Here is a 72089-nt window from a genome sequence, read left to right as displayed (position 1 = left end):
TTAGGAAGATATAATGGTTTGGGTTAAAACAGACGCTTCCTGAAAGAAATCTCTGCACACTAACTTCTCTGTATGGGCAATACAATTTTTCCCAATGTGCTTCTGTTTGTTGTAGGAGGAGTGCGTATTTTCGGAGCAATGGACCTTCGGAACAGTAGGCATTTGTTTTCGGGATAACGGGCTGTCGAATGGGACATGTTTCGGGTTATTGAGGTTTGGGAACAATGGGCCATCGGAATACTGGCATGGCACCCTTCCCCCCGGGCAAACAAACAGGGACGCAGACGATTGAAAAAAAAAGTGCTGCTTTTGAAGGTATTAAATGTTATTTCTTCGATGCTGTGAACACCACAAATGAAGTTCCATTCACTTATATTGCACTGCAGTAGAGGCAAAGGTTTCTGAGATGGATATCTCCAAACCAGGGTGAATACATCCAAGATGATCTGCATGAGTGGACTCCACTCAAGGTAAGCAAGAAAATGGTTTTGTGATTTTGTTTCTCTGAGGTAAAGGAAATAAGAAGCGTGGTGATGTGAGACATTGAGAATGAAAAAGAAAGAGATTGTTCTCAGAGACTTTATCTCCCAGAGCATTCCAGACGTACCTGTCTGATACCATCCACTTCTCTTCTTTGTTGCCTGAGAATGGTATGTTTTTGATAAACCGAAGCATTCAAGGCCATAGTTAAGAAAACACAAATCCTCAAACTGCATCTCCCCCCCCCCTTCCACTCGGCCTTACCTTTTTTTATTCATACCGTAATGATCAAAGGATGCCTCCAAGCTCTTTGACCCGTCAGATTAGCACAGCATAGTCTTCTCTGCGTTGAAATAATCCTGCATTGATGTAATGGATTCAGGCCTTGGAGTTTGAAGGCCAAAGAGACGTATTGTAAATTCAAATTATTTGTTTTGACTGGCCGATGCTTGAGCTAATTACCCCTCAAACCCACACTACGACCTTCCCACCCTCCCACAAATGCACCCTTTTATTGATTAAAACTCCTTATGTCTTGCTGCTTGCATGCTAAAGCTCTCTCTGTTATAATTTCCCTTGCACACACAGATAACTTTCTTGGCCTAGAAATGAGTTTACCCTTCTGTGGATAGAAGCTCCCTTGTGTACAGGATGGCTTTTCATCTGACTCTAGCAGATACCCTTGGCCCAGTTCATTATGCACGTCAACATGGCCGCCATGTAGGCCGTTACACGTGCTGTTGAAGATTACTAACTGCATCACTCACTCAGTAGGAAAAAAACCAACGTCTCGGACTGTTAAATCACGCTGTAGTGGTCTTGAATGAACAGCTTTATAACGTGTATGTGTAGTGACCTCCTTGATGTATTTGTTAGCTGCTAATTAGCCGTTTTGCTCCGCAGTGCATCAGTTACTGGAAGAGCTGTGTGTTAGGGGGAGTGGAATTGGCAGAGGTTTGAAGCTGCAGAGGAAGACAGTGAAGGGAGTATTTGAGTGAGCGTGTATGACTGTGCATATGTGTGTGTGCATGCTCCTCGATGTGTGTAGCTTTGTGTGCCGCATTCTTGCGGTTTGCAGCTCCGGTGACTGATGTCCCGTCCTTCCTGTCTGCCGGTGTGGATTGATGTGCCCCACTGCACCGCTCTCAAGGCCGACACTGCCCTCACCGAGCCCCTCCCTGACCCTCCGTTAGCCTGGTTTGGCTCTCATTAGCCCTGGTTGACCCTGACTCGGGTTCTCCATCAGCCGACCCACCGGGCCTTGCACAACGCAGCTTGCCTTGGCCCAGCAGCTCTCACCGGGGGGGGAGGCTGGACCATGGGGCCAGCACATACACTAGCCCTAACTGCATTTTCATTAAGCTGACTGTCAGTATGAAAAAGCCCTTTCTTTTACCTTGTTTTCCTTCTCCTGCCTTCTGTCTCCCCCTCCTCCTCCCCCTCCTCCTCCTCCTACGCCTTGTCTGTCTCCCTAATACTTTTACGTTCAAGGACGGAGCAGTCGTTTGGTGCTTCACGGTGGAAAGGAGCCGGGGCCGAAATGAAGGTTTCTTCCACTTTTATGTGTGTGCGTTTGTGCACTTCGTGGGAGGGGAGTCGCAGAGCTAGAGGAGATAGATGACGACAGCGGGAGGGCCGTTGTGAGGCGATGACCTCAGTATTGTGGAGATTTAGTGAAGTGCGTAAGGGCGACGCGCTCTTTTGACAAACAGAGCGGTGTGGATTTCAAGTCATTGGGCAGCACCCGTTCCACCAATACACATAGTGTGTACTGCGCTGAAAGGAGAGTCCTCGGTTCATACGTCGCTTTTCTCCAAATGGTGCACAAGTAGCCTCACTTCATTCTCACTAACTCAGTCTTCTGCAGGCCCTTCCGAAGTTGTTGATTTTCGGCTCAAACGTTTGATTCCGAGTTGTGTGCACGTGTTGCATTAGCTTGATTAATCCCCGATCTAATGATGGTTTGATGAAAACCACACACACGTGCAACAGCATCCACTGCAAAGGCCCCCCGCTGCCGCCTCATCCCCGGTCAGTCCCCTCTAAATTCGCCACACATGGGAGGCAGACAATCCTGCTTGACATCTCCGACGTGCCGAGGCTGTGTTGCATTTTTATTTTTTCTTCTGTCCCAAACAAAGCCCAATAACTCAGGCACCCCTTTCCACTCCAGATCGTAAAGGCAGGGGCGGGAGGAATGAAAGGCGGGGGTGGCAGTTTTACGGCGGGGAGCGGGGATGTAAATCCTTTTGGGTCTTCAAAGCGGGGGTCTGGGCTGAAAAAAGGCCTCCACGACTCTGGGATACAACCCGAAACAAAAGATGCCTTAATGATTGCTAGATGTCGAAACAAAAGACGTCTAGCAGTCATCAAGGACCCCCTGCAAGTACATCTTTATTAAAAAGGGCAGATCGCATGCGGATATGGTGCACAAGCACTGAATACATACAAAGCTAGTGGAGACCGACCAAGAGCTTTATATCATTCTAATCTTTGCTTCAAGTGCATCCTGTCCTCTTCCTCCTCTTCCTCCTCTTCCTCCTCATCCCCAGCATCTCCTCCCTTCCTCGGCTAACTAGCCGTGTTGGTAAGTGCTGAGAGTGTGCTCTGCTGACGAGCGGTGTGACCGTATTTATGGCTCTTTCATAGGTTCGGCATGAATTATGCATGAGGTCTCGTTGTGGCGCGCAGAGGAGCGCTGGATGTAAATCGATAGGTGTTCACTTCGACTGACACAAATGATATCTCCCCCCAAGCAGCGCCCTCATCTCTCTCTCTCTCCCTCTCTCTCTCTCTCTCTCTCTTTATGTGTCTCTCTGTCATTTTACACCTCGTCCCGGGATAATAATGTTCACCAATGTGACATCACTCGCGCTTACAAAAACACATGTGAGCAAAACACAGGATTAGGGTGGCTTTGATGAATGCATTCATGTGTCGCTCACAGATGAATAAGTGAATTCTATTAATTTGCCTGAAAGGGGAAAAGAAGGGAACGAGCGTTGGCTGGGGCGCTCTCTCTTTATTTCCATCTCTCACTATGAAAGTGAAGTGTCTCCTCTGAAAGGGGAGAAACTGATGTAATGGCATGCAACAGTGCAATCTCTGCATGACAACACAGGCTGAAGGTTGTGCTTTACAGGCTAATAGCTGTTAAAAACACTCACACGTTATTCATTTTGAATATATTTTTAAAAGTAATTTGTTTAACACGTTATTCTTGATCGACCTACACACTTTGTAGATTAATTAGATCATCTCGATTAATTCTCATAGTATTGCTGTCTGCCATTATGTATCTTTTCATACGACCACTGGTGCCAAATACAGAAATTGTACAAATATGGCTTTAATCGGATATTGTCGGATTTCAGCAAAGATTAAATAAATTCCAGACAGTCTTTTACATTAAACAAGAAATGTTAACTTTGCAAGTCTACAGTATATTTAATGGGATTACACCGAGTAACCATCAAAACGTTTCAATCCTCCTCACTCATGCCCAACGTGTCTTCCTCCTGGAATGTTCTCGGGTCAATCTTTCTTCAGTTCAGTCAGTGGGAACTCCTTTTTCCACTCCACTGCCATTAGCCTCCTGTCCGCCTTTTCAGAGATTGAAGGAGTGTTTATAAGTATCATTTGCTTCCACCACACAAAGGGACTCTGTGAGGCCTTGCTGACACACCTGTTTCGGCGGGTCAGAAAGGTCACAACCTCTAAGTGAAGGGCCAGGGGAAGTGTGTATCTATAGGTTTTAGTGCCTCAAACCGAGCCTCGGCCGCTGTTCAGCTTTTCTGGGTTAGTTTTTCTCAGTATTTTATTTTGTACGTGTTTTATTTCCTGTGCAGTGCCAGTGGTTTGCCTTCTTTATTTTGCTTTCTTTTGTTTTAAGGCGGCGTTTTTTATGCCTCTGCTTCTGTCGTGTATTTCTGTTCTCTTACACACACACACACACACACACACACACACACACACACACACACACACACTCCTACTTCCTGAAACCCATTTTGAGCATTCTCACAGAGGCGAGTTGTCCTAATCCACCTGGCTTTGGCTCTCAACTTCCCAAATGCCGACATGAGAGCTGGTCATAACTCATCACACACACACACACACAGAGTCACACAGCGGCCGCTACTCCAGAGGCTTTCTTTGGTGAGCCATCGGTGCCGTATTACATTAAAGGTCAGTTACTGAGTTTCCATTTTAGCTTCGCCTTCCGCCGGTAGCACGCTGTGAGCCAAATAAATTGGAGGATTGTCTGTCAGGCCGCCTGTTTGATTTCCCTCGGATGGCTGGGAGAGTTTGGCTTGGAGGTAACGACCTCTGCCGCCACCCACGCCCCTCCTACTGACGTTACGTTTAACGGCTGGCATGGGGAAAGTGTCATTATGTGCGGCTGCTTAAGTCTTAAGTGTGATCACGTCAATGAGAATGTGAGGAGTGAAATGTGACCATCGTGATGTGGTGGTCGCACATGTGTCTACATACTGCATATGTCTCTGGATTAGACCATTTTAACACTCAGTGATGGTGACAAGTGATACATATAACCATTGATGATGTCATGGATGCTACCGTAAACTTAAAAATACATTCGCTGTACAATTAATCATCAACACGTGACCTGTTGTCATTATTAGAATTTGTTATAAGGCAGATTTTGATGTAAAAAAAAAATTTGAAATATTTTATAATTATAATATTTAATACTCAAAATGAGTAATGATGATAATGTTATTGCAGAAAGAATTACCGGATAAACTGATGACTTAATCGACGGCTTTAGGCTAAATGCTAACCGTCACAGTGATGATGCTAAAATGCCAATGTTTAACGAGTATTGTCCTCACCATGCGCACCATCTTAGCTTAGCGTATTAGCATGCTTACACTTGCTAATTAGCACTATATACAAAATACAGCTGAGGGCTGATGGGAAAGTCATTCCTTGTGCAGGTGTTTGGCTACACAACAATATTGGAGAGAGACAAATTTTGACATGATGCTTGTCACACAAAAGGTGAAAGGATCACCCGGTTATTACAGTTCATCCTGTGGGGAACATGAATGTCTGACATGTTGGCCATTCGTCATTGTTTCCAGCTTCTCCAATATGAGGAGTTTTGGACTGTTGGCTCTGAGACAAAAGTGAATTGGCTTTTTGTAGACTAAATAATGAATCAATTAATCAAGAAATACAACAAAATATATCAATAATATAATGGTTTGGGTTTAACTGTTACTATACAGTACAAGTTCTTAAACCACAGGGCTGTTGTGTCCCCTCGACTAAAAATGCTGAGAGAAAAGCCAGAGGTCTATTTTTAAGTGAACTGAATTCCACACAGTGAGCACACTTTCTTCTTCTCTTCCTCCCTCTACTCACGGTTGTCCCCGATGGAAGCGTTAATCTCCACTGTTTCAGGGACTGAGTTGCCCCTGCAGACCCTCTAGAGAGAGAGAGAGAGAGAATAGGCTGAGGTTGTAGGGAGGAGAGCATTGTTGGTGGGGAAGGTGAAGTAAAAAATGCTCATTGATCGATGTAATTGCATGTGTTCCTGGATGAAAAAACGTTCAAATGTCAAGTTTTTTACAACTACAGAAAAACCTGTTTGTTTGAGTCCAGTGTATCCAACGTTGTTTTTTACTTTTTGCGTGTGTGTGTGTGTGTATGTGTTTCATCAGCTTTAGGGTCATAGACTGCTCTTGAACCACGTCATCCTTGAAGTGAAGTGAAAAACTGAAAATCACCAGAACCTCATGCTACGAGGTTTTTCAAACAGAAACACAAATGAACTTACCAGGTAAACCATCAGCGTAGTGTAAATGTGAAGTCAACACATTATAACTAGTTTAAACGTGCCACTGTAGTTTCTCTCTAACCGTTCTGAATTTAAAAGAAATAGATTTGTTTGACTGTGTTTACACTTGTACCTCAGTTTGTCTTGGTTTTTTGGACCTCACAGTTTGGCTTTCTGTTCTTATATTGCCTTTGCTTTTGCTTTGTTTGGTCTGTCGAAGCACTTTATGAACTCTGTGTTATAAGTGCTATATAAATAAAGTTGTTTTTATAATTATTATTATTGACTCCTTTTAGAAATATCTCAAGCACCTAAGAGACAAAGAGCGGCCGTTGGACGAGAAGGGAATTTAAGTCATTGGACCTCCATGATTTGTAACAAACTGGTAACTTGACCCAGTTTAATTGCCAATTAATGAGAAGCATCTTTCCATGGTGATAGTCTATCCATAAGTTCCCTAGATAGGTCCATCCGGTAATGACGGTAGAGATACGGCAATAATAGCTATTAATAGAGCTTCAGGGTTAACAAAGAGCAAATACAGAGCTGAGGATAAAGGATTCCCTTCTAATAATCAAACTTTAAATCTTCGGTGAATGGTCGTATTTCATTAACTTCTATTTGCAGGTTAAGCTCTTTCTTTATACTTGTTGTGTGACCTATGCCATGTTGGCTGTTGGCCCTTTAGAGCTACTTAATGGACTGTACGATCAGTGTCAGGGGTTCAAAAAGCGTTAGCAGGCTGACCGGTGAACCAAAGCACCAAGCACTTCATTCAATTAGCCTAACTGTAACCTCATTACGACCAAGCCCTGACTCCACCACTACTTGCTGTGCGGTCCCACTCGATTGAAGTCAGCCAGTCAAATTTATACGCTAAAACGAAAAAAAACACACAGACACATTTCCCCACACCAAAGAGCTTGTGTAATGTACGTGCACTGTCGGGATCTGAGGGCAAACGTGATACTGTAAAAGTCCCGCTGCGCTGTGCCTTACACAAACACACACTCCCCCCAATATATGTGTACACCTTAACTACTCAAAAGGGCTTGCTGTTTTAAACTTTTATACCCGCGAGCACATTTTCTCACAAACATAAACAAACACACTCCGCCTCATTCCTGCTCACGTATTTTTACTTAGTCTCCCGGGTTGATTATACATGCGCACACACACACACACACACAGATGCACACACGCTGCAGCCGACTGGCCAGTCAGCCCTTAGTTGTTTTTAGACTCAGGAGTCTAGTTAGCCAAGGCGAGTATCAATCATTTAGCCAGCGGAGAGCAGCTCAGTCGATGGGGTCGTGTATGGGTGAGGAACCCCGGCCCAGCCCCAGAATCCCTCACTCCGAGGGGGGTTGAGGAGCCCGGGCTGTGGCGGTGTGGGGGGGTGTGGGGGGGGGGTTGGCGCTGCAGTTCAGAGAGTGAACGATGTCTTAAATAGCATGTAAGGAGGCAAGCTGAGCGAGGCTGGATGAAAGGGCCGCGAATAAATATGCAGGCAAATACCAGCCCCGCTTATTACACAGCTTTATGAAGTACTCCATTTTCACTGTCCAAAGAATACATGCTGAGCATTGTTGATGTTGTTTTTTTCAGAAAAACAAACTCCCGCTACACAGCGAATTATATCACTCGAATATATCACTATATTAGATCACTGTGTGATCGCTACTTCTGTAGCTTTTGTTGATTTCTAATCGGCAGGAAATGCTGAGGAACGTGGCGGGAAAGGCCAATTTCTTAAGTCATTAATTTCCAATCATGTCTTATGCTTATTTAGAATCACTTAGGAGCTGGAGCCAATCCCAGCAGGCATCGTGCAGCAGGGATGGAAACACCCTCGAGAGGTCAGCAGTTTGTCACAGAGCTACGACAGACATGTTGTAAATATGAGTTATTTAGATCCTCTTTTATGTAACACGCATGTTTTTGGATTGCAGAAGAACAAAATAATCTGGTACTCACATTAAAAAGCTCCATGAAAAGATTGGCTTTATTGCTCATGATTCAACCAAGACTGCTCCCCCTTTTCTTTATGCGTGAGGGGCGAGCACTCATTTCAAAGCCAACACACATCATATGACGAGAGAAAAATATGGCCTCTAATGAACATGTGGAAAGGCTCAACCAGATATGAAACGGCAAGAAAGCTTATTTAGTATTAAGTACATGTCATACACAGGCGATTAAAGTGCTTTAGGTGCTTCATATAAACTTAAAAACAATGGAGAACACAAACGTTTTTAACCCGCTTTTAACATCTGCTATAAAATTCCAGCAACATATACAATTAATTATAGATGTGCACTGCTAATGTACAAATACTGTACGTGTACCATCACTGTACAGTGTGCATTCAATAATATAATCTCATAACAATAGTTTATTAGTATAATATAATAGTGAATAGTAAGTAAAGGCACTGCGCTTTGAATATGTGTCCTGTTGCCTAATCCTAACCAAGCCAAGAGTCCGATGAAAAAACAGTGTATGCATGTTAACAAGCGGAAATGGACACGTGCCAAACTGAATCTAGTGAGGTAGAGTCTTAGTTTGAAGCTGTGGGGCACTGAGTTATTTGACAAGTGTGGAACGAGAATGTGTTGACCCAGTGCTTTTCGGTTATGTGGCATGCACTGCAACCATTCGGCTACCATGGGGCTCCAAATGACTTTTTCATGCAGGTTTAAACACATCTACTGGCCGGGAGGTGTTAAACTAAAGTTTTGAACATATTGTTGCTGCACATTTGCTCCAAGTATCTTGTTGGCTCTTGTTAACAAAAGTGTTTGGCAGCAGTATTGACGTTACGCCCGACTCAGCGCTTCTGAGACGGCTGTTATCAGCCCAAAGTCAAAGTAAAAACAGGACCACCTGTTTGTTCCTCTCTCCACACCTGTGCACGGAGCGCCGCACACAGATGGCCAGTGCACTGCTGGCCCTGGTTGATGCGCTGCTGCTAAAATAAGGTCCTGTGTAGCAGTAGGAGTAGTGGTAGTAATCAGGACCACTATAGCTGTAAGTTCTCACTTTTTAGTGTTTTTATTATGTGTCATGCTTCAGTTTTATGCATCATATATTTTGTTTGTGTTTTACACTATTTTAGTTAATTTAATTTAACCTATCTTTTCATTTATCCTTGCCAGTTACTTATTTTATGTATTGTACATATTTTATTAAGTGTGTTACGTGTATCTTGTTTGATTAAAACCAAACATAACCAACAGTAGTAATATCATTTTTACGTAGTATTGTAGTCGTTGTAATACTTTTTTTTTTAAACGCAAAACACAAGACCGCGTTATCTTGTATCACACAGACACACATATATCCCTTGTTCACAAAAAACCCCGCCGGGCATGAAGGAAATGTTCCACACAGACGAGTTGGGCTGTTCCATACTGTACGTCTCTATTCATGATCTTATCACAGAGCGCTGTACCATGATCCCCTGGCATGGGTGCTATTTTAATTCCATTCTCCAGCCTGCTGAAAACTGAGGATTAAGACCTTGTGGACGGTGTGTGTGCGTGTACGTGTCCACATGTTTGTGTGTGTGTGGAGGCTTTCATGTGTTGTAGCCCACATGTGAGCTGTGATAGGAATCTCATTGCTGTCAACAGTCCAGAGGCCGACGCTGCGCTGAACGGAGAAAATCCCCGAGCCCATACTTTCTCCACGGCGTTCCCGAGCTCTCTGTCTCCTTTAATCTATTGCTCCTTCTTCTCACTGCTGGGCTCAAACCAGCAGATGATGGATGGCTGCTGTGTCACGGGGTGCCTTTTCTTTCTTTCCCTCTTTTTTTGATCCCAACTTTTTAAATAAAATGTAGACAAAAAAGGGGTTTTGGGGTTCTTGCAAAGAGTTTGAAGTGAATCACCTGGCTGTGTCCCAACTTCTCCTCTCATCTACAGGTTTCTTTTCCTCCTTCTGTCTTTCTATAAGTAGCTGTCTGTCTATCTCAGTCCATCAGGCAGTTATCAAGGGGATTTTTGAACATTGCATTTCACTGTGATAACCAGGTTTCTGCTTGAGCTGATAGCCGGCTGGACCTTCATCAGGCCGCCGAACAGACACAGAAGGGGAGGAGGAAGAGGAGGGTAGGGGTGGACTTGATTAACCTTCATCTTGCTGGCGGAGATGGAAGCCAAAGCCACATCACCCACTCGCACTTTCACTCCTAAACCCTCCAGTTCGTGAGCAGAGGGGACCAAGACCATGAGGCCCGGTGGCATAGGGAAAGTGGTTTGCACTAGAGATTAACATGTTTGTGTGTGTGTGTGTGGATTCGGCTGTGGTGTGTAGAGTGAGGTCAAAGGTCAGCCTATCAGGTGGGGCCAGCAGTCTTGCTGGTGGATCTGGATAAGAAGCGATTGAGTGGTCAAGTAGGTGACCTCCCTGCGCCTTCATTTGGGAACAGGCCACCCGCCGGCACCCTTTGGCCGGGAGGTGAGATTAGTCTGGTGGGGCCGATAAAGCTCCACGTTCTCCCAACAGACCAACAATCACTGTAGATTATGCTCCTGGAGAGGGACGGTTTCCCACACAAAGCAGGTGGGGAGAGATGCAAAGGGCTGCTTACTTAAAGGCTCTTCTTCTTGTTGGTTTGGTGACTTAGGCCTTGAGTGGAACATACCAATTTAGGTTTGCTGCAATCGTCACTGTCAAACAAAGGATTTCGTTTTTTCAAGAAAAGCAGCACATGGTTCAACCAGCACATGGGTTGGCTTTGCCGTAAATGTCTTTCTATTTCGTCCTTCTAACCTTTAGACAGATGTTGAGGGCCATGACATGTTTGAAAAAAAGCGTGTTTTATAAGGTGGTGAATACTGAGTTCATAAACCGAAAAAACTCTCAGTCACTTCATTCAGATCCCCCCCCCTAAAACCCCTTCATCATCCCTCCATGTCCAACTTCCAGTTTAGACTCCCAGCCATTACAGAAGAAGACTTTTCATAAAGGCCCTCTCACCGTGGAATGATCTAGGCGTTAGCCTGTGGAACTATATGTGATAAACGCAAATGTCCGAATCATTAGGACTGGACATAAACATACTTTACCTAAAGGTTCCCGGGTACGAAGTCTGTGGAATGTCCAACTGTGATTAGATCCACTCATTGTACAGAGAATTCATAGCGAGTGAGTGCGCGTGTTGATACATTTCTATTTTACGGCAGGTGCAAAATTGAAAGAAAACAAACAGAGGGTGAAGAAGAGAAGAGTAGTTTACATGAAGACACCAAGTGGAGAGACAAGAGAGGAAAGGTCAGTAGGATTCATCTCATGGGGGAAATAAATGTCACAGACCATCCCATAATTGTCAAGACATTTCACTCACAAACACAATTTCCAATTGCTGGTGGCACAGGAGAGTCTTTACCAAGTCTCAAAGCAATCCAACTCAAAGTTGTTCAGATACTGACATCAGCACAAAAAGGGATGGACAGACCAACCATCAGGCCTAGTTTGCCATCCAAAGAGACACGATGCTAGAGTGGGTAGAAAAGCTTTGAAAGAGAGGAAATTTAGAATTCCCGACCAAAAAAATCTAGGGGGACGTCTTCGCTGCTGTTTTTTCCACTGCTCTCTTTGAAAAGTCTTCACTGAAGACTCTCGTATAGACATCTGTTTGGTGCGTATTTGTTTGACTTTCAAGCATCCTTGAGTAAATGCTCTCAGATCTGCTGCCAATTACTTAAAAATCTCGACTGAAACATGTTATCAGCGTTGTCTCTAAAGTTGCCAGCCATCAATCTCGACTCGCTTTCCTCTCCCTTTCCTCTCTGTCTTCACCAGCTCAGAGCTCTATTTCTGTTTGTTTTGTTCTCTGATTCTGATTCGTCTCCCGTTCGTTTCCATCACTCACATGAGACTCTTTGGGGGGGGAGAAAAAAAGTTGCCTTTAGGCCGGGTTGTAACCAAGAGAGGGTGCTTCTCCCGTAAGTGTTTTTTCATGTTGTCGGGTGTTTGGCTGCGATAGTTTCTGCCTCTGGTGTTTGCTGAACCAGAGCTACGTTTGGTGGTTACACAGAAAGCGTTTGACTGCGAACAGAGAGGTTTCAAACGGCTAAATTAAGACACATTCTGTCATGCTGCCAGAATTTCTTCCCGTTTTGTTCCGACATTGGCATTTTATAGGCCCTTTATGTGTGTCACTGCAATTGTGTTGTCCATTAAAAGTACCTGGTAGACCAGACGCAAGGTCAACTCTATGCTGGAAGCCTCTCGATCAATACGCTCAGACGTTTGAGAGTCTCTGCCCGGCTATTTTCCCACTGAAGCTTTCAGCTCTCGTGGTTTTTCTTTCCCCAGCTTTTGTCTTTTTTTCCCCCGTCAAATATTTCCCTTATACCTCACAACAGCAGTCAGTTTTCCTCTTAAAAAAAGCCAACCAATAACCTGGAGAGCTAAGAAAAGAAAACTCTAGACTTTGGTTGAGAGCATGTGGGGATTAAGATTGAAGCTTTTGGATTATGGATTATCATATTGTGTGGATTTAAGGACGTACTCAAGAATGACAACACAAAGGACAGAGTAATCATAATGTCAGTGTGAGGGTTGGCGCCCCATTGTGATTGGCTTAGAGGATGGGCCAGGAGGGGTTCTATCTTTCGAATCAGGAAATTGAATTATGAAACAAAGTGACCCAATGAAATGGGTTGCGGTGACAGTATGGGGCGGCGGGGGTTAAGCTAGTTTGAAGGGCTGGCACTTCACCTGAAGGTTTCTTAATTAGATTGGTTGACAAAAGCATTGAGGCTTCTAGCAGTGTGTGTGTGCCGGGGGGGATCAGAAGCGGTAGGATTGTTGTCTCTTGACTCGGTCTTTATTTAAGCCTCTTTATGTGGCTGCCAGTGTGAGATGCTTCACTGAATTGAGGCTTGATGGAGACAAGTGTTATGGTTCTTTTAAAGAGCCCACAAATCCCTAAGTTTGGAAATATGGAATGTTTGGGGCTGGGGAAAGATTGTGGCAATGACAAATAAACTATGTTTGGGAATACAATCAGGTTATTTTGGCCCTGATCCTGAACCAAAGATGTCCAGTCAGATATTAGTATTTACCCAAATGACACAGTTGTCCACTCCAGCTACAACCTGAAAATGTAATCAGATACATTATTTAATTTTGGAGCCCATTTTCTTGGGCCATCTCCCTGAGAATAAAGTTAAAGGAGAAGCTTCACTGACGAGGTGTTGAATTGTGCTGATTTTGTTAAGAGAGAGGCAGCATTCCAGCCGATTCGTGGCCAGTACCTGAACTTTCAACATGACTCCGCTTACTTTGGTTGGCCAAGTGTAGCAGACGGCCAGCATTTACTTTCCGTGTGACCTGCGCTCTTAAACTCCCCCTGTCTGGGTTTCTTCCTCTTCACTTTTTCTTGCTGCATTTAGCACTTTTCTTTGTCTTGCTCCCCTCGCCGTCTGTTTCTTTCAGCAACAATCCATCCCCCTTCTTCTTTTTAGCCACGTTAGCAGCATCCCCAGATGATGAATCCTAACGATATTTGTGATCACCTGACTTTATAATAATAACTTTATTACTTTGTGATCCTGAGTGAAATATCTTGAAAAATAATTGGATGTTTAAGGTAAAATAACCCTCGTCCATACGTGCATGTTTTACGAATGCATTTATTTTGAGTGTTCAAGCACCATGGCGAGTTGTCAAAAAACCTTCTCAGTTTAGGGCAAATTCATCAAACTCAGCCTCGCTAATCTTTTTCTCATTTTTCCCCTCTTAGTTTGCCAACAATCTGTGAAGGAGGCACACTTTCCCTTCGAAATGAACATCTCCCACTGCAAACTTCACAACCTTTAATGTATGCATGCCTTGTGCTGGTGATTTCTCAGGAAACGTGCAAAATGCTGTTTGGCTCAACGTTGTCTCGAGCTCCATTTCTAAAACTATCCTTCCCCCCCCCCTCTCCCTCCTGGGCCCTTATCAAAGACTCAGGACAATCAGTGGTTTATCGCTGCTGGAAGTGAGAGCAGGAAGCAGATGTTGTTCTGATTGAACACACACACACACATCCACACAAACACAGCAAGTGAGCGGTGCTCGCCGCCGCTCCAGGGCCAGCAGTCTTGGAGTCCAGAGTCATGATATCAGACGAGCATGTGCTGCAGACGATACACACTACCCATTTTCTTATTCTGTGTGTTTAGGTTACAGTGAGCGACAGTGAGAATTAGAAAGGCAAAAAGGAGGCCAAGAAGCTGCTTGATGCGCTACCTCGGCCTCTTCCTTCTGTTACGTAACCGCTCCATTATGTGCAATCATAAAACGCAGTAATCAATGCACGATAGTTAGGTAATCAGCTGTGTGTGTGTGTGTGTGTGCATGAATGAGAGGCAGGGAGATCGTCATATGGTTTCTACTTTATTAAGAATGCACTTTGGCACCCCTTTATTTTCTTCACTTTAGGCTATTATTTTACAAACTAGATATAAAAGGACATAAATAAATGACATAAGTTACATGTACCTAGAGCTCCTTGACAACAAAAAAACAAACAAAGCCAAAAAAACATGATCATGTCAAAAAAAAAAAAGTACAAAAAAAGATTGAGAGAATGTTAGATCTACATGTCTAGATCATATGGCATCGGAAGGCATACAATGACAAACATTAACTCTTGCGTTTTGTTATTTTTTTTTTCTTCATTTTTCGTTTTTTCAAATCGTCCAACATTTAAGTAAAGGAAAAAAGTATTTTACAGTACATTCTGGTTTCCTTCTCCTTCCCAACAAGTCTTGCATATTTCCAAACAGGTCCTTTTTCTTCACGATAGATAAAAACCCAAAAAGAACGACGCGTTGCCTAAACAATAAAAAGGGAAAAGAGCTGTAGAGCTGTATTAAGGACGGAGGTGTTGTTGTATTATATCAAGCGTCACTTACGAGTTCAGAAACATTCGCATAAGTATAGTTTGAAGTGATAAAGGAACAAAAAAAGGAATATAGTCCATTGGGTTGAACCTGTAGCTGTATGATGTGCTCTGGAAAAACAAATAAAAAGTAACCCAACAGATTTCCCTTCTTAGACACCTTGTCCTCACTTCTCGGATCCTTTGTTGTGTACAGGTGCTTCATTTTAAACTGCCCCCATTTCCTCACAGAGAGAGAATAGAGCCGGTTCCGACATTTCTTCCCCGACTTGTCGTGAGCTTCGGAGGGTCCAAAACTCTCGTCTTGAGTTCGGAGTGTTTCTATGGACGGGAGGCTCTTCGTCACACTCGACACTCTTTGTCTCCGGTGTGTCCGCTCGCGAATGAGCTCCATTCCAACAAAGCTGTGTAATAAATGCTGTTGCTGAGTAAGTAGTTCGCACGACGGGAGCAACACACAACCCTTTTTTTTTTTTTGAACGACAAAAAAGCAAAAAAAAAAAAAACAGTCCAGGGTTTGTTCTTTTCTTTCTTTTTCATGTCAAAAACAATACGTCTGTTATCTTCTCTTCCTCGACAGTGGCATGAAAACCGACACAATTACTGATAGTACTTCAAAGACGTTGTCACTCATACCGCTACCCACACACACACACACACACACACACACACAAACACACACACCCGTGTCATCACATTCGCACGCTCAAATCAAACGTTTGTTACTTTACATGCAAACAAATAAAAATAAAAATAAAAAAACAATAAAATAAAATGTAACTTTCAAAATAAAAGTACATTATCCGCTGGAGCAGGGCTTCTCGATTATATTACATTCTTCTTATTGTCTCTTTTTTTTTTTTCAAGCTCTCAAAATCATTCATAGTAATTCCAGCAGATTGCTTGGACGGCCACGAGAGCGTAGGTTTGTCAAGTTGGCGTGTTTGTGGCGGTGCGACGTCCCGGACGCTTGAGGATGGGATTTTTGTTTGTTTTCACCTTCGGCGTCGGTAGGAGACGCAAAGGAGTCGGAGGGGGGAGAGCGGGAGGAGGAAGACAAAGAGGAAGAATTCTGGTCGCGGCGAAGCCAGAGCGGGATCCCGTTTGTGATGGAGAGCGGCAGCTGGGGAGAGAAAAAAAAGCGGGAGGAAGAGAGAGAGAGAGAGAGAGAGAGAGAGAGAGAGAGAGAGAGAGAGAGAGAGAGGCTGCATCAGTCATGGCGGTTTTGAATATAAACAATTTCTGCTTGGCATCCAGTCCTGACCAACAATACGGCTCTCCGGCTCCAGACCCGATGGAACATTCGACTCATCTGCTAAACAAAGTCCGATGCCAGAAGCCGGAGCATCCAGAGAGAGTGCGTGCGGCCGCCCCGCGGGGGGAAAATATGGATTTTGTGGCAACGATGTATTAACTTGTGCGCGCCACATGCTGCTGTGTGTACATAATATCTGAAACATGCCCTTGACTTATTGGCACGCATCGAACACGCACCAACGGACGTTTAACTCGCTCGTGTACGAGATGAACACTGGTATGGATTCAACAGCCAGTGAGACCGCACCGTGCTCTCTTGTGCTGCCAACTGAAATAAAGCCTTCAACATTCCTCCTGCAGGAATATGATTAATCACAGCTCATTGACTTTTAGTATCTAACTATTGTTTCATGTTTAAAAAAGCCTTATGCAGCTTGTTGTTGCATCTGTGTATAGAAAGTAAATGCTGTTATTCTGAAACACTGCTTTACTTTTGAATATAAAATATTAGAAGCTCTCCGTATAATGAAACACAATTCACCAGTCGAGCTAAAACTGTTAGTAAATTAATTATTATTATTTATTTATAATTGATTAATCGTGTCAATCATTTTTCAAGCACAAATGCAAAACGTTTGCAGATTTTAGCTTCTGAAATGTGATGACTTTATGCTTTCTTTCATCATATATGAGAGATACTTGATTGTGTCTGGTTTCGGGATTGTTCATCAGATAAAATGAGCTATTTAGTAACACCGCCATCGCTCTGTGAAATTATAAAAAAGGGATTCTTCACATTTTAGAGACAGAACATAATTAATAAAGCAGATTAATTAGGTTAATTGTAAGTTGCAGTGCTTTTTAACACCATCACAAACTACAGCTACCAAAATGAACTCAAAATGTAGTTCGAACATCTATAAACAATAGAAACTGAACATTATTGAGATTGATTTATTGCAGGGCTGTTGCATTCTTTTAGCTAGATTTACAGAACCTAATTAAGTGGCGACTAGCTGTATTAAATAAAACAAATAAATCAATGCCGTCACATAAATCAAAGCAATTATGTAAGTGGGTGAGATCAGTCTTGAGCTTGCTTACTGAGCCAACGGCGTGCTTTCCTAACCTGTGAGCTAGTAATCATCATCTTTTCCTCAGAAAAATCCCAAGATGGAAACCTGGCCACGTCAAGAGAGAACAACACCCGATAGGTTCCAATGAGTCAAAATGAGAGCGTGACTCCTGAAACCTTCCTGCTACCATGAGAACATCGACCGTGTGTTTGCGCGACAGAAAGAAAGAAAGCACCTTCTCCTGTTCCCTGGAAAGTGTGTTCCCTGAGCTCTGGCGGGCTCTGCTCGGCTGATTGGGAGTCGGCGGCTGATTAATTCTTCTCATTAACATGCCAACAGCATCAGGCCCGCAGACTGATCACAGACCAGTGGCTATTGATCTGCTCTGGCGGCCTGAGGTGGCGCGGCCCACTTGTTAATTAACACAGTTTCTGGAGCTGAGGGGCCGGTGATGAGAGGGAGGGGGGTCTAATGAATCTTTTAGGCACTCTGTGGCTGCTACTTGCAATAATAATGGGAGGTTTAAGCAGTGTGTTTGTGTTGTGTTAATAGTGGAGAGTCTAAGTAAGAAACAAATCAAACAGCATTGATCCTCACCTGGATGCCGGTTTGAGTATTCCTCTGTGTGTTTTCTTTTCTCAGAGATGATGACGCTGATGATTCTGATTCATTCTGCATCCGTACTGACAATCAGTCCGTCCAAATAGAAATCCCGCCAATACATTCCTTCATTCTCGCGTCCAATTAGGAAAGCCAACTCAACTGGTCCAAACAGCTGTCCATCGAAAGTGGTGAGGAAGAGTCGGTGGGTCCTGCAGGGGGGGGGGGGCCCGGGGATTTGATTCAGATGGGGAGATGAATGGAAGAATCCAAATAGTGTGTTTATCTGAGGTTTAGGGGGGCTTTTTTTTTGAGAAGACAGGGGAGTGGGAAGGCTCCTCTGGAAGATCAAAGACATTCTTAGCAACGTCCTGAGGGCAACAAAATACAGCGTCCTGGGAGAAAAACAAGGCCAGAACAGAGCAAAAAAACACAAAAAAGCTGCTCAGACTAAGCCCCTCCCCTGCACTGCCGTCTCCCCCCCCCCCCCTCGGAATCCAACCCTCAACCTCTCAGAGATTCACTGTTTACGTGCGGCAGCCCGGGATCCTCCATTTTGTCCGTGAGATATCAAACAGATCCAGCTGAGAGAGAAAGAGAGAACAATGGCGGCCTGCGAGTCCCACAGAAACATATTCATGTACAATAAACACAGTCACAGGAAATCAAAAAAATCTGCTCCGCGGATTATTCCAGAAAGAAAGTTCCAGAAACAACACTCTGGCCGGGAGGAGGACGAAAGGTACGATTCACCCCCCCACCCCCCTCGCTTCTCCTTCCAGACCATTAAAGGCACTCCAGATTTGGCCTCTCGGAAGCACTTTTCCAGCCGTCCATTCCATCTATTCAAAAATGCTGCAGACAGAAACGTCCCATTCTCCAAAACAACAAAACAAAAGAAAAGCGGGGAAGGTAATGGTCTGATTTGTAAAAAAAAAAAAAAAAGTGCCATTTTCACCACTTTTTTTTCTTCTTCATCAACATCTTTTTAGCTCCAATTTAAAGTGCATGGATGAGGTAAACTACTTCTTCAGAGTTTATTTGTCTCTTTTTTTTAATATTTAATCTTTTTTGTTTGTTTATTTTTATTTTTTTCATAAGAAACGAAGTCGCTTTGCTTCCTTTTCCTCTTTTTCTTGGTTGAAATCTCTCAGACGGGAACCATTCTGCCTTGCATCTGTTGCATTTGGGACAGCATTCCCTGGACGCTGGTCAGGATCTTGTTCTGGTGCGCCGCCAAGGTGATGCCTATACGAGCCATGTCCCTGCAAAAGGATGGGGGGGGGGGGGGGGGGGGGGGGAGGGAAAGAGGGCCTTTTTAGGACGGGGGACAACAATAACAAACACTGATCCACATGATGAATTTCACAGCCTTCCAGTGGAAACTGGCCCGACAGTATAACTGCTGTATAAGGAATTCCACTTGCCAACACAGCAACCCTGATCCTCTAATCTTAATAGCCAAAATTATTACGAACCAGTGACGGAGACTGAGAAACATTTAACACATTTGCAAAAGATGTCACATGTTGATTCTGCTCCAATCGTAGAGGAGTTTAATAGTTTGATACTTTGGGGGAAACACGTATTTGCTTACTCTCATATCCGTTCACTGAATGTGAAGCTACAGCCAGCAGGCTAATAGCCTAGCTTGGCTAAAGAACAGCTAGCTTCATGTCGGAACTACACAGTCGCACAGTGTAGCACTTAACCCTTTGTGAAACCACAACTTGTCATTTTTTACTTTTATCTATTAATTAAATAAATGAGAAAGAACATTTTCATTTCTAAAATGTAGAAATGTTGCAGGGCAGATTATGTACCAGACTGTTTTTATGCTAAACTACGCTAACCACCACTACTCAGCGTACAGACATGACAGTGGCATCAATCTTCTCATCTAATGCTCAGAAATGTATTTCACACAATATTGAATTTTTTCTATTCCTGTGTAATTTAAATATTTCCTAATTTCCTCTCAGAGTGAATTACATTGCCTTGTTTATATTGTTATTACTGTTATTGTTTCTGTTTTTACCATGTAAAGTGCCTTTTGAGTACCTTTTAAAGCGCTATACAAATAAAATATATTATTATTATTATTACATATGCAAATTTCCCCGCTGTGGGACTAATATAGGATTATTTTATCTTTATTTTATTCAATTTATTTCAAAATTCTTCAAAAGTAAAATGTTCTTTTAATTCCTCCCTCAGTGCTGGAATAACTCATGTTAACTACAGAGTCTCATTCTTCATCTTAGTCTTCCTCAAATCAGAGAGCAATTCAGCCTAATTCTTTCTACTACCGGAAAGAAAAATGTCCCAGTTCCTTAAAATGATTCCCTCACTGTAACAGTAGTGTTTTGCTGTGTCTGGCTGGCCGTGCACCTCCTTCTTTGTCACACTCTGCCCTCCATACTCACTCTTGTGTCATGTGGACCACGGCCTCTGGAGTGGTGTAGCCGGCGGCGGTGAAGTTGTCGCTGTATCTCTCCATGCCGATGGCCTGCAGCCAGTCCTCCACCGTGCCCACGGCCGAGGTCGCCTCGGGGCTCCCCGGCTCCAGCAGGGTGGTGTTAGGCCTGGTGGTGCAAATAGACAATAAAAGTTCCTTGTTAAGTGCTTTTGATCCACTTTCTTGCAACATCTGGAAAACCACTGATTCATGACAACGGCAGAGACAACGTTCCAGGAATTAGCCTCATTCCGGACTATGACGCTGTAGCATCAGAGCGGCGCGCCGATATCAAGCGAGCCATACCCACAAGCCATAAAAATGCTCCACGCTACATTTCCCTCCAGCTTTCCCCTCCTCGATGGACTCAGCAGGTCTGTCGGGGGTTCAGCTCTTGCTATGTGTCCCTGTTTTGTGGGTCCTACCAGAAACCGAGCCAAGCCAAACGTGGTTCCTCCCTGGGTGTGACCGCCACAGTTAGTTAATCCTTATTTTAAAGAAAACACATAACCCTCGGGGTGCACCGTGGGGACGTTTAACGCACAGCGGAGTTCCTCCACACAATCAGCAGAATGACCTCCCTCTTTATTCACATCTCCTTACTATTGAGTGTCGCAGCAGCGCCGTCGGCCGTGAAACATTTACACGGGGCCCTGCGAGTCTGAGTCGGTGGCGAGTCCCGTCCCGCTCTGCTGACTCTCACACACACTCACCCTGTCTCTCTTTATCGTTAGGATGTTGAGGAGAAGTGTGAGAACAGGATGTCAGACTTAATAAGTCATCTCTACTCAGTAGGTGGAAAAGATTATGCATGAGGATCCCTTTTCACACACACACACACACACACACACACACACACATTTTACTTTCCCCCTTTCCCTCTTGGAACTGTAAAAGCTGCATTTATAGGTTTGAGTTCTGCTAATTACTCCACGAGAACTCCCCTTCTCGCTCTCACCGCAGCCGAGCGTGTGAGCGCACACTCGTTAAACTCCCAACTCAAAGAATCCCACCGGCCTGCGCCCGAGTCTGTAAACACACGTAGGTCATTCGTAACACGTTTAGCCGCTCGAGAGTAATGGTGTCGGACCTGCAGGGTCATGTTTGTTTTTAACTCGGCGTAACATCGTAATTCCCCCCCCCCCCCCCCCCCCCTCTCCTGTTAGAGCGCCTACATTTCTCAGTGTACAGCACCATTAAAGCTAGTTTGCAAAGAAATCCATTATAGAGGGTGTTTGTCCTAAAAAGAGGCACACGTTGCTGGTAGATAATGTTTAATGGAGAATGTAAACATACCGGCGAGAGAATAGGAGAGCATGCGTTTGTGAGTGTGTGTGTGTGTGTAGTAGAATGTTGCGTACACAATGCACTGTGCGGTAAATTGGCTGCATATGTGTGTTTTTTTTATGCACATTATCTTTTTAACATACCATTCATTAATTGAATAATGGTTTCTACAATTAATATTATTTAAGTGTTTGATTATGTTCATTGTGATCAATGGTGCCAATTTTCTGTTTTGGAAGAGTTGTTTTAAGCTTAGTTTGTAGTAGTTCAGTCGTGCAAAGAATGTGTGAAATACACTTGTGTGATGGTGATATTCCTGAATAATGTCACCCATCTCTAAAATGATCCGAATTCCTAAAGAATTTATCAAATTTCAACATGACTGTAGTGGTTTTCTATTGGCAGTAAACCGTTTTTTAGGGACTCTTTCCTCAGTAAGAAGTAGTTCCCCAATGAAAACTGTTCATAGTGTGTTCTGTGGGTTATCCAGAGTAAATAGGGGCACGGGGGCTGAGACCAGATCTGGATGAAAAGAGTCTCCCACTCTCACCTGACAGTGGTCTCTCCCCCAGTCCTCTTCAGGGTGTTGGGGTTGCGGATCAGCTTGTCCAGCATGTTGACGATCTGTCCGAACTTTGGCCGGTCGGCCCTCTCTCTCTGCCAGCAGTCCAGCATGAGCTGGTGGAGCGCCACGGGGCAGTCCATGGGCGGGGGCAGCCGATAGCCCTCATCAATGGCCTTGATCACCTAGGCAGGAGATCAATGCTGCTGTAAGTCACTTTGTCGCTGAGTTTATTTGTTAAAAACAACAACCTCGATTACAGCGTAGCCATTTTTACTCATAGCTTACATTTTTTGTCACCTTACTTACGACACATTTGCAAGACATTTGTTCGTGCATTAATTCAATTATTTATCATCATTAGTGCCACTAGAATTGTGAATTCATCGTGTGAATGAGAAAAGGGAATACACTGCTGGTGTTGTTGTATCACGCCTGACGGTAATTTGATTACATAACCAGGTTAAAAATGATGTAGTATCTTTTCAAAAATGTTTGACAGTGCACAAGCGACTGGGAATTATTGCTCACGCTCCAATATTCCAACCTAATTCCAGCTGTGTATTATTTATGTTTGCCTGCATTAGATTTCCATTTCTCCAGACTTACGTCTTGGTTACTCATGTCCCAGTACGGTCGCTCGCCGTATGACATCACCTCCCACATGACGATGCCGTAGCTCCACACGTCGCTGGCCGAGGTGAACTTCCTGTAAGCGATGGCCTCCGGGGCCGTCCAGCGGATGGGGATCTTCCCCCCCTGTAATTGGAAGATTGGGCCGATTAATGAAAGCCGACAAGGTGACACACGGGAGGACCGGCTGAGTCGGTCGGACACATGCTTGCCTCCACATACACACACACACACACACACACACACACACACACACTCACCCTGGTGGTGTACGCAGCCTCGGGGTCGTCCTCCAGCACTCGGGACATGCCGAAGTCGGACACCTTGCACACCAGGTTGCTGTTGACCAGGATGTTGCGAGCCGCCAGGTCGCGGTGAACGTAGCTCATGTCCGACAGGTACTTCATGCCCGACGCGATTCCCCGCAGGATGCCGACCAGCTGGATCACCGTGAAGCGACCGTCGTTCTTCTGCAGGAACGAGATGGGAGAAAAAGGAAAGTATTTAAACATTGTGTCAAATTATTTCACTGGCATCTTAAATGTTTCGGAACATTTCACCTGTGGCAGTAATGATTTTTTTGATGAGTAAATTCTGTCTCAGTGTTAATAAATGGTTTATAACTATTCAACACTATAATGTCGCTGTAAGGAAATATAGGGACATTTCTACACTTATATCACAGCTTCGATCGTTTATTTCATAAATGTTCAAGTGTTTTTGAATGTATTCTCCACTAGTTATAGCTCATCTTGCTTGATAACGCAGTTTAACATGACAACACAAACAAATCCTTATAATGTGCTATTCATTATCTATTGACTGTTTATAGACATACACAAACTGTATCAAGTTATATTCGTAAAAAAACACCTGAGCATTCATAGGCTGTAAATAAAAATATGGTAAATGGTATATGAGTGTTCCCCTTTAATATAAAATTGTCCTTATTTATGCTTGCAACTACTATTGAGCAACAAGTTGCTATCTGTGTATAATCATTAATGCCAACTACTGAGTGTTCCTTTTTATTTTAGTCCGTTTGATCTTCACTGGATAAAGCAGCAGTAGGCATCATCTAAAACCCAAAGTGTAGTGAACCCTGGAAATCAAACCTGCGCCAACCTCCTTGTCGGGAAAAAAAAAAAGAACAGTAAGTCGATCAAGGAGGGGATAAAGATTAGGGCGAATGTTTGTGAACGAACGCTTGTAATTTCGGGGAGGGGGGGGATGACATGTCAGAGATAAGATGGGATCGTATCGCATGCTCATACACACACACACACACAGACACACACACACGCATGTTCGCAGACAGAAACGCATGACTGACCCTCAGGAATGCATCCAGCGATCCGTTTTCCATGTACTCTGTGATAATCATCACTGGCTTACCTAAGGAGAGAGAGAGAGAGAGAGAATGAGAGGCAGATGATTATAGAGGTAAACGATGCACATCACAGCCTGACGCAGCAGGGGGGGGGGGGGGTTCTCGAGGGAATGTGAGTGTGTGAGTGTGTGTTAGGCCATCCATCTCTGTCCCGTAGTGATTTAATTAGCTCAGTGTTACGGTTGCCCTGACGTCCCACTTACTTTCCCCCTGCACATGCAAAGGCATCTCCACTGGAACACAACACACACACACACACACACACACACACACAGCATCTTGTGTTTATGCAAATATGAACTGACGTTGGACGCATTATCCAAAGTCTCATCACGGTCACTCACCCAGAATCCCTCTGACTCGCTATTTATGTCACTCACTGTCCCTTTGCCCTTTTTCTCCTCTGCCAACTTTCCACGCATCTGTCACTCTCCCGCTAGCTCTTCTCCGTTGCTTTCTTTTCACCTCCCTCACTCTCTCACCCCACCCCCCCCTGCCACTCCTCTCTGGCCTTTTTCACCTCATCCCTCTGTCCTCCCCTCTCTGTCTCTCTCGGGGAAGCGTCTGCGTCTTTATCTGAGCATGGGCAGGCTGCGGGGAGGGTGGACATTCCCTGGTGGGTCTCTGTCTGTCTTTGTCTCTTAGGATGGGTGGGGGTGGCGGGGGGGGGGGGTAGCGGTCATGAGGAGAGAGAAAAAGGAAAGGAAGGGAGGCTTGTTTTTGTCCCAAAATGGCAGCAAGCTGGTGCCTAACCAGCCGTGGCAACAACACATGCTGAAAAAGTGCTGCCATGAATTCCTCCCGGAACAGCACAACTGCTCTTTGAGTCCCATTTCACAGTGGCACAGTTTAGGTGGACTTAAAAGCCCGTTGCGTTGAAGAGAAAGTGCTGACTTAGACCGAAATGCCTAGCGGGGAGGTTGTGTGCAAATCTCCGGCAGAATGCCTAAAAGCGGTGGAGAGCCAGCCGAGCGTTTTTGGCAGCCGAGGTCTCGAAGGTGAAGTTCCTCCGCTCCACAGCAGGCCTGCTCGCCACGCCAAGAGGCCGTCAGTCACCGCCTTACCCGCCGCGTGATTGGCACTCCATTAATTACGGAGCGCTCCGGCGATGCCCGAAAAAAAAGAGGAAGTAGAGTTAAAGTTGGGTGAGAGCAGGGGGGGTCAGGGGGGAGGGGGGGCCTTCTTTGTCAGCCATCTTTGTTCCCTTTGTTGCTCGCCTCTGCCCCGGGGCTGCCGGTGATTGACAGCTCCCCAATCAAGTCTGAGGAGCGTCTGACCTGCGACCTTAAACTTTCGCCTTCCCAGCCCCGCCCTCTCCCTCCCTTCCCATTTGCATGCTAATTCCTTGTTTACTGAATACGGCCTGCCGGCTTTGGCAATGAACTCTGGGGCCAGTGGGCCGATTATCACCTGCCAACAAAACAGGGGAAGGGGACAAACGCAACAGGGGGACATTATTGGGGGGAGGGGGGGGACGCTGGCTCTTCGGAGGCCGTGGCGTTTGCTGCGAACAAAGATCTGGCTTTTTAAACGCAGATATTTTTCTATTTTTAATTAGCACGCTTTTAGTTTATGTAAATCAGCTGTTAAACAAATCCCGTCTGATTTCGAGCTCTTAACGCTGCCTGGACTTTAATTACACACTTGCGTGACAGAAACTTTAAATCCGTACAGACTTCAAGACGGTGGACTGCAGCCAGCGGTCCTCAGTGAGAGAGATTTCTTTTGCACATTTATGTATTTCGGCGTCTATTTGGAGTCTCTCCATTATTAATGAGGCTTAATTGTCTACGTTGGACATGCCAGCAAACTGAGGCCAGCTTGAGAATTCCTTTTAACGTGATTGTAATAGAGAGGGGGGAGTGCAATTCAAATAATGGATTTTTAATAGATTCCACCGACACACTGAAGTGTAAAGGACTAATTTGCCTTCCGTCAAGTTCCTCAAAAGTGAGAGTGGATGGAGGTGGTATCACGTTGGTCTTCTTGCTTCGGCTCCCCGTCGGCTCCCGTCTCGCTCCGTCTCGGTAGTTCTACCGCTGTTCTCTGTCTTTCCTCTAATCCATCAGCTCTCAACCAGCCTTCTCCATTTTGCACCTTCCCCGTCCGCTTCTTGTCTCCGGTTTCTTTCCCCTTCCTCCTGTCCATCTGTCCACCTTTGTCTTCCTCACTCTAGGTCTGCGAGGTCACCCCCCTCCCCCCCGGTGTTATAGGTGATATGCAATTCTGCCCGTGCTGCTGTTTACTTTCAGCTCCGGCTGGGCTGAAAGTGTGTATGCGTGCATCTTTCTGTGTGTGTGTGTGTACAGTGTGTAGAACAGTGGCAGAGACGGCGTTATCTAGCACAGATAGGGCCGGGCTGTTGTTGTGTCACGACGCATTAAGGCACTTCATCCATCTAACCCCTCCAGCCGAGGCTGGCTCATCAGCTATGGTAACACTCACGCACACATGCGTGCAATCAAAGGTGGAGGGACGCCGACATGTGCTGACAAGACCTTCGAACACGCACACACATATATACACGAACACCTCCGGCCCTAACAGAAAGCACCTTGGGGAAGGTGTTGAAGGTGTGGGGGGGGGGATGGAGAGACGGAGAGGAGAGAGTGCCAAGGGCAGAGGGAGGGAGATTTGGCCGGTGTTTTGTGGCCATGCAGCAGCAGATAGAGGAGGGATAGGGTATCACTCCCTAACCCCAAACACATTTACAGCTGACATCATGATTAATGAGCCTGGTGCCGCGCTACAGGGTCTGTTCCTGGACCCATTAGACCCCCCTCCCAACTGCCCAGCTACCTCAACTCCACCACCCCCCCCACCCCCCCTTCCCCACCAATGCTGGACCCCCCTTCCATCTGGACAAAGCCCACCTGGGGATACCCCGGATGGGGTGTGCGGGCAACACACACATGCACAAACACGTTTATATATATATATGCGAATGCAGGTCTCACTTAGGTCTTCAGATGCTGCAGGTATGCCCGCATTAAAGCACACAAGCGCCATACAAACACACCTTTTGGCTGGTAAAGATTGGTTTGTCCCAGCACTCGCCCTTTTTCAAAGTCACCCAAACCCGCAGACGTACTTAGTGGTGATTTATTGTTGCGTTTATTTGAAGGGAGAAAGGGGGACAGCAGGAATGAATGTCCTGTCTGTGTCATTATAATATAGAAGTCATAGTGTGTGTAAATGGTATCATTGCAATCTCCTTTCCCCAAAATAGCTTCAGGTTTCTCAAATAGGGAAAGAATTATACGGCAAAATGTGTTCTTTCCGTCTTTTGGAAATGGAAGAATTCTCATCCCGCACCCATTGAAAAGTAAACGCAATAACATGCACGACATACATTTGGTCACCACACCCTCCAGGTGAATGATGTTGGGGTGGTCGAACTGGCCCATGATGCTGGCCTCGGACAGGAAGTCCCTCCTCTGCTTGTCGGTGTAGCCGGCCTTCAGCGTCTTGATGGCCACGCAGATCTCCCTCTTGCCCGGCATCTTCAGACGGCCGCTGCAGACCTCGCCGAACTCCCCTGAAAACACACGCCCCGGGATTTAAGAGGGAGCATGTGTGTGTGTGTTTGTGTGCAGGTTAGAAGGGGTCCAATTTTAACATTGATCAGGGTCTCTAATCCCTCACTCCCCTCCTCCCCTCACCCACTGGAGCAGGGAGAGAGAGAGCGAAGGGGAAATGGGTATTGATTCTTTCTCTTTATTATTTTGTCATTGGATGACTTTTCTCTGGCCACAGGAAGAGAACAGACAACATATTTAGCCTCCTCTGGTTTTTATTTACTTATTTCTTTACTCTCTTAGAGGCAGACCAAATGTCATTGTCTGAGAAAACAAGGTATTTTCATTCACAAGGGGTGCCCATGAGAGCACACACAGCCGCGCACAGACGCGAGTCGCTGAGAATGATGTGCCGGCTACAGAACTTTGCATGAAAACGAATACTAACTGCACTATTAGGCCATTAGGTGAATGCTTTTATCCAAAGTGTGTTATAATATGCCTTACTGCAAAGGCTCCCCGGAACACTGCATTCATAATAATTGATATAAAAAAGTCTTATGAATGGCTCATATAATGGAGTATATAAACGAAACGTGGCCCCTCACCAATGCCAATGACTTTCTCAATCTTGATGCAGGAGGCGTCGATCTCTTTGGCGAACTCACGGACGGCTTGGTTCGGGTCCTCGTAGGTGAAGGGGTCAACGTATATCCTCACTCCTGAGGAAAGACGTTAGGGAATGAAAGGAAGAAGAAGAAAAAATGAAGGTTAATTTATTCCTGAAAGTACGCTCCATCTGTTCTTTATTTCCATCATGCTGCAGGCTACGCCGCCTTCCTCTGTGGGACCTCCTCCTCCTCCTCCTTTCTTCTCCCCATACCTCGCTTCACACTCTGACTCCATTGCTTTCCATGTCACTACGGCTGACTCCGATCAAGATGGAGCTCATTAACTTGATTTTTTTAGGACGCAAACAACAACAACCCTGATGACTTGATAATGAGGTGTTTGGAGCATGTTAGGATGCAAGTACATTAACTTCAAAATAGTTTGTCCCCCCCTCCCCGCCCACTACCTCATTTTATGGGCTTCATTTGCGGTTTAGAGTGCATGCACATGAACACACCTGCCAGCGCTAATGTTTCTTTAAATTATAGAGTGTGTGGGTGGATTGTTAACTGTGAGTTACCTTGATGCAAGTGCTTCTCTTCGTCAGAGTCCTGCTTGGCCTTGCTGTACTTACTCCTTCTGGGGGCAAAGACAGCAGGACGGTCAGTCGCAGTGACAACAGCACACGAAGTCTCAAATGTCGGGGATAATGTGTAAAAAAACCAACAATAGAAAAGGCAAAGCATTGTATGTAAAAATAACAAATTATAATAATAACAAACAAGTGTCAGTTTCGTAAACCCTAATTAAAACTCAAACTAAGACTCCGAACCCACTACACGTCAATTTAATTACGTGAAGAGGCGACACAATCACTGATTACTGTTCGGACATTAAAATTCTTGTTTGATGTTAATTATTCATTACAGGGAGCTCATTACAGGGACAGAAACGGCTTCTGAATGCTAACCTAACATCATTTTTAGAGGTTGTGGCTCTTCGTAATCGCTCTTAGATGAGGGGATAAAACGCTTGAAGAGAATAGTTCACTAATCAACATGTTATCTCATCTGTTTGATTGAGTACAAAAAGTGAAATGTATTTTTTTTTCTTCCACGCAAAATGTTTAACCGTTCTTTTAAAGGGGACATGTGATTCTACAAGCCAATAAGATTTGTCTCTCTTTGTCACATGCGAGGTCAACCGAGTAGCTCCACCTACGGCTTGAGAACTACTTTTGAAAAGGTGTGCCATATTTTTCTCGCAAGCCAATCAGAGACTGGGCTTTTTCCGGGAGGGATGCTTAAAGAGACAGGCACTAAAACGGAGTGTTTCAGACAAAGGTTGCATACAAGCACATTCAGACACAGTGTGAGAAAAATAAAGTGTTTTTTGTGTTCTAGTAGAAACCCAAAATACGTAAGTAAGAACCTGAAAACCAACATGATGTGTCCCCTTTAAGATAAAATATTACACTGAAGGTTCCTGAAGGGCACTGAGCTTATAGCAGCAAATCAATCCTGGAAAAGATGCACTTAAATCCCCCCGAATCCCTCCGGCAGCCTGACACCTGTGGTTATATTGATGTGTCGGGTCAGTGGCGGAAATGACCAGATGTGCGAGACATTGTTCTCCTCTATGGTTGTGTAATGATGGTAAACGGGCTACGTGATTACAGTCCCTCCCCACAATCACAGGATGGCCGCGGCAGCACAATGACAGTGGCCGTCACATGCATATAAAAAAGGCTGAGACAACCACCTGCTTGGCCGGGGAGAGAGGCAATCACATGGAAAAGAGAGGACACACACACACACACACACACACACACACACACACAATCAACATCCCCCTTCACTCCCCATCATTCTCAACACCAATACACACATGCAAACGATGATTTGCTTTCCATATGAAGAGGCACACTCACACACATAAAGGGATCAACAAAAGCCCATAAAAAGGTGCACACACACACACACAAGGGAATCAACACACAAACCATTAACGCTCCCCCTCCCCTTCCCCAGTGCCACCACACACATGAAAAGAATACTTTTTCACACAAGGATGTAAACACATACACACCCCCGACACACACACACACGCACACACACACAGTGTGGTTAACACCCTGAGGTGAGGCAGACCCATCTGCATGTAATCCCATCTGTGTGACGGTGCTTTGTCCTGCTCGCTGGTTAACACCCTGAGATTGGGTCACTGCAAATCCACCTGATGCCTCTCTGTCTCACTCTGTCTGTATTCTATCCCCCTACTTTTCATTGCCCGCTTATCTCATCTTTTTTTCCCGCTCTCTCCCTCTTCCTCTCTCTCTCTCTCATTCTCTTCACGGCGGGCAGCAGGGCGCAGCGGGAGAAAATAACTAGCGGTCGGGATTACAGCCACCAGCAGAGAGATAGAGGGATGGGAGCGGGGACGGATGCAGAGGACAGGGAGCGAGGGGGTCGCTGATTGCATCTCTTCAGCTGTCGGAGCTGTCAATCACGTCTCCGGTGTGGAGAGTCATCACTCATCCGCCGTGAGCGAGTCGCACTGGCTGTCTAGCTCAGTCTGTGTGTGTGTGTGTGTGTGTGTGTGTTTTGGCGTATGTGTGTGTGTTTTCGAGCAACGTCCATCTCCCGACAGCTACTTTTCCCCGGCACTAAGCAAGACATCCCTCATCCAGGAGGAAAGAGGGACAGACAGGAAGCAGGAAAGGGACAGACGGGTGACGCTCACCTTCGGCTGATGACGAAAGCGCTGATGAGGATGATGAGGAGGACCACGCTGCCCACCACTGACACCAGTAACACCGTGGAGTTGGCCCCATCGCCGATAATGGGAGCTGGAACTGAGGAAAAAGGGAGAAAAGATGGGAGGACAAAAAAGGAGGGTGGGGGGGCGAGAGAAAGGAGGGACGGTTGGAAAGAGACAAAGAGCAAAGTCAATATCATTGCGCTCAACCAAGTCGCCGCACATGAAAGAGCCTGTGTACATTCTGTGTTTGTCATCGACCCCCCCCACACTTCCTCCCCGTGTCTCCCTTCCTTTTCCACTGAGACAATGCCGGCCCATTAGGGGGTGTGCTTGACCATGTCATTATCATGCGCTGCTGTCTCTATCTGCATTACAAAGGGGACACCTGGACTTACAGTGCATCTCTGTAACCCTCTACGTCATAATCTCCCTTCAAAAGATTTTTGTCCCTAAAATTTGCACAGAAATTTGTAAAAATGTATCTTATGAACGCTTGCACTCCACTGTGGAACATTTGTGAGGGGGAAAAAGTGTTTTGCTTTGAAATGATAACATTTGAGGCCTCTAATGAGAAGCAAAGAGTAGCAATCAGCAGCTTCTAACTAAAACTGCCAGAAATGGTGTCATTATTCAAAAACTCATATAGTTTGAACCCCTGGCTTGGCGCATCCACTGAGACTCATTGCAACCTGAATAATGGAAGCTACTCAAGTTGCCAGTCAGGTGCCGGAGCACAATATCATTTATCTTTTATAGACGGCAGCTATTTTGATTAACAACTCTGTAATGAAAGAGACAAACTCGTAAAAGATGCTATCATTGTAGGACTTTGCAGAAACAGGCGCGACAGAGCTGGCATCGAGCATTATCGGGCTCTGCAGTGCGCGGCCGAGGAGCGGTGGCGTGCCTGAACTCACCGGAGTTGGTCATGAACTCAAACGGGCCGCTGAATTCCCCGTAGCCGGCCGCCGTGCGTGCGCGCACATGGAACACGTAGGAGGTCAGCGGGGTGAGGCCCTTGATGTCGGTGTTCCTCGACGAGGTTTTTATGATTCTGTAGCTTCTTTCATTTTGGTCCTGAGGATGAACGATTATTGAGGGGACAGTCAGACTTGGCTTTCTTACAGTCTACTTTGGAGATCCTTTCATCAGCAGGAACTACACCTCCCATGGGACCCCTCACCTTCTCATAGTACTTGACCTCGTACTCCAGGATGACCCCGTTGGCTCTGTCCGGCGGCTGCCAGGCCAGGGAGATGGTGTGTCTTGTGATGTCCTTCGCCTGAATGGAAGACACTGGAGAGGGAGCTAGACAGATGATCAAAGAAAAAGGGAAAAATATTTGAACCCACTGCTTTCTCCCAGTCCCCCATGTTATTTTAGCCTTGCAGACACCAAGTCTGTTTTATGTTGCTCTCCCACAGGAAATCCACCACTTTTTGCTCCTGCTGAGAAAGTCAAACAGTGGGCCAGCCCACTAGGCAATCGCTTCCATTTGTCTTTAGAATTTGGCTTCCATTCAAAAATCCGAGGCGTTACAGCGCTGTACGGCCACGCAGCTGAATTGCCAAAGCTAGAGTGTACGGCAATACTCTCCTTCTCAACTAATGGGCTGGCATCAATAAAAAGTGATCCAATTTCCTTCTCGGCTGACGCTAGCGTCTTAGCCACTTTTATTGCGAGCTGGCAAAATAATGTCTAACTTCATTTTCTGCAGATACGCAGGTCACCCTGGGAAACCTTGCGCTGCTACAAAGTCCGCCTCGAAAAGCTCAAACTGAGCTCAACGCCTTTGCGTTTATTTTTATTTTTTTTGGGGTTGTTTTTTTTTCTTTGTCTTCGTGAGAGCAAATCAATTGGTTTTCATTAAAGCTCCAGTGAGCTATCTTATCTGGAGCCCTTTCTGCTGCAGCTGATAATGAGGCCCATATTTCAAGCAGCCGCGCTATCTGCATTCAGACGCCTTTAACATGTGAAGGTTAAAGCACAGATAACGGCTCGCGCTCGTCCCCTCCCTCCAGTACATCGCCGCCGCCGCAGCACAAATCAAACCTCTATCTTCAGGGAGTGTGACAACACTCAAATTGGGTCATACACACTATTGCTGCTTGATATCCACGAGACTGGAAGAGGCAGTGTCGTAAAACAGCGAAACACTCAGATTGAGTCCAGTTCCAGCAGTTTGGGGGTCAGAGGTGGGACCAAGTCAATGTTTTGCAAGTCACAAGTAAGTCTCAAGTCCTAAACTTTTAGCTTCAAGTCCAAAACAAGACATAATACACTCTTCACTATATGAAATACTCCTTTTTCGTTGACCATTGCAAAGTTGTTGTAAGCGAAGGAAATTATCTTTTGGTATAATTTTTTCCAACTGCCTCTTTGTAATGTACCATTATCTTCATTGTTCTTCACTACAACTCTATTGGATGCTATCCAATAATAACAGTTTCAGATTCAGGAAATGTCCGGAACATACTTGGTATTTTTAAGTCAAAAGGCTCAAGTCCAAGTGAGGTCACAAGTCATTGTTGTTGAAGCGCGTTGCAAGTCTTCTTTGATTTTGTCAAGTCGAGTCTAAAGTTATCAAATCATGTGAGACCGAGTCCAAACCTCTGCCCTCAACAACCAAACAACCTCAGTCATCTATTCTCCAAAGAGCCAGAACAAAGCACCACGCAAAATATTAATAATGATTAAAAAAAACAGACATTTCCACTGATGCCCAGGTAGTTTCTTTGTGGCGGCTGCTCTTACAAGTTCTCAAGGAGTGAATCTTTGACCCCTGGTCCTCAGAGATACTGTAACCAAACTCGTTCCAGACCATCTGCCTTTTAAAAAATTACAGTGGGATGATTAATGAGGGGTTCGCTGTCCACCGATTATGATTGGATTATCTATGACATTATATACATTCTCATCACTTTGACCAGGGGCTCCAGGGAGCCTAGCCTGCAAGCTAACGCTAACAGAACCCTGCTTTTAGAAGGGGATTGAGTTCAAACGGGCCTGGAATTCAAACACCGGCCTCGGATTGAATTTCAGGGGGGTTGACGAGGAGGCTGGAGTGGGGGGCGGGAGTGGGGATGGGGGGGTGGGCGGCAGAGGGTTTGTGACCGGTAGGGGTTGAGATGGAGATGGAGAGGGCTGGGATTGCAGACATCTCTCGGTAAATAGATTAACCCAAAGGTTGTGTAATCCTGTTGGCCTAATGTGTTGCGTCTCAGTTAAACAATTAGATGGCGGCCATTTGTATCCCTCCAATCAATCTTACCCGGCAGCGAGAGCCAATTTGAAGGCCCTCCTGGGGCCGACCGGGGACGCTCTGACTCAGACAGAAAACACCCGAGGGGTCGCAGGGCCCCCGTGCCCCCCCCAAGGTAATACACACATCCATCTTTCCACCAAAGATGACAGAGATGGCGATTTAATTGCGTTCGCCTCCTCTAGTTGCATTTTTTTTTATTTTTCCCTCGACTAATGTGAGGATAAAGATGAGTGATTTTCTGAGTGGTCCCTTCTGAGGTTCCCTACGCGAGACTGCGAGGTTAAACACAGCCAGACACAAGATAGGTGATCCATCAAGGCCAACGTTTTCCTCTCTAGTCAGAGGAATGCCTAAAAAGCAAACTGACCACAAATAAATGTAAAATATTGTCAAACCACGCGTGCACCGGGTGAACAATGCTGATTCAAGACTAAACCTGAACTGTCTATCCAGGGTAGAGAAAAGTTTAGCCCGAGGCGGAGACTTGGGCAGATCAGGCTAGACCAGCACCTCTGTAGATGAATTTAAATATGTGGGGCAGATCTGTAATTTCTTACTGCCTCCTGAACGCGTGGGCTGAAAAAAACGCTAGTGGAATAATAAGTGAGAGACGCAATGAATATTCAGATCTCATTTTCAGAAATGTGTGGTCCTGAAAAAAACTCTTTCACAGCCTGCGACACTTGTACACACACACACTCACATACAGCACACACACACAGCAGCACAAAGGACCTCATTACACAAACAGAAAGATAGAAACTCACACAGAAAAACATACACCTAGTCCCATTATCTCACACAGACAGCGAAAATACCCAATCACGGCACCTATGCGTACATTATAATGAGTAAAAACCTGGCAGAGACACATAGAGTTCTCGGTTTGGGTTAAAATAAAAATCACTCCCCCGGGACAATGGCGGAGGTTGCGTGTCAGTTTTTTTTTTTTGTCTCTGCGTGGAACACAGTTTGTTCAGTGAGCGAGTTTGTCTTCGCGGCATGTTAGGCACAAAGTATTTGTGTTGCGAGGAGCAGCTGTGGTCGGTGCGAATGTGCGGCCGATTACAGTTCGTCATGAAAAGAGACAGGGGCCGGGGGTGCACATGTGGTTGCCAGATTTGGAGCCTGGCTGCCAGATTCGAGTGGCTGGACTTTTGCTGCCGCTAAGGAAAAATAGCCGTGGAGGGAGCCGTTTTTCAGGGTGTATAGAAAATGGCTCCTGCGTACAAGATCCCCCACTCTCCCCCTCACCCCCGTAGAGAGCCTGCTTCCATCTCCCCAAACACATTTCCACATGTACGTCTGTCCCATTTGCCGTAAGAGATGGAAACTCACACACGTGTGCGCAGATGGACGTGACCACACACACGCTCTCTCATGCACTAATTCACTTTTAGTCACCTAAGCCTGCCAAGTATTTTGTACCGAGACATAAACACCTCTCTCTCTCTCTGACTCTCGCTTTCCCCCCCTCTTTCTCACACACGCACAAAAGTGCTTGATCCCATAAAATGGGAAAAAAAAACATCCATTTTCAGCCAGAGGTCAGCTCAAAGCCTGGACATCCCCCCCTCCCTTTCCTCATGCAGTCCGGGTGAAAGGGTTACACCCCGGCTGATTTACGACGACGGGATTGTTCGTGGCGAGGTGCAGAATCTGACCTCTTCGTGAACACACAAAACGCATGCCCGGTCACGGACGCATGCACGTGCAATCAGCAAGACTCGTGTCTTCATTTTCGTCTCCCGGCTTATTTCTCTGCTGCACCTTCATCCATTTTCCTCTCACGCAAAGACACATAACATCATACAATACACAGCACAAAATACTCCAACCTGCCTACCTCACTTCTTCCCCTCTCTAGCCGAAATCTGAACTTTTATGGAAAGGCGGTGGCAAAGGGGTGTCTTTTCCACGGCACTTATAAATCCTAATAAAGCTATCATAATAAATGTGTAATCCGCGGTGTCTGGGTGACGGGAGGCGATGCCGAGAGAGAGGGACAGCCGCAGATGACTGGCTGGATTACCGGCGGCTGAAACCGAAGCTTCCAAAGCCCCTACCGAGCATTAGCAGGAAGAAATCCAATCAGTCTGGAGCTATTCTCTTAAACAAGCACACACACAAACACACACACACACACACACAAATTAGAAGAGACACGCACACCAGGAGACACATAGAGGACATTGTTTGAGAGGCGAATGTGGAGCATTACTATCCACGGGGCGCGCAAACATTCTGTATAGTGCATTTTCTCACTTTTAGCCAAGCGTGCATTCGGTTTCGGCACATGTGCAAACACACACTCACACTCACACACACACACACACACACACACACACACACACACACACACAGACACACACACACAGACACACACCGTAATAGAGCTTCCAGCTGCAAGCTTCATATAACTAATCCTGGGGAACAGTTGTGAAACATGCACCAGTGACGAGCCAAAGGCAACATCATCTATATCTTACAACTTGAAGTCAGCAGATTAGCCTGGAGAAACCTCGGGGGGGGGGGGGGACATCGCTGTGTGTGTTACTACGTCTTTGTTTGAATCCACATTTGAGAGTTGGCACTTTGGGGGGTCTTTTGCGCAACCCTGCGCCAGAGCGACCGCACCGACGCGCTATCGCGGGCCCTCCGCCCCTGGACTCCAGGGTCTGCTCCATTACGGCTCCCACGCATGCCTGTCTGGCAGCACTCCCACAGGCAGCGCATCCATTCATCTCCATCCTCCTGACCCCCGGCTGATAAATCAAGCCACTGTGTCCTTATATTGCCGGTCCGAAGCCCTATTCAAGGTATTCGCTTTTTTTTTCTCCCAGGGATGGAAATTTGTGATAAAAAAGGCACTTTGCTTGCCACCCAAGAGCAGAGCAGTAAAGAAGACCAGGGTAATGATGGGCTATAAGTGGAGGAGAGCAGGGAGGGATGAAGAGAAAGGGCCGGGGTCGTAAAATCCATTTGCACAACAACTGGTTACAAAATGGCTAAATGACAAAACAACGGGAGGCTTTGGACGCATACCCCCGGGCCAGAGGGCTCTTCTCCAGCTCTGGAGGAGAGGCTGTACTCATGGCTGTGTGTTCTACTAGATAAATTACACACACACACACACACATGCACACAATCCAGCAGCATTTGTAATGAAGCCTCCACAGATCAATACAACTCATCTAATTCATTAGCTTGAGAGCTAAATATAGCACGTCGCCCCCCCCTCTCTTCAGCCTCGACTTCTCATGCCTAATTATGCAAAAGTGAAATACTGCAGAAAATCATCTCCCGCTGCAGATAATCCATCAACCTCCTCAACAATCATCCAGCCTTAACCAAAATTATTTACAGCTTTAATAAACTTGTTTTGACACGCAGATTGCCCCCCCCCCCCCACAAAAAGTCCGTCAAGCGCTCAGTGTAACGAAACTGTGCTCTGCATCAAATATAAGCCACACACACAATTACAAAGCTCCTCTGCAAACATACACTCCTTCCTTTGCAGGCTCACGCAGACACGCCAAGAAACTTTAAACGCAAATTTATAGTCAACTAAGCGATGAGGAGGATCATTTTATATGATCAAAAGCTCTAGAACAGCTACTGAGTGGACCTTCAGGCAAGATGGTATCTGTCAGCTGCTGCTTCCAATCTCAAAAATGAATTTTCAATCTCCAATCTAATCCATGGTTAGGGTTCTGTTTCCCTCACAAGAGTTGACTAGTAGGGTTGGTCGACAAATATAGCGCTTATATAGCGATTGGCTGAGAACGGTTGTTTTCTTCGGGGGGGAGGGTCTGTCATCCCATTTTGCAAATTTAATTGTCTGGTCAGCGAACAGACTCCCATTCAGCGAGTTCATAAAGCTACAGGTAACCAAATTGCTTCCGAAGGCTGTGCAATCAGTGTCTGAGTGAGTGTGTGTGTGTGTGTGTGTGTGTGTGTGTGTGTGTGTGTGTGTGTGTGTGTGTGTGTAAAAGCTGATATGTAGTGTAAAGCACTTTGAGTGGTCAAGACTGTACAAGTGCTCTATAGATGCAAGTCCCTTTACCATACAGTGTGTATAACTGTTGACTGAAAATATGTTGATGTGTCCACATAAACTATTTTTACAGACACGGGCCTCCCAATCAGAAACACATATTTTCTGTGGTATGAAGGGGCATAACTTCCATAACTTTCTCTGTAACTGTGGTTGTATGGTAATAGTTGGCCTGGTGTGGAGATCACGGCAGAGCCAAATCCATGAATCTGGCATGAAAACATGTAATCTGCAGTGTCTCACTGGGGTCCACCATGAAACAGATACTGGTCAATATATCGGGCCAAACGGTGTTGCCCTCTTCCAGTCACATCGACATAACACTTATTTATCACACTGGTCACCTATTGGAAGCAGTTAACCTTCTTTCATGTAACACTATTGGATTCCTTCCCACAACCTGAATCACCCACTCCTTCACCAGACCATCATCGTCCTTCTTACCGGCCTGGTTGGTGGTGACGGTCACGGACACGGCCTGTTCCGGCCCGGGGCTCTGAGGCGAGACTCCGTTCACCGCCCACACCTCGAAGGTGTAGTTGGTGTGGGCCTGCAGCTCGTTGATGGACACCCTGGTCCCCTTCAGGCTCAGCTGCTGGGGGCTGAAGTGGACGCCGTTGCCGCAGGGCTGACAGCGCCGGCCGTCAGCCCCGCAGCGCTTGCACACCACGTTGTACGTCAGGTCCTGGCGCCCCCCTGAGCTGAGGGGCGGGCTCCACTCCAGGTTCACCGAGGTCTCGTTCACGTTGGAGATGAGGTGGGCGGGCGCCGACGGAGGGCCTATGAAGGAAGGAAAACATGGGGAGAGGTTGATGTCGTTACCAGTAGCGGTTAGAGGCCGAATGATGCGCATGTAGAGAGTTAAAATGATGTTTATTAAGACATTATTTCTGTGATCACAGTAAATAAAAAAGAGAACAGAACAAATTGGTGGTCGTAATGTTAACAATAAGCATTTGGTGAATACTGCAAAGAAAGTCTCCAAAGGGTCAAGATTCTCTCCACACATAGGGAAGATGAAAATGTGTAATTGACTGCGTTGCCCCTTTATTGAGAGCTGAGGCTTCTTCAATTCCTTCTTAATGTCCTGTCCATTACAGCGAGGGAGGATCCAATTTCACCTCAAGTTAATTCAGCGCGTTAACTGAAATCCAATAGGCCGGCAGCTTTCTCTCTCCCCATTCATATGTCGAATCAGCTGGAGGTGGCAGCGCGCCCGAGCCCGCTGCTAACAGTGGGGCTTTTATGGCACCCACTCAATAACTTTAGGCAAAGTTTGCTTTGGACCCTGTTATTAAGTTCCCGCTTTGATGTACCGCAGTAGGTTTAATGCGAGCAGCAGCTCCACAGACACACGTGACGCAAACTCCCCGTCCTCATCAGTTTCAATTTTACATGTCGGCCCTATTGTAATGAATGTGTTTTTTTGCGCTGCTTTCAAACATAAGCGACGGTAATTGACTTAACTCTCTCTCTCTCTCTCTCTCTCTCTCTCTCTCTCTCTCTCTCTCTCTCTCTCTCTCTCTCTCTCTCTCTCTCTCTCTCTCCGACTAATGAAGCGCACACGAGCGGGCTGGGGGGGATCGATGCCGGGTGAAATATGAAAGCTAGTCAGTCCACGGACGAATCATTTCACAACGGAAATTAATTATCAGTGTTATTTTTGGAAGGGGCCGCGTGGCAATGAGTGATTTCACTGGGACGCAGAGAGCAGCCGAGGGGGACAGTGTGTGTGTGTGTGTGTGTGTCTGTGTGTGCGTGTGTGTGTGTGTGTGTCTGTGTGTGCGTGTGTGTGCGTGTGGAGGAATACATTGCGCTTTTGTTGCCGCAATTTAATGGAGACGTGGAAGTGCAATTTTTGCCCGTGCTGCATGTGTCTTCTTCACGTAAACCCTCCTGCTGTGTGTGTGTGTGTGTGTGTGTGTGTGTGTGTGTGTGTGTGTGTGTGTGTGTGTGTGTGTGTGTGTGGGCTGGACTCGCGTACGCCTCAGTCGGGCTGGCAGGCCGTGAAAAGAAGATGGAAAAGGACAGAGGGAGAAGACAAACACCGTCTGTTCATCCAGGAAAGCAGAAAGCCACTGATTAGTATGGAAGGAGCGGGTCAGGATGGATTGATGGGAGGGACAGAGAATGGATGGTGGCGGGTGTGGAGGAGAGTCTGTTTAACTGAAAAATGACCCAAAAGGGGTCACAAAAAAGCACCAGACACAAGCATGAAGGTGAAAGGACACAGAGTACACTGTGCTAATATTAGCATCGCTTAACTTCCCCTTACCAACCCGCAGCCTTCGTTGAAACCCTATTAATAAATTCCCATTAAAAATGCTCTGCCCCTTTCTCCCCACTTTTCCTCCTCCGCACCCGCTTCTTTCCTCCCGTCGCTCCTTCACCTCATTCCCTCCGTTTGCGTCTCAGACAATGGGAACAAGTTACAGATGGGGTTTCTACATGAAGGTGCCTACACCCAACCGTCATCATAATAGTGCCTTTGTCAGTATGCTAGGGTGAGCTAACCTGTACTCCTTTTCAACACTCGATAATGCGCCGTCTGAGATGCACCATGAAGCTATTACTCAGCTGTTATCTGGACTTATGGCGTCGTAAACTTGATAGGGCAAAGGTAATAAGAATGTTTCCAATCAATGTCTGAGAATGTGTGCGCTCTTGTTCTTCTGTTTCTCTCCTCGCAGGGATAAAAAGATTTTTTTTTAAATGCCCTCCCAATTGAAGATATTTGTTTTTCAGACATTAATAAAAGAGGTTTAGGGAATAAAAGCAAGAGCAATAAAAGTCTGTTAGCTAACTTTGAATCTAGAGCCAGATGGTTAGCTTAGCATAAAGACTGAAAGCAGAGGAAAATTATGTATATATATATATGTTGTTAATTAGGGAGTTAGTCAAGCTGTCTCTTCTTCCTTCAGCCCTCATGCTAAGCTACATGTCTCCTGGCTCAGCATACAGCCATTTATTGATCTTCTAATCTAACTCTTGGCAAGTAAATACAAGTATTTCTAAATACTGAAGTAAACCTTTCATGTGATAGTTATGTCCTCAAGAAATATATAAAGATATGTGTGTATTGGCAAGTGTGTGGAGTATACACACACGCCTCAGGATGATTATTGTTTGTTGCAAGAGTTGCAACAGCGCTGTATAACTTTATGACTGTATAAAGTCTTAAACACATTCCACCACATGTCAGTATTCCCCCCTGCATTCCACACACACACACACACAATCTACCTTTGGCTGTACCTGTCGCTCTCCCAGAATGCACCGGTAGGAGCAAGGGAGCGTGGGAGAGCCATCAGCTGTGACTGACACCCGGTAATTAATCCTGGGAGAGAGAGAGAGAGAGCGGCGGGAAGGGGGGGGAGATGGCAATGCAAGGCTCGCACAACCTTCGTACAACGTCGGCTCAACGTAGCCTTAAAGTTCACACTCCGGGGGGGGGGGGGGGGGGGACTTAGAAAGTTTCTCCAAGAAGAAAGTTTGCGATTTCGTTTTCCCCCTCATCTCCTTTTCCATTCTCGCAATTTGCTCCGAGGCCTTCTTTCTTTTGTTTGCTGTCGCTCATTCGCTTCCATCTCCCCCTTCTTTAATCCGTCTTTCTCATTTTTACTCCCCTCCCATCCTCCCGCCTTTCCTCTTCTTCGCATGCTCCTCCTCTCTTCTTTTATCCCCCTCTCCTTCTGTCTCTTTCTATCAGTGATTGCTAGCCGAGTGTTGTGCAGGGGTCGAGGTACAGAGCAGGCTAAATTGGCCAGAACATTGAGGCCGCTATTACCGTCCGGCTGGGATTCATTCAATGCCCCCCCCCCCCCTCTCGGGTCCTCCCAGACCTGCGTTCATTCCTCGCTCCGTCCCTCCTGCTTCCTCCACCAAACCGCTGCTAAGAAAACTGGGCAAAATCTGAGAAACCCATCAAGGGCCAACAAAAAACCCAAACGGAGAACAGCCCCTCCTTATAACCTCCAGCTCCCACGGCTGTCTGTCCCTGGTCCTCATTACGGCCCTGTGGTGTGTGTGTGTGTGTGTGTATTTATATTCACCCGCATTTATTCATGTGTATTGCCTGTTTGGCTCTGATCATATTTTGTACACTAGCCGAAGCTGTATGATTATGGATTGAATGAGCTGCTAATTGTGTTCCGTTGGGGATATGTTCTACCTGATCCCTACATCAAAACCAAGCTAATGCTGTATGTTCTATGAATATCTGCCTATAAACGATGTCAACTGCACGCTAAAAGTTGACCATTTTTGTACGGTTGCCTACGGATCTCGACAAAGATTGTCCATGTGGCATTTGGTTGTGGACAAAAAAGTATAAAAGCAACAACAAATAGATAAAATGGACAGCGATGGAGGCAAGCCAGGAAACAGAAAAGCAAGACGGGAAACATAAAAATACGACAAAGAAAATCTGTTTTTTTTAAAGTAACATAAGGCATTTATCCTGCCAGGTTCCTCGGACAGATTGATCCAAAGCGTGGGAGGCAAGTGCCCCTTGTTTCTAATCTGGAAAACTAGCGTTTTTCGATCGAACGTAGCACAACGTAAAGATCGCCGATCAAAAGAACAAGTGCCGCAAAGATGCGAGACGGGCGCATGTCACATGGAATACAGCGGGAGCAGCTGGGCCTGCACACAAGCAGTCACACAGTGACCGAATTACGCAACATCCAGTTTTAATCATCGTCTTGCATCGCCAGACTCCCGGCTAAGAGAGGGGAAAAGCGTTTTCAATTACCCCCACACACACACACACACACAGACCCAATTACCAGAGATGCCGACTCTTTCCCAGCCTGACCTTCAGCGAGGGAAACTGGGAAATGACTTTAAGGAGTATTTTTTTTTGTTTCCTTCATCTGCTCTGTTCGTGCCCCTGAGTGGGTTTTGAGAGAAAGAGAGTGAAAACAAGATGTGGATGAGGAGGCATGTGTGAGTGACAGCTGTAATTACAGAGCTCTAACATGTGGGTGAGAAGCAAAAAAAAATAATAGTAATGCAGTAGGAAGGAAAACAGCAGACGACAGACGGGGTGAGAGTTCAAAGATCAAATGTTGGCCGGCTGACGAGGCCGGGGGGGGAAAGGTCACAGAGGGAGTCAGGCTAATGTTCAGTTCCTAACTGTGGAGTCGGGATCGCAGAAGAGACGGCGTGGTGAAAGGAGCCGAGTAATGAGCTCTGACAGCTGTTGCTTGCAGCAGCTACTCGAATGCCACACTGACTAACAGGACAATAACGGTGAGCTCTAAGACTACGCTCTAAAATAAAACTCTACTTATTAGTGATGTGACTAAACGGTAGAGGGAGGTGGGAGGCGAGGGACATAGTAGTAAGGCTTATGTTTTTATTGTCATTGACTGACAACTTATTGTCAAAATTTGTGAAGTTTTCATATTTACATTTTTACATACTACATGCTGCTGCTGTAAAACAGTCAGTGAGGCCCTTCTCCTGGTTAATATATATACATACATACATATGTATATATTTTTATATGTATAAAGTGTAAAACAACACAAAAAAGGTATAATTTGCAGCAGCAGAGATGCAGAAAAGGGCTTTTGAATAAGTCTGGACATAACATCCATGTGAAATTCATGTTTACATCAATTTGACGATTTTCAAAAATGTAACTTTTCTTCTGTGATTTCTCTCTCCGGGCCTGCAGACCTGATTGAGTGGAATCAGTGGAATGGGACACACCTGGGCCCCGATGCATAAAAGCCTGAGCAGCAACAGATCTCCTCTCACTCCATAACTCAGTGTCGTGTTTCTTTTCCATGTCCATACAGCACATGTTCAGGCGTCCACTCCTACCGATTCCTCTATCCATGCGTTTGGCTTATTTTGACTTACATTTTGGTTAATAAATCACTTTATTTGTTCAGCACAATAGTGTGACAATTTGTTGGTCAAAGTAAACTCTTTTACTGTTTGGTGACACTTGGAAAAAACAGTGCAAAAATAGCTCAAAGTGTGACGATCAAGGATGTTGCAGATTAAAATCTTGTTCAAGAATATCTGGTGTAATTCCTGATTGTGAAAATCTTCCACGATGGAACCTTGTTTGTGTCGTTGCATCGATACCGTGCAGCAGGGGAATGATTCGTTATTTTTGTTGCCTCCTGGACGGTCAAGTGTTCCGGCGGAGCGGTCCGGCTGCTCGTCGGATTCATTAAACTGTAACACCGGGTGATGAATCCACAGGAACTTGACAGATCATTGGGGTCGATATGCGAGCCAACTCTGAGCTAAGCAACTTAACAGATGTTTCGGTTGCTTTATGACACGTACTCACTCGTATACAAAGGTCTGTCATATGTAAGTATGTGCGCTGTTATTTTCCTGGGAAATAGAGTGTGGGGTTTGTGTTTTATGTGCCTTTTTTTGTGTATATTTCTACAAGTGTCAACTCCCAGTTCTGTGACTCAGAGAGGGAAGGAGGTCTAAAAAAAGGAAGATGTATCATCAAGCAGCAGGATTGTTAAAAGCAATATTTGTCATTGCTGGCATTTGGCTCATCGGGATGGAACAAAGTGCAGACAAACACTGGGAGATAAAAAGCTCTTCCTTCAGCTTAATGCATTCCTGTATTTAGTCACCTCCTCTTTCTCCTCGGCACCTTACCCTCTTCCTCTATTGCATCTTATTAATTCTCTACCTACATCCGCAGCTTTCCGTCTGCCCTTGTTTGTCCGTCTTTTTCTTCACCTCCCCGCCAACTATCTTATCTCTATTTGTCTTTCTCCATCGTTCTCTCCCTCCTCTGTTGTGTTGCCGCCTCTCTGCAGAGGACTGGATCTGGGATGCAGCGGTTTATACCCTCATTAGTTCTCTGTCACCGTGACTGATCACTAAGTACCACCTGGAATCAAAAGACGCCTATTAAACCAGCAGCCGCCCGCTTTATGTGTGTGCAGAAAGGCTGTCGCTGCGTGTGTGAGAGAGAGAGATAATCCATGACCATGTTAAGGCAAAAGCAATCCCTCTCTGTGTGTGTGTGTGTTACTTATACAGTTACAGTCGCATGCTTGGACTAATATCTTATCTCACAGCTCGTCGTGGCTTACTCAAATATATGTATTCCTATATGCATCACGGGGGGCTTTACGCGTCACAATTTAGGTGTACTTACGGGTGCAGGGCATGGACGCCGGGTCCGTTTCAGAGCGGAAGTATGCCTTGTCGCAGACGCAGGAGGTGGATCCCTCCCTGACGGAGTAGCTGTGGAGCGGACACTTGGAGCAGGAGCCGTCGGTGGCCAGGGCGCGGTAGTAACCAATCTTACAGGCTGAAAGATAACAAGAGGGAGGGTTAGTTTGTAGATTGTGACGTGAAATACAATACAGTAAATATTTACAGCTCTATTAGTCTAGAGAGGAAGGTTCTAGAAGTGAAGCGATAACACAATACCAGAAATGTTGCCGATACCAATAAAAGGGATATTTCACAATTCTTGATACCCAATTCTATACCACGGTGAAAAAACAACACAAAGCTTTGAATCCCATGTACTTCAACATACACTTCTTTATTGCCATTTGCACGTTTACTGAATAGAGCTTTAACGCATCATATTGCAACTCAATGCAACTCATTTAGCCAAGCAGGACTGTGCTGCCCACCGGCAACTAAACAGCTAACGTTAACTAGCTCTCCTCCTACTGATTTCAACATGGATTTTTTTGTTCACAATGTAGCATTGCCAGGGAAACTTTCTGTCATCCAGGACGCCATTAGTCTCGAGCGCTGATCCCCAGCACCTACACTACCTGCACAGTACTACCTGTACTGTAGAAAAACAAGTACCATCGCATTTTCAGAATTTTGGCATAGTGCCCAGTGGCATCCCTACTTCTAGGAACCATTTAGTCAAGTTGACGAACTGGCAAAACGATATTGCCATCTCCAATAAAAAAATTCCCGTGATCAATTTGGAAGCTACACCCAGAAACCGTCTAGGGTTTCTGGTATGTTGCCGAAGCATTTCACTTGACATCAAATAGTTGAGGAGAAGAGAGCTTTCAGATCTTGCCCATTTTCACCCAATTAGCAACAAGAAAAACAACATGTTGCCCAGAGGCTCCTACTCTCCCCAAGTCCTCCCTCCCTTTGTCTTCATTTTCCATCTTCAGTGCTCTCTCCCCTTTCTCCTTTCTCACGGACCTGCATTCTATTAAAACAGCAGAACAGGACCAAAGGGCGCTATTTCCTTTTGACAATAAGAGAAGATCAAATAACTGCGTCTTGTCTTTCTCACAAATTTAAGCTATGCTCAATTGGCAAGACTTGGATCCGCAATGAAACCAGAGCCGTTGGCATTTCAGACCGTTTAACAAACAAATGCCACACTTGGCGCACTTGGAGCTCTGTCACTCTCACGGGGCTGTTGTTGCCTTAAACAAACACACCCACACACACACACACACACACACACACACCTCAGTCTGAAATGGTAACCTAAGTGACACTTTTCCTACCTTTGGCGACAGTGCTCGCCATTCATTTGAGTGACAGTTTGATTGGAGGGCTCGTGTTTCAAGGAGTTTCTCCCTTCGTCTATCGGTTTCCATAATGGCCGGGGAAGCCTCGCGGGGTTTGTGTTTCACCCTCTGAGCGCTGAACCAGGCGAGGAGGACAAAAGAGCAATTCTCTAGGAGGTGCGGCGCAGACAGCCGCGACACCGATTGGACCAAATAACCTCTCAGTCAATGGAGGCCGCCATGTGCTTAGCAGTTTGTTTCTGGTGGAGTGGGCATTGTGTATGTGTGTGTGTCTGTCTCGTTATGATGTAAAGACCCATTGGAGACAGATGGGTAAATTTATACCCAATATAAATCAGATAATTAGACACTTATAGTCTGCAGGGGTAAAGCGAATGCCCCCCCCCCCCCCCCCTGCGCACACACCAACTTCACAAACTCATTCACAACCCAGATCTATAAAGTGCATCTAAAAGGCATGGATTCCAATGTCATAGTCATAAATACATCAGAGGATCCTTTATACAAAAGAACAGTCGCATAAACAAACTCCCACATGTGTTCGCCACACTAAAAATCAAACCGATGCCTAAACACACGCACCGCAGCAAGGAGGATGTCCGTCCTCCAACAAAAACACACATTGCACCAACCACCCGACATGCACGCACACATACGAACAGAAACAGAGAAATCCACAACCCCCCAAAGATGCTGGGAAATCCCTCAATAAAGTCAGGCTCTTTGCCTCGCAGCCGCCCTTCTCTAACTGCTGGATTAGGGTAGCCTGGTGTTAACTGAGCCGGGCTAGCAGCTACCTGCTGAGCCATTCTTGGCCCGTTCCCACTCAGTCAATCAGGACTAAATCCCTGCCGCTTCACTTGCTAATGCTAAGCTAAGGGTCTCTTTGATTGTAGCCTGCAGGGGAGTGTGAAGCCTCCGTTTCTTTTCTTCGCGGTTGCCAACAAAAAAAAAGGGAGATTAGTCGGGAGGCACTTTGTGTTATCTCTCTATCTCTAAAGCAATCTTTCCGCGCCCATTCTCATCACTAGAGACAGAAGGACACTGGGATTTGTGGGTATTGTTTAAGAGGTTGTGACCGCTTCAGGTGACAAAACACAAAGTTGCTGTCGGGGTTTTTACTACATGTGCGCTGACCAGGGTTGAGAGCGGGGTCAAGCAGCTGTCTGAGACCATGTGCCCTCGCTAAAAGCTGAAGGGAGAGTTAATTGAGTCCCATGCTTCACAGCCTTTGGGCCTGAGCCTCTTTAAAGAGACGCAGTCTAAGAGCGGGCTACCTCAAACTGTGCACGGTTGATGAGTTTTTCCCTTATTAAGCTGTCCCGTAGTGACCCCTCCTCCCACAGGCTGTCCCAAAATCCTTTGCCTGACTCTCTCTAGCATCTTCATCTGCGGTTTTTTAAACAGAAATTGTGTTTAAAAATGTGATGTCAACATTTTGAGGCCTTGTTTATAGCAGCGACTGCCCCGCAGAAAGAAAGAGTGGAGGGAAAAGAGAGGTCGATATCAGAGTCAGGCTGGAGAATTTGCTTCCTATTAGGAGTGCGTGTGTGTGTGTGAGGGAAGAGACCACAGTAGTGGGTGGTCTGAGAGACCGTGGCTTCAGAGAGGAATCTCCCTTAAGACTCACTGGATTTATCTCTGTCCGGGGCCAGCCCTAGCAAACCCACACACACACACACACACACAGACGCAAATACAGACACACATGTATTTAGTTTTTTATGGGACGTGAGCTAAGAAAGCCCTCATCATATCCTCGCATACGGCTCTCAAATGTCTAACCCGATTTTTCCAAACCATCTTTTTTATACTGTCTCCTTTTTTTTTCCGCCTCGCCGCTCTCCAACTCTCCTGTATCTTTTTTTTTTTTTGTTCTCCCACTCACTCGCCCTCTATCTCTCTCTGTCTGTCTCTCTCCTGCTCTCCTCGGCTTTCTCTCGGCAGGCCTCCTTTCAGACAGAGAGGGGTTTGTCAGGTGCCAAATCCCTGAGCTGAGAGATCAAAGGCAGACAAAGAGACTGGTGACTTACTGTTCTATTCTGGAAAGGCAAAAAAATGGAATCCCTCATAGACCGGGACATCGCATTCTTCCCTTCCTTTTCTCCCCCAGCAGCTCTTTCACTCATTCAATCCTCTTCTCTGGCTTTAGTCCTTTTTTCCCTCCCCTTTTGTCAGTCGCCCCCCCACCCCATCCCCATCCCTGTTGTCTCTAAGCTGAAGCACGTTTGGTAGGAAAGAAGGCGACGAGGGTGGAAGGGAGAGGAGATGTGGAAGTAAATGAGTAGTTTTGTCCGTGTGGCGGGGATTCGGCTGGCTGAATTGGACGCACCGCGTGAGAGGGAGGGAGGGAAAACTTGGAACTTCTGTTCAAGACGAAATCGTGGACGCAGCCATGTGCAATGGGAGCGCACAAAAGCTAATGATACAATGATAGCCGCCCACACGTGAGCCAACTAAAAACCCCGGCTAAGTTTTTCTCTGAGTGGCAACAAACCTACACACCAGGCTTTAGAGCGGCCCGTGGATGCTCCCTAACACCAAAATAAAAACCACATCTACCCACACACACACACACACACACACACTCCCACTTCAGCCCACCTTGAGCGACCCGCATGCAAAGCCTGATAGGGGAGCTACTCTGCAGCCTACACAACAAAGTATCCAACACACTGGGGACTGAAAGCATGAGAGCAAACTTGCGCTACAATAGCACCTCTAAAAAAAAGAAAAGAAAAAAGCTCCAGGAATATAACACCCAGCACACGGCACACAATAACTGGGCCTGCCCAGGCAGAACAATCGCCCCTCTTATAATAAAAAAAAAGGAAGAATTAAGTTCGAGCTACGCTATTTTCCCTCCTTTCATGCCGGCGCTTTATCTTCTTTGGGTGATGAAAACCCGGTCACTCTTTTTTAGTCATAACAGACAGTGAGTGCTCTTCAGAGGAGCAGTCGGAGGCGTCCTCCACAAAGCCGCTCTTTCAGAAAACGAAGCTATCGGCTTTCAGGACCTGAGGGCAAGGAGGGTCTCTCCTTCTCCTGCACCTTGAGGAGCCACAGCCATCTCTATTCAAACCTGCCTCTCTGACATACCCCCTCTGCCTGTGTGTCTCCTCGATCTCTTTTTCACGCTGCGTTGCTCAGGTGGGACAGGATTGCTATTCTAAGAGTGCTTTGCTGCAGTCCCGAGCTGGATTTTTAGTCTTGGATGCATATACTGTCTATACTCACCCAGACATGCATATAGATAAAAAAAAAAGACCATCCACATCAAAGCACCTGAGCCACTGGCATATTAGCAGGGATAACTAGCTGCTGACCGTTAGCATCTGTCACTGGAACAGCAGGAGAGCGGAGCAGGTTAACTCATTAATTCCGTCAGCGGGGGTTATTAATTACCTCCGGCCCTGACGGCGACACGCAGCCACACGGCCAGCGGAACCCATCAGCATGATGGATGAGGGACACACGGCCTCCGAAACTGATCACAATGATTGATGACGAACACTCGTCACACATCTTGACCTTGACCTGGAGGGCGGGGGAGGTCCCACGAAAGTGGTATCGTCCTTTTAAAATGCAAAAAATAAAAAAGGGGGGTAGTGACATCTGGCTTGACATCCTCACTGGTGTTAATGAAGGCCAAGAACAAAAGCCAGAGAGGCTAACGATGTTAATGACGCACAAGCCAACCTCGCTGACAATCACCGCGGCTTTGCTAACGATGGCCGGTGCCAGGGGGGTGCAAGGGTTGCCAGCAGTTTGTCTGTCAAATGCCTGGATGATTTATAACTGTATTTTCAGCAGCGCCGATCCATCACACCAGAGCCACCCACGACACCGCCCTAATTAAAATGTCTGCACCTGACACATAAGAGCAACAGCCAAAGAAGCTTGATTATGAGCAAAAGACGTTGTAAAAGTGAAAATGACTGCAAAAACTACACCCTGAAAAACATTTTAAAGTGTTCCTCGACACCAGAGTGCTTCCAGAAATGTGCTAATTTACAGCATTTTCTATGTTCACAACGGATTTCTTGCCACGCATGTCGTGACGGTGTGCAAAACCTCTTTTTCTGAAGCCGAACGAACGAATGTTATATTTGCTGAGAATGCACTGTGGCTACATTGTTGGGTATATTTGGATTGCATAACAGAAATATTGTTCTGAAGACTTCCTGAGGACCAAGGTCTCCACGTTCTTATGGACACGTAGGCCTCAAACTTCCTCCCTAATTCCTTTCAGCCTGGCCTTAAGTAGGAATATTAGTACAATGGTTATATATCGCACAAATCTAAAGTATTCCGCCCAGCCACTCCAGAACGGACAAGACCCCTCCTTAAAAAAAGTGAGACCAGGGTACGAAAGGTGGATGTAAGGAAGAGAAGGAGACAGTAAAAGCAAGCTAAAGAGATGGACAGAGGTATAGAGGCAGCAGACAGATCCATCTTTGTTTGGTGAAACACTGCCTAACTTGTGGAGGTAAATGTGGAGACCACTCAGATTCCACTTTTGCACTGCTGCCAGATCTGCGAGGGTGGCACCACCCAGAGCCGGGCATGGCGCCAACCCACCGAGGACCTTTTGTGCCCTAAGATCGGCACAGCAGGTGGGTAATGGACTATATAACTAATAACAATGGACTAATAATAATTCAAGGCAAACAAGACAGAGATATATACGCAAACAGAGGCTTCCACACCCCTGCACACCTGCAGACTCTCAGGTATGCACACAAAGCCCTTCAAAGGCCCTCTGGACTACACAGATGCACTTTGCAAAACCACGCATCCATGTAAAAACACACAAAAAGACACAAACACACAAAACTGGCTTTGTGTGAGCACAGGGACATGAGGACGGCGGGGAAGATGGGAGGTAAACAAACTCAGTCAAGGTATTGTCTTGGTCCAATTTCCTCAAGGTCTCCAGGGGCCCCAGTCTCATGTTGGACATGTGTGTGCGGCCGCGTGTGTGTGTGCGAGCGCGCGAGCGTGAGCGGGCAGTGTATCCAGCATGCTTTCCTGACATTGTTTACGATGAAAAGAGCTGCATTTCAATTCAATTATGAAAAAAAAAAAGAGGCAGAGGGGCGGGGGAGTATGCTAATGTCGCTGCGCATGGGGACACTCCGCACACACCGCTAAAAAATGGGAGAGCCGAACCAAGGAGAATGGGTCAGGAAAAGGGAGGACGAGTGTGAGGAAAAAACACAAACACACTAAGAATAGGTGAGGAGGAAGAGGAAGCGATAGGGAAGCAGTCTCAATGGGGCCTCATATCCAATTCTGTAAACAAGTGCAAACCACGTGTCCCGCTGTAGCACAAATACATAACAAATCACTGAAAATACACAACAATGCAACACAAGTTAACGTTATGACTGCACTGTTATTCAGGCTGCATTGCATATGATGTACACACTCTACAGCTGGGCCATGAATCAATATCATATCGAGTTTGTGATAAGAGATTCAATGTCATGTTGGATTTGGTTGTTGTGAACTTAAGAAAAACTAAGGCTGCATCACAACAAGTGATCGAATGTTTTGAGCTTTTCTGAGTGTCGTAACTCAGTAAATTGAACGGAAAAGCATTGCTGCAAGGACTGACATCGGTACAATATGGCTGGACAATAATAAAATAAGAAATCTCTGTCACTTGACTTGCCAATTATTGTTTTCATTCATTTACTTTTCCTTTATAAATGAAAAATAAAAAATCTAATTCTCAGAGCCTGTAATATTGACTCCACGAGGTTCTCCACGAGGTTCTCCACGAGGTTCTCCACATGGCGACGGCTGAGCCAGCGGCTAGCAGCTAACGGTGCCGAAAACAGCAACAGTGTTGACGGAGCTAACAACGTTAACTAACTACTAACAAACATTATTTTTATAAATACATTTTTATGCATCAGTGAAGGATTTTCTATTCTCATGTTGCCTCACTGTCATTAATAACACTAAGCTGTTTGGGTGATCAGACTCAGTGTATTGACATCTATTGAATCTTGAGATTAAAGTACATTTAGGTGGAATGATAATGACTATAATCGGGTAATTTCAGTTTATTATCAGGCTCTGAAAGGCCTCTGTGTTCCGACTCGTTCTGCTTTCCACAGGTGTGTGCCCTCAGATGGTATGACGTCATCGCCACAAAGCCGTATCACATAAACCTGAAAGTGAAAAACGAACCTCGACTTCCATTTCACATAGCCCAGATGAATAATGGAAACAAAACGAGTAAACCAGCACCGACAGATGGGGATTTTCAGAGTACAAACAACTCCAAATGACAATGAGTTGAATTGCAGAGACTGCCTGCTGGTCAGAGTGAGTTTTGGATGCTCTGCTTCATCCCTGCAGTAAACGCAAAGCGCATTCAAACACACCTCGCATGCACGTGATCGTACGGTGTGTCAATGTGTCAACACTTAACTGCACAGAAACACACGCAAAAAGCTTTAATTACCTAGTCGTCTGTGGTCTCGGGGGCGAGATTAACATCGGCCTTGCCAGTTTCTCGGAGGCGGCTTGACGGGTTATCAGGAGGGGGTCGGAAAAGGGTCGACTCGTGGGTGAGAAGAAAGGTATTTTTAGGTTGTTTGCTTAGGTAATCTATTTGTAGCTCGCAGACGACAGCCTGTCTGGGGCCTCAAAGCACCTTCTATTGTGCGTGTGTGTGTCGGAGAACACTGTGCACACCGTCACTCCTCTGCATTGTGTGTGTGTGTGGGAATACATGCAGCTATATATGTGTGTGCTTTGTGTGCGTGCGTGTGCTCAGCCAGGGCACATAAAAACTTCCCTGGGTCACTAGCTCTTCAACAGCTCATGTCGGCCCAATGACAAGTCTGCCGGTCTCCGCTGTGGATGTCACTGCTTTCACCTTTGACCTCTCCTGGTGTCACTCAGGCCTCACTCTCTCCAGACCACTTTCCCCTCCTCTGTCTCTCTCAAAACAGGATCGAGGTCATTGCTGATCGAGGTCATTGCCCCCCCCCCCCCCTCCGACTTGAAGCTGTGTCGGCTCCTGTTCGCACGGAACGGCTTTGCGTGATGTGTGTGTGCATTCCAGAGTTAGTAACATATATGTGTCCACAAACTTTGCAGTCGGGTGCATAAGTTGCCCTAGTTGAACCTGGCCTTGCATGGGGGGTGGGGTGGGGTGTAACAGGAGCCTGGGGTTAATGGCTGCTGCTTAGACAGGGTTACTCTGCTAATGTGTAACGTTTTAGCCGTTAGCTTTGATGTGAGGACAGACGCACGGGCACGGCGACGATGGGGAGAGGCAAACAAAAGGGCGGTGAGATTCAAATGGGCAGCGAGCTTTGAAGTCAGTGTTGTGGATACACCACTCGAAGAGGGCCAAAGTTTACTTTCTGTTGATTTTCTGTTCTGCATTTCTTGGCCTCATGTCTGCTGCTCTCTTCCTGCCTTTTTCTGTAATCTCTCCTTATCTCTCTGGTCTCTTTCACCGCTCAGGGCGATGCTCTGTGCTTGGCAGCCCTGTCAGTGCTTCGAGCAGCGCCCGATGTTCCCTCGCTGAGCTGCCAAAAATGTGGTCATGACTTCTTTTATTCTCTGCCAATCTTGTATCTTTACACACCGAGCACAAAGGGTCAAAATCACATAGATCCTTTTTGACATTTTAATTTCCTCAATTCTGTAGATTATCCAGAGTAATGGGTCGTGTGCTGTATGGGGGACTATTTCTTCAGCAGAAAGTAGTTCCCGTGAAAACGCACAGGTAGCGATATTGACAGTAATATCAACCGCAGCAGCCGGAGGTCGCGACACGACCACACTAGGCTTGTTCAAAGAGCGATCACCGCCTGTACCCATAACCCCCCACTTCACCTTTCACATCTCGAGCCGTTTATCAGGGCCTCTAGACAGGAGCCAATCCATCTCCTTCACACACACACACACACACACACACACACACACTCCCTCCGTTCACACACAATCACGCTTAGATTTCTTCGCGCCTCCTTTTCATTTCAATCACTTCCTCTTTCTCTCAATCTCCATCCTATCTGTCTTTCTCTGTTTCGTCCTGTTTCGTCTTCCCCTCACATTCCTCCTCAGCGGTGCGAGCCTTCAAGGGAGAGTGTCTCTTTTTATTTATTTTTTTTCCTCTCCTTCCCTTCCAGCAGTATTTGACAGCTCGCTGCAGATCAGGGCAGATCAGAGGTTTCTAATCCCACAGACGTGCCCTAGCATGGACACACCTCCGCCTATCGGATCCCCGGGTGCTGCGGGACCTCCACATCCCCAAATTACATTTCAGCTCCCCCACAGAGAGGTAACACCTCACAGGCGGCCCCATGGTGTGCTTGATACACATGCAGTTTGCATGTCGGCGTGCATGCACGTGTATTCGCAGCAAGAAGTCTGCCACCCGACCCCAAAGGCTCTGGGTTTAAACCAAGTATGGCTGCGTAAAGAGTTGCTTAGAATTTGCATTAATACTGGAAAAAAAACAGGAGAATCAGTTTGCCTGGATCCGTCCAAAGGTAATAAGATATCTGCCTACCAGCAGCTCCAGTGTTTTTACTCGTCCAAAACTGAAGTGTAAAAACGTTAAATTGTGCTTTTTTCAGAGGGTTAGGTGCTGGACTATTTTGTTTCCTGGAGGAACATACTGTAGCTCTGTGGAAATTCAAACACAACATACTCCGTGTTCCTCAGCATGGAAACACCTTGATAATCGAGAGATTTAAGGTTTAAGTTGTGGTCTTTAGTTGGGCATTGCGGATAGGTCTAAATACTACAATTCCCATGAGCCCCAGCCATTGTTGCAATAGAGAAGAAGCCAGGACAGTGGTTCCAAATTGCAAAAATAGTACTAAACAGAGCATCGCCGTTGCAGGATTCATTCAAAACTGATCCCGAAATTCCAAAGTGAACGAACTTAAACACCTGCATATATTTTTAAGGTTTCTACAAAGCAAAACAAATGTTGCTTCAGCTCAGCGTTAGCTGTAAACATATCAGAATCGTAAGCTCACGTGATTGGATGTTTCTCACCTTGGGGGATCGTAGTGGACATTATGTCCTCACGTTTTCATGTACGCAGCATTGTCCCTTCAACCCCTAATCATCGAAGCAACTCTTTTCTAATGCAGTTGTTCATCCTCTGTGGTGATGATTCATATGGTAGAGTTTGATAGCCAATCGAGCCCTGGAAGTGCTCCAAACTCTGTCATGCAGGTAATGAACAGGACTGCAGTACCTCCTCCCACTCAGCAACTCTATCGCATCGACAGATGTCGTCCACAAAAAAAAGATGTTTCCTTACAAAAACCTGCCTGCGTTCCGTCATTTTTCTTCACACTTACAAATCACACATTCTAAGTGTGTGTGTGTGTGTGGGGGGGGGGGGGTTCTTTCCAGGGAGAATGAGCCAGTGTGCCATTTAATCCGCCACCATGATTAGAAAAGGGGGGATCTCGGCTCATTAAAATGGGCATTGCGTCCAGTCCCGGGGCACATCAGATTACACAGCGGCCCTTTATTGCGAGGCCTTTTTTGTCATAACCCCTAACTGATTGCCACGGAGCGGCCTTTGATACGACCACTGAACTCTGCGCCCCCTGAGAAAACAAAAAAGGATGCCGAGGAGGGGAGCAGAAACGACCACCTACTGTCGGGACGGAGGGAGCTTAAGATCGAAATCAGCGGGAGAGGGAGAGATAAAACATTTCCCAAGGTGTTTGCAATCAGCCTGCTATTGTCGGGTACTTGGCCGTCCATCTGAGGAGCTGCTTTGTCTGCGGGCTCAGATCGCGCAACCCGATTGGAACGTTAATGGAAGTTTATGATACAGCATCTGATACGTCTGCCGCAACAGATGCACAGAATAAATATAGGACAGATAATGGTTCATACACACACACACACACACACACACACACACACACACACACACACACAACCTCCTCGCGATCAGTAAGACATTCACCAGATCAAAGGGATTTCTGTGCAATGGTGAACCGACGGATGAAGTGTAGAAAAAGCACAGTTGCCAGACTGGAACTAAATCTCTTTCCACTTCACTTCCCCTCCATGTTTTTTGTCTCTCTCTCTCTCTCTCTCTCTCTCTCTCTCTCTCTCTCTCTCTCTCTCTCTCTCTCCCTCCCTCCCTCCCTCCCTGCCTCATCATCTCCATCTCTTCCGCTCTTCTTGGCGAGAGAGGTCTGCTCTCTCTCTCTGTCAGCACAAAGAAGGTGGCAGAGGCCCTCTCTCTTTCCCTTTCATAACCTCTCTCTCTCTCTCTCTCTCTCACTGAAACTGTCCACTTGATTGCTGTCCACTTCTCCTTCTGTCCTTCTGTCTTTCTCTGCCTATACATCCGTCCGTCTCTCTTTACCGCCTCTCCTCTCTCTCTCTCTCTCTCTCTCTCTGTCAGCTGAGGGAGAGAACTAAGGGTTTTTTTAAAGAAAGACTAGAAGTGAGCGGAAGAGAAAGAGAGGGGGCAAGAGAGCAAGAGGGAGAGTGTGCAGGAGCGCAGGAGAAAATGGAGGGAGAAGAAGGGAAACAGCCGGAGGAATGGGGGAACGTCGGGGACGGAGAGAGGGAGAGAGGGAGAGAAGGAGAGAAGGAGAGGGGGGGTGAGGGGACTGCAGGGTTGTGTTGGTAGAGAGCTGGGGTATTGATTCAGGGCCTTTTGACATGCTAATTTGCTTGCTGACTGCTTTAATCGCTCCCTCTTCCCATCGCGGGCTTCAAAGTGAGGATGCTTTTCAAAAAGATGAGAGAGGAGAGGAGAGGGACAGAGACATTTTATCATCCTTTTAAACCCCTTTTTGGCACGTCCACAGCTATATGCTCCTTATGCCAGCTGACGATGTCAGCAGCACCATAACAGCTTTCCTTACTCCACATTACCTCATCGTAGTAGGCGACTTTTGGGCTGCATCTGCATAGAATACTGTTCAGAAGGTAGTGAATCCATGCTACCCATTATCTCTCATTCATCTCTGATCCAACAGGTGTTGTTGCCTAAACCTAAACCTTAGTTTCACGACGTTAACCGCGTGGCATTGTGCGTTTCTGCAAGGCTATACAAGGCTGATATGAAACGTATATTTTTTGTTCAGATGCGCTAACTTTCAGCGTATTTACTGCGTACATATTGCAGAACAGTACAATGACATCAAGATGTTTCTAGAGCTGTTTCACCATAACCATAATTGTCATCATAACATGCTGTTCGGTCTCATGTCCAGAGCTGAAATCTTATTTTGGCACGATTCATCTTATTCCTCTTATTTCTAATGAAGCTTGACATGCTTCTGGCTCTTCCCTGAAACCAGCGTCAGTTTGTTCTTTGAAACGACGCAATATAAAGCACACTGCTCCAGAAAACCCCTAAGAGTAACTTTGAATCAGCTTTAAAACTCAGAGGGAGATAAATGACTTAAAGATGGATGTTCCTGGCAGCGTATATCCATACACACAGCAGCCATCGGCCCCCGGGGTCATGCTCAATCGCTAGCGGCTTCCTGCCCTGAACAGGGCACCGCGAGGGGAAAGAGAGAGAGAGGTGATGAGTGTCGAGAACTGCAATAGGGAACAAACACAGGCAGGACGGCAGCCCGAGCAGGAAAAACATTTCAGCACCTCAGCTAATGACGGTTGAATTACCCCCCCCCATCCCTCCTCCACACAGTCAAGGGAGGATTTGTGTGTGTTGAGAAGACTTTTTTTTCCTTCATCATTTTAGGAGCTAAATAAGAATAGCCTATGTTTTCTTTTTTTAAATGCTTAAAGTAATTATCTTAGCAAGAAGGGGAGGGTGGCGGAGGACCGCCCGTGAGACATTTTGTCCTCTCTTTCTCCCTCTGGGCATGAATCTGTTGTTCTTTCCTGCTCTCTCCACTGGTAATAGATTCCTCGACTCTATTCAGAAAGCATAAAATGAGCCTCTCTGGTGGCGGGGAGAGTGATGAGTACATTCACCTCCATTCTGCTGCACTCGGCTCCTTGTGTGTGTCTGTGTGTGCTAACACATACTAAAGCATGCGTGCATCTGCTATACATATTTATGAGTGCGTCTGTAGGCTTGAGTCTATTACTTAACATGTCCTTTATTTTTACATGCGGTGTGTGCGCCTGGATCTTTCTCATAGTTTGTGTAAGTGTGCATGCACGGCTGTATACACGCCAACGCACACATGCACATAGTGGTTCCAGTCGCCTAAGACATCCTTCCCTGTGTCTGGATTCGTTTTTTATCATTATTATTCGTGTCTGTACACTCACACACTTGTGCATGTGTGTGTGTGTGTGTGTGTGTGTGTGTGTGTGTGTGAGTGTCTGGGGACAATGATAGGTGGTGATGTGCATGTGTGCTGCTGCTCTGGAGCTGCCTCCCTCCCCAGCAGTGAAGGTAATCTCATTATTCAGCCCACTTCCTGCTGCTGCCACCAGAGACAGGCTGACAAACACTAACCACCTCGACGGCCGGAGCAGAGAGGAGGGAGGAAGCAAAAAGAAAAAGAGGAGACGAGAGGATAGAAAAGAAAAGACTGAATGTAAACGTGCAAAAAGGAAAATGAAAGAAAAATGGAGGGAGATGAAAAAAGATATATGAAGAGAGAAAAAGGAAGAGCCATTGAAGCAGCAGGAAATTTGAAGAGACAGAAGACATGGATGGGAAAAAAAACAAGCAAGCTACCAAGCTGGCCAAGAAGAAGACGCAATATTTAATTTGAGTGTATGCAAAAGATAAAGGGGGGAGGAGGAGGAGGAAAATAGGAAGGGAGGCGAGGAAGAGCAAGGGGACTGAGTCTGTGTATTTAAAGCCATCGGGGACCGGCGGGCTAAATAGAATTACGTGGTGAATTTAGAATGATGCTCCCAAGCGCATATTTAACACTGTCAACAGAGGGGGGAGAGAGAGAGAGAGAGAGAATGGAAGACCCAGCACACACACACACACACAATGAGTGACACACAGGAGAGAAACTTCATCCTAAAACCTCTTAATCCAATATGAATGAGAGTTTCCAGTTTGGCAAAGACTGCTGGGAATAGAGAGGGTGGAGGGGGGGGGGGGGGGGGGGGTGTCTCAGGTGAGAAAATGCTCCGATCACACACTGACATCACGTTCGGGCCCTAAGCCATTATACCCCCCCCCCCCCCCAGACACACACACACACACACACACAGTTTTAGAGGGAACACGCAAAGTGGTGAAAAGGAAGATTAAGGTTGCAGCATTTATCTAAAAACACAAGGAAAGAGATTAAATGTACAAAAGTCCAAAGTCCATAAGAACTTGATTTAAGAAAACAATGAAAATGTAAAAGATAAAGAGTTTTAAAACTTCCTGTTTTGAGGCAATGTCAGCCATTAAGGTGTGTGTGTGTGTGTGTGTGTGTGTGTGTGTGTGTGTTGACCGGTGGTGATGATAGGTTGTGGGGTGACAGCTCAACCATGAACTGGCATTCTTCAGTGTGAAAAGTGTCTGTCACCTTCACGCCTCGGCCAATCTATACCCTCAACAGACACACACCAACAAATATAACGTGAAGGCAGCACACACACACACACACACACACACACACACACACACACACATCCATAACTTGACATTTGCTGAAATTCGTGAAAACACACATCATTGCTCTGCAGAGGCAAAACATGCTGCAAGAGCACAACGTTGTTCAAAAGTTTCTCTCGGCCGACAAAGAAACAAACAGTTAAGGTGATTAGCATTCTTCCATAATGACGTGCGTAGGTCTCACTAATCCCTCCTCATTAACACCCCCCCCCCCCCCCCACCAGATGAGGAGCGAGGGGACTCCCTGACCCCGAACCTTACACAACAGAGCGTGTGGGGGAAGGTGGTTAACAGGGAAAGGGATCCCAAATGCAAACAGACAAGAGTCCCCCTCTCCTTAGATCAGGGGGCCCCCTTGGCCCTCAGTGCCCTGGTTGGCCCCTCCTGCTTTGGCCCCTGGGTGTACGCGCTGGCCACCCTTGGCCCACCTCAAGCACAGACACACATGCGCATGCCCCCCCGCCACAGCTGTCAAAATCCTGACGTCTTAATCAATCCTGGATCCACGACCCTGTCGGACGCAGCGCTAAGATGGATGCAGAAGCGGATGACCCCTGACCTCTGCCAGGGGTGGAGAATACAATTCTAACCCTAACCCCCCCCCCCCCCCTCGTCTACCTCTTCCTCCCTCCCAAACATTGCCAGCCTCAGTCGTCTCCGCTGCTGCCCCAAACAATGATGGAGGAGAGCCCATTCATCCTGGGCTGGGAACCAGGGGCCAAGGTGCCCTTGTAACCCCGCACGAACACAAGACAAGCACAGACACACAAGTATGAGAACACACAATTGAACTTGTGTGCACCACAGAAAACCTTTGAAAAGAAAGGTTTTAAACCAAATCTATCTGTATAGTGAGCAAAGGCTGCCCCACTCTCACATACGTTTTAAAACGCTTTGATACATAAGGAAAATAAACTATTAACAAACACCTTACCCCACAACTCTCCCTTGATATCCACCCTCCCTCCCCCCCAAAAAACAGCAAGTCCCTTGGTCAACATGCCCAATAGGAGAGGAGCCCCTTCTCCCATAGAGCCTGTCACATTGGGGAATATTAACCAGCTCATCAGTGCACTTGAAGACTGTCAGCGGCCAGCACCTTTTAACCTCTCAGTCACTGGATCTGACCCACACTGATGGCATGCAGCGTTTAACCCAAAGCCTGTTATCCAGTTTCAAATTTGAAGAGAAAAGCTAAGAAACAAAAAACAGTAATTGAAGCTAAACAAAGTGAATGAAGTGGGGGCACTGGCACTGTAAACTCAAACAAACTAAAGCAGATGCAGTAATATGTGAACTAAATGGATGTATTGGCTTGAAAAGCAATACTGGCAGACACTACGAGACTGCATTAGTCATAAAAACAAAATCCTGGTTTCCAAATCCTTTATTGCCGTCTTTGGAGGGTAACAGCTATTTATTCAACTGAAATTAAAGTGAAGAGATAAGGAGTCTATTTCAATGTTGGTTAGGATATACAGTATGAGATCAGGGTCTATACGTTAGTATAGTAAACTGCATGATAGAAAGGCAATTTAAGGGAGTTTGCCTAAACTACTTTCTGGTCTCCTTCTCTCAAACCCCCAGTACCCCATTTCCTCCCCCACCCCCAAGCAGCCAACGGTACCCCTAAATCACCAGACCTGTTTGTCATGCAATTAGTCCTCCAAGATAAAGGCTCCCTCGTAAATTAGGAGAGGTGTAGTGGTCCGTCCCCCTGTTAATCACCCGTGCCCGGCCTCTGACCCCTCACTGCTTTTTGTGTGCGATGGTGGTGGGTGGCGAATGGGGTGTACCAATAAACCATCATGGCAGAATTGGCATCCGCTCCTCTGGCCAGCTGACAACAGTGCCTCAGCTTGGCAAAATGCTGCATGTGATCCACAAAACAGCTGCTGAGTACTGCTAGATGCTATCAACAATACACTAATGCATGCAATAAACTGCAATCTATCGTCTGCAATGAAAACAAGCAAGCGAAATTTAGGTGGAGTCGATCAAAAACGCCATTTGTTGCAAGAGAAAATTTGGAAAGATCTATTGGCAAAGTTTAATGGGTATTTCTAGGCAATTTTCTGAATTCAGGAACATGCTGCAGGCTCTAACATGCTCCTGATTTAAAAGCGCAGACCTTAAAACCCCATCAAACAGCGTGGTATAGGATCACGTCGAGCTGAGACTAGAATAATCGTCCGCGAAGGGCTATTCCCCCCTACCATATAGCACTATTTCAACCCCATCTCACAGCTGTGTATTTTCATTCTTCTCATACCTGCTTGGAATGATAAACTCATTCTCTCTCTTTCCCTACCTCTAAAGCCGTCTATCTCTTTTTCCCAGCTCCTGGCTCCAATGGGAATAAGAGAAAGAGAAGGTGGGGGTGAAAGACACAGCGGTAGTGCAAACCAGTTGGAGCTCTATCCTTCCTCTCTCGGTGTCAACCAATTCTCCTGGGACGCATCCCATTGCACAACACCTCCCAGTGGGCCTGCTAATTACTCCATTTACAATCATCATTGCTTCTATCGGCCAACCAGACAACTGGAGAGAAGACTGCACTGTGGGAGAGTGAGGAGTCAGAAATATCCAACAGAGTGCGAGGTGGGTGAATGGAGGCAAGGACAAAGAGAACGAAACATAAAGGATAAAGACAGAGAAAGAGGATGGGGAGAATTAAATAGATGGGATACTGTAGGGACTGGCAGAGTTTGAAGGTAGAGAGGGATCTATAAATAGAGAAAGCCCCAAAAAAAAAAAGTTAATTATTTACCTTGGCATTCTGCATTGCGCTCCTCGAATCCCGGGTTACACAGGCAATTCCCAATGGGCACCAGCCACTCTCCGTCCGCCCCGCAGTACATCTTCGGAACCTCCTTCTCCTCTGAATTATCCACGCATGAGCCACGAATTTCCACAAGCGAGGAGGTATCGGCTCCAGTAATGGTATCAGGGAACTGGGCCAAGTTCCGCACTGCAAGCGGACATTTCTTGTAGAAGACCCTGACGGAGACGAGCGCGATGCACGCTCCAACATCCTGGAAGGCCAAATAGAAGCCCTTTCGGCTCAAGGCCCCCACGTCCCGGACCTCTGTGTTGAGCTTCATGATGCGATCGCCGATGTCCACCTGAGTGAAGCTCTCGTCCGCGGCGATGGTGTCGATCTTGCCGAACTGGTTCTCGCGGATGTAGCGCTCCTTGTCGTTGTTGGACTCGTAATAGTACAGATTGAAGGTTTCCTTGCAGGTTCCCATGACACCCGGGAGGCTGTTGCAGTCCCGGAGGGTGAACTTGATCTCGATGTAGACGCGCTGGGCACCGCCTCGGGGGATCCAGTCAGTGCGGAGCCAGTTGTTCTGGTTTGGCTCCATGACGTTACACACCTGGTACGTCCGGATGGGAATGTTCTTTTCATCCATAATACTCACTTCCTCCCACTGGGGAAAGGAGCACAACAATAGAAAAAAACGTTACAAGGATATTCTTAAACCTCTGACTTTCAATCTGAAAATTAATTACTTATGTTGTAAAAGAGAAATATCAAAACCAAATGCTCTCCTAATTAAAATGGCTTATATAAGTATTGCACATGAGTGGGAGCCAGTCCATGCCAAGAATGAGAGATACTGTGCAAAAGAGCATGCAAGAAAGATTAGTCAATATTTGAGTCTCGGCAGAGCAATTAATTAATGGCTAAACTTAATGCATATTTTATGAATGGCACCTAATAGACTTGTTAGGTCCTAATAAAGAATAATAAAGATATTAATATTCATGGCTTCCCCTCCACCGCGAGGAAGGAAATTTGCAATTAGTTCTCTGCCTCTGTAAAGCCTACACTTAAATGACTCGGGTAGTGGTACACAACGTCGTCTTCACATGTACACACTTGCACGCCGAGAGAGGAAAAAGGAAGGAATGAAAAGGCAAGATTGTGTAGATGCAAAAAACTAAAAGGTCTGGAATCAATGCTAATGATCTAATGTGTGCCTGCCTTCCTTCAGCACGACGGGGAGACGGAGGCACATGTTCACCGCTGTTAGTATGAACTCATAGGAGAGAGGGAGATGGTGACGTGGGGCGCATGGATCACCTTATCCTGCGCGGCCTGTTTTATTTTTGCCAGGAGGGAATGTTTGTTTTACTTATGATAAAGTTCCCCTCTCGACAGATCGCCGTTGAGCAAATACAAGCACGTCTTGAGAGGCTCAAAGCGGCGTGTTCCCTTAAGGTTTTTTTTTTCCGCCGTGTGTTTTAAATAGTCTTTGACTGAGCCGGGCTGTAAACAAGAGCAGACAGGCATTTGGCTGCCGTAGCTTCAACCACTTAGAAAACTGTACGAAAGAAGAAAAAAAAAAGTCATAATGGAACAGTGGAAGATATAGGTTACGCTGCCAGATTTGATTTGATGCCTTATCATAAACAATCTGGTTTAAAGCTGTATTTCCCCGGAGGAGGGTGGGTTGATGCTAAACATAGTGCCACGGCTGTATGATTTGAGAAGATGTCTATCATTGCCTGCTGTTCCATTCCACTCCGCTCTCTTCCTTTAGCCCAGCCCCCCCTTTTTTGTTGTGGAAATCAAGCAGCGCTGAGATAAGGCCGCACCTTTCCCCGATAGCGGGGAAGAGGGAGAATAAGGCCAATTGGTCGTAATGAGAGGGTGAATGAAGGCCTGCCGGTGGTGCCAGGACCCTGTCAATCACTTGTTTGCGATAAAACGGCTGAGGACTGGGGGGAGGGGGGGAGCTGCAGCACCGGCCAGGTTCACTGAGGAAAGCTCGTGAGCAGAACGGGCAACAGCTGCACAAGGTGGAATTCTGCCTCCACCCCCCTGCCCCCCACACCCCCTTTTCATTAGTCGATTGTCCCTAATTTCATGACACATAAAAAGGCTAATTTGTGCTCATCATCACATTTCTGTAATGGAGGAGTGACTATTTGTTCAACTTGAACAATTATTCATTTATGTTTATGCATTTTTGTTTGACTTGGTTTAGGCATGGAACGGGCCTTCCCTTTCCTAGACCATCACTGCCCCGTGGCCACTGTGGGGCCCCTATATTTGTTCCCTTATCAGGGCCACTGTAGATCTCCCAATTAGACCGAAGGATCACGCATTCGGTCGACCCTATCCCCCGTCGCTTTACAGCAAGATCCAGTCGTCCTGCGGCAAAAAGAGCTAAACCCCTCTGCACTCCCCCCCCCCCCATTCATCCGTTCCAGAGGACCCTCTCTCTCTCTCTCTCAGCTGCCAACTCCCCTCTCTCCCGCTCCCTCTCCTCGACTCAATGGTGGAAAGGGATATAAAGTTTCTCCACAAAGACCGATTCAATCCGCCGTCTATTCAGGAAACCTGACGCCCGCTGCAGTATCGGCCCCTGCATCTGACCATTACAGAGTGGTTAGAGAGAAGGGAAGCGAGGAGAAAAGAGGGGGAGCAGGGGTTGAGGAGTGAGGAGGTGTGTGTGTGTGTGTGTGTGTGTGTGTGTGTGTGTGTGTGTGTGTGTGTGTGTGTGTGTGTGTGTGTGTTGCCTATAGACCGGTGGTTCTCAAAGTGGATTCGGGGGACCCCATGGGGCCCTGGAAGCTGTTCCAGAGGGTCTCTATATACGACAAAATGTCTCCCCTTTCTCTCTCTCGTCTAATTTACCCATATTTTAGTGTACGATACTGGAAATGATGCCTTGATCTCACCCTGAGCCTAATGTCCCTACAGTGCAGACAGCTGCACAATAAATCATCAACAATGATTTTCCCATAAAGGGCTCACCAGGACTAGGTCTTATCAAAGAGGGCTGTGTATCTGTTTGGCGGTCCACTCCAGAGCTCTTGCCAATAATGGATATTATCTCTCCATTTTTTTGCTCAATAGGGGACCATGCGTCCTAACAAGGGGACACTTCTTTTGCAGCACTTACCCCTCCTTCTGTGGGGTTGGCGACCCATCCCAGCTCCCCCTGTACGGATCTGGAGTCCAATAACGTGACTGGAAAACAAGAATGGGAGAAGTGAGCATGCATTCTGAGTGCGTTCATACAACATCAGCATTGGCATGTAATCCATTTAAATCTGACACACCGAGAAGGTAAAATGGGTTCCTATGTTTTTCACAGAAAAGGGTTTATAATGAATAGAAATATGTAGGAAAATATTCTCATGATGGATGTCGGTACGCACAGAGTGAAAACTGTAGGCCAGCGAGTCCTGCAAATGTTTTCTTATGCGTAATTCCCTGCTGAGCTAAACGCGCGTCGTTTTGATTGATTTCAGTTTTGTTTTGCGAAAGACAAATGTACTTCCCCCAGTGTCTTTAAAGTAATAACGTTTCACCTCGCTCAGCGTCTGCGAGAAGCATATGTTTGATGTGATCGAATTCAATTAGGGAGCCGTGTGCATAAAGTTGGTGGTTGAAGAACAAACGCTGTTAAAATGCCTCCGACAGACGGACAGACAGACGGGCTGTCTTACGCAAAATATGTTGCTGAAAAGAGTAAAACATTATGTATGTGAAGCGTTAATTAAAATATGTGTTCAATTGAAGTAAATGGCGTATATTTTAGGATTATCTTTTAGGGGTTTTGAATTCGGTGCGAAGGTTAATCAGCTGCTCGGTCGAGATTAATACATATGCCCGTTATGCAAGTCTGTGATATCAATTATTCGGGAGACTGCAGACTGATCCATTTTAAAGGCGGAACATTTGTTTCATATTAAATTTAACCGAGCCGGGATTCGTCCCGAGGACTTGTGTCAAACACAGACAGAATTCTGCAGGAGACGGACTCCGTGCGTCCGATGAGATGGTTTTTTAAAATTAAAATAAAATACTTAATTTATTAGTGTTTGCACTGGAACCCGTGGTGCATTTTAAAGGCTGGACACGCTGCGCCCCAGGACCCCGAGCACGGCAACTCTAGTCCCGAAACCTTCCGAGCTCACTGTTTCGTGTCGGACACACACCGTGCTCCATTTAAAAATCTCGCGCTTCGATGTTCGGTCGCTCGTCGTAAACGTAAATCATCGGGTAAAAGCAAATAGCAGGACGCGCTGTTATTAATCGTTTTGGAACTATTCTTTAATTCGGCGTGGAGGCTTTGCATTCACACCGAGCAGCACACTTAAACAATTGGTTATCTTGTCATTCCCATAATCACCTTCCACCGAAAGAACCCACCGTGACAGCGGGAGCGTTCACTGTGAGCGATTCTGAAATTGATAAATTACGAGCTGCTTAGCCGCTCGGATTTGCGAGTCTCCCACTGACTGCTAAATGTACTTCATTTCTGCTCTACAAGACATGTCTTTTTTACATGCACCGCAACATTAAACTTGTTTTTTACGCAGGGGGAGAGGCTTGACCTCCCCCCTCTAGATCAGTATCGTGGGGGGCTGCAAGTTATTCCTGCTACCAGGCTTTCGGCAACTGGCACGATCCAAGCCCGAGCCAGAGACCAAAAACAGCCGATGCGCATTTCGGTCAGCCACTTCTCATTCCAGTTGCGTTCACTTACAAAAACAAACCCAGCAAAAGTCGCTGCGTAAAAGTGACCGTCGGTTGTTGTTGTCTTTTTGTCCACCCCGTGTACTTATCGCAGCTCCACGCACTCGCAACTATAGGGGGGCCACGAAGTGAGGCTCCGCAGCGCAAACACACACAGAGGGGGGAGACGGAGCGGGGATGAAGTCCGAAGTCCGCGGGCAGTTATGTTTTGTTTTTTTCTCCCGACAACCTTACCTTCATTGGGGGGGTATATCCGTGCCGGCGAAACAAACGTAGAAATCCCAAAAATAAGAAAGGTGGCCGTGAACAAAATCCCTGCCATGAGTGCCATTTGTGTCGTTGTTCCGTTTTTCCTCTCCTCTTTTTCTTTCGCTGCTCTTCTCGCAGGTCCTGCTCTCTCTCGCTCTCTCTCGCTCTCTCTCTCTCTCACTCGCCCCCTCGCTCTCTCTCTCTCTTTCCCAGTGGAATATGGGTTTGAAGCGGACAGGGAGGAGAGACGCAACGAGCGCACCACAGCCAGGAGGCGGGTCTATACTCTCATGTGCGCGTTTGACGCGAACCCGTCAATCCATATAGGAAACGTATAGTGGACAAGAGGGGAGGAGGAGGGGGAATAATCATTAATTGCACCCCCCACTCCCTGCACCCCCCCCCCCCCCCCCCCCCCCCCCCCCTCCAAACAGCTCACTCTGTCGTTTACCAGTTAACACTAGTCAGAGATAGGAGGAGATGGTGACAGTGTGAGATGGCAACGACCCACATTCGCTATGCAGGTACAAAGGCGATGTAAAAACTCGGAGGGGGGGGAAATGTCCGTTTAGTCAACAGTGAAAACGAAAGGGATGTGTGTGTGTGTGTGTGTACGCACGTGAGATGCCTGGATGCCATACATGGCAACTGAGATTTGTTTAGGGAATGAAGTCAGCTCCAATCGCATCTCCCTTAACTTTAACTGAGAAACATAACAAACTGCTCCTCCTGTATTAATGTGAGTAAAAAATGCAATGCGTCAGTGTTCGTCCTCTGCGTCCCCCAGCACTCACACTGACTGTGCTGCTGCTGATCCTGCACGGGGTCCGGCTTCGCTCGAGCGCAGCGCCGTCCAAGGCGGGCCGCATCGGACCAAGGTCGCCACCTAGCGGAGATGATGACGCCTGTTCTGCCTCCAAAATTGGATTAGAGAACAAGCAGGAGCATGACCTCCATACCATTACATGCTATTGCACTTTGTGGAAATTGAGGATGCCTTCTTTTGTGACAGGAGGCGAGCCTGTATTGGATTATTGTTCCTTGCTATTATTCGATTATTATCAAGGCTTTATGGGTATTTATGTGCACAGAGATTCATCCATCAGTACAAGTGTACGGAGCCGACCTGGTGTTGTGGAGCCGCAAAGGTGAACGGGTGTGCAGGAATTGATGTTGCTCCTGCAGTCTTTCCCCCAAACAAAGGCTGCATTGTTCTTGTTCGAGAAAAGCCAGCTGTATCCAGGTTTTGGGGTTCTGCCCAGGGTGCTCTCCCTCTTTTATGTCCTCCTACACAGGTCTTCTATTGCTCCCATGAGAGGTGCCCCGTTGCAGCGGCAGGCAGGCAACCTTTCAATTATCTGCAGAGAAGATTGTCACCGTGTGGGCAGGTCCGGGCGTTCTGCATCACCGCACAAGCTGTGGCCGGTGACTGCAGATAGCTTTCCACAACCATACCAGCACCTTTGTAATATTGTGTCTTCTTGAGAGTCCTAAAGGCCCCAACTATCCTAGGAGTAAGACGCACAACAGCCTTTTAAGTTGTTTAGCTTCTTGAAGTTGTTGTTTTGTGTCTCTTTGTAATTGTTTAGTTTTTCTGTAGTCAGTTTAAATCTTTTTGAGGTTGTTTTGCCCCTTTTCATAGTCGCAACAACTATGAAAAGGGGCAAAACAACCTCAAAAAGATTGTGTGTGTCTTTGCAGTCTTTTTGTGTCTGTTTTTAGTCTTTTGGTTTTTTTTGTGGTCATTTTGAGTCCCCCCTTGGGTGTACGTGTCTCTTCGAGTGACATTTTGTTGGTGAAGGCCATGGGGGCCCCTGACACTTTGAGGACCCTGGGCCTTTGCCCGGTAGGCTCGCTCAGTAATGCTTCCCTGCTTCCTGCTAATTTCTGAGGGCATCACATGAATCAAAAATATTAATATAGTCCTCACTACTATGTGAAATCCATATCTTTCACATTTAAATAAAGCCGCATTCATTTTGAATTTCCGTGATGTGAGACTGTAAGACATTTTACTCACACTCAGCAGGTGTCTGAATGCCCCTTTTTCTTCTCATTTCATTAAAGAGTCATACATATAGACAAAGATATGACTGTGTCTTTGTGTGGAAATGTTATCCGTAGCCTCTAGCATGCACATTTGGCAGATCCCAAGCGCTCCGGTTCCTATGTCTTTTTGTAGCTGTCACACCAACCTCAGGCTTCCAAGACTTTATTTCCGCCCATACAAGGAAACATCGTTTTTCTCATCGGGGCGATGTCACTGCGAATAGACCTGCCATTGTCTCAAACGCTTCTACAGACATAGTGCAGCTTTGTTTTGTCCCTCGCAGATGCCTCTCAAAGAAAAAGTATTTTAAATTATTTTTTTTTACGTGTAACTGGTCTTTTTGGGCAGCTATGGATCCGGATTGTGGCTTGCTATGTTAGGTCAAGAAGAATGAGGCTGATTTAGGAATAATTGGAGAGGTGTGTGGGTTCATGAGAGTCTCCTGGGGATGGGACACATGTGCCTTTGTGGGGTTATGGTCTGCCTTGCTGAAGTATTCCACCCAGCGTAATGAAGTAGACAAAGCACCTGGTGCTCCACCGAAATTGGCCAATTTACCTCCAAACATTAATTGTGCAAAATCCCCTGACGCGAGCAAGGCAATCTTTAACAAAAAGCCAGAGGGGCACCTGCAGGGCCGCTTTTGATCTTCTCAACCAACGACAAAATATAAAAAAGTTTTGCGAACCAACAATAGCGGGCTGTGATGGTGGTCGGGACAGGGTGCGAGTGGGAGGATGGTGTCTCCTTGTCTTCCTTTAGTTCGTGTCACAGTGTTTTTGATTGATTACGCTCCCATCATTTCCTTTATCTCCCTGTCAAACCATTGGCTTTTTTTCCGAGGGCGAAGTGGCGGAGAACCCCCCCCCCCCCCCACACACACACACACACACACACACACACACACACACCCGCCTCTCCTCCCCATTCCCTTCCTCTACCAGCCCACTCCCGCTTTCTACAGATGGCATCTGCTGCCCACACATCTGCATTGTGTGCCAATCATGCACACCGACTCCTAATCCTTCGCTTGAGCACACACACACACACACACACACACACACACACACACACACACACACACACACACACACACATACACACACACACAAGCACAAACACAAGCGCACTCAGATAAACTCACACAAACTTGTGTCATAGTACGATTTGCTGATATTTGGGACTCACACTTTAATATGCTGCTTGTTTTAACATTTTCATTCAGGGTGTCAATCTTTAGAATCATATCAGAAGTTTTTTTCAAGGTTAGCGAAGCATAACATCAATTTTCGCTAAATATTTGACTAGTTTTACATCATAATGTGTAGCTATGAGGACTGTCACCGCTGAAGGGAAACGAGAGGCTTTCTTCCACAGCAGCCTCACAAACATCCGCTGCTGCATTGCTGCCCTAATAAGTTCTCCTCATCCGGCTGTCGTATTATTACAGCTAATAGTCATAGTGACTGGTCATAATGTGGTAGTATTTGAGTTTTTCTAATGTGTAGTCGATATATAACCATATCAT

The 72089-nt window shown here is 46.3% G+C and overlaps 1 protein-coding gene across 1 annotated transcript; it reads right to left on the bottom strand.

Moving 5' to 3' along the window:
* Nucleotides 1-14667: 14667 nt before the first annotated feature.
* Nucleotides 14668-68629, bottom strand: LOC142959481 (ephrin type-A receptor 4). Its single transcript, XM_076100763.1, has 18 exons — nucleotides 68497-68629; nucleotides 66680-66747; nucleotides 63532-64195; nucleotides 45814-45969; nucleotides 39108-39443; nucleotides 32525-32649; nucleotides 32259-32418; nucleotides 31324-31435; nucleotides 29162-29220; nucleotides 28578-28691; nucleotides 27804-27989; nucleotides 24395-24456; nucleotides 23322-23531; nucleotides 23038-23187; nucleotides 22417-22613; nucleotides 20548-20706; nucleotides 18119-19386; nucleotides 14668-16311 (listed from the first exon to the last, which is right to left on the bottom strand). Exons 1-17 carry the CDS (start codon nucleotides 68591-68593, stop codon nucleotides 19272-19274), a joined length of 2970 nt encoding a protein of 989 aa, XP_075956878.1. The 5' UTR covers nucleotides 68594-68629; the 3' UTR covers nucleotides 14668-16311; nucleotides 18119-19271.
* Nucleotides 68630-72089: the final 3460 nt, after the last annotated feature.

The sequence above is a fragment of the Anarhichas minor genome, unplaced genomic scaffold (genome assembly GCF_050575085.1).
Source record: "Anarhichas minor isolate MPS153535 unplaced genomic scaffold, ASM5057508v1 ptg000026l, whole genome shotgun sequence".
Lineage (NCBI taxonomy): Eukaryota > Metazoa > Chordata > Actinopteri > Perciformes > Anarhichadidae > Anarhichas > Anarhichas minor.
This window is presented reverse-complemented; position numbering and strand designations above follow the sequence as displayed.

Excerpts from the sequence above, each read along its gene's own strand:
- LOC142959481 (XM_076100763.1), bottom strand. The coding sequence starts at position 68,593 with ATGGCACTCATGGCAGGGATTTTGTTCACGGCCACCTTTCTTATTTTT. Across the intron at positions 29,221-31,323 it reads GCTTTCGTCATCAGCCGAAG|AAGGAGTAAGTACAGCAAGG; the intron begins GTGAGCGTCACC and ends CTTTGCCCCCAG. Across the intron at positions 22,614-23,037 it reads GGGACATGAGTAACCAAGAC|GTGATCAAGGCCATTGATGA; the intron begins GTAAGTCTGGAG and ends TCTCCTGCCTAG.